General features: G+C 31.8%; 2 protein-coding genes across 4 annotated transcripts; both read right to left on the bottom strand.

The window, feature by feature from the left end:
* Positions 1-16684: 16684 nt before the first annotated feature.
* LOC139523670 (uncharacterized) lies at positions 16685-47200 on the bottom strand. Of its 3 annotated transcripts, XM_071317866.1 has the most exons (5): positions 46565-47200; positions 25299-25412; positions 19502-19699; positions 18704-18850; positions 16704-17914 (listed from the first exon to the last, which is right to left on the bottom strand). In XM_071317866.1, the coding sequence occupies exons 3-5, from the start codon at positions 19638-19640 to the stop codon at positions 17691-17693; spliced, it is 510 nt and encodes a 169-aa protein (XP_071173967.1). In that variant the 5' UTR covers positions 19641-19699; positions 25299-25412; positions 46565-47200; the 3' UTR covers positions 16704-17690. The 3 variants fall into 3 exon arrangements, with proteins under 3 accessions (XP_071173966.1, XP_071173967.1, XP_071173969.1); XM_071317868.1 differs by lacking the exon at positions 46565-47200 and having other exon boundaries at positions 25299-25582; XM_071317865.1 differs by lacking the exons at positions 25299-25412; positions 46565-47200 and having other exon boundaries at positions 16685-17914; positions 19502-20102.
* A 4065-nt stretch (positions 47201-51265) lies between these two features.
* Positions 51266-62597, bottom strand: LOC139523669 (uncharacterized). The gene is made up of 3 exons (XM_071317864.1): positions 62133-62597; positions 52511-52660; positions 51266-51512 (listed from the first exon to the last, which is right to left on the bottom strand). Exons 1-3 carry the CDS (start codon positions 62479-62481, stop codon positions 51289-51291), a joined length of 723 nt encoding a protein of 240 aa, XP_071173965.1. The 5' UTR covers positions 62482-62597; the 3' UTR covers positions 51266-51288.
* Positions 62598-72089: the final 9492 nt, after the last annotated feature.

Below are 72089 nucleotides of genomic sequence, written 5' to 3'. Positions count from 1 at the left end.
TATTCATTGCATTTGGATTTTTTTTTTAGTTTGAAACAAGAGCTGTACACAGTATATTTAAAAAATATTAACTAATTAAAACTGCAAAAAAATGATGTGATGAGTACAGCTGATTTATTCATAAATCAAGTTATATTTTCAACTCAATGAATGATCATTTCATAATGTTAACCTTTGGTCAAAGTATAACAAATACCTCCCCCCCCACAGAAGACTATAAATTGTAATTTCAGTAAGCTGGGTGACTATACCATTTGCAGGTATATATCTTGTATTTTTTAACTTGCTCTTATTTATTATTTTCCTTTATTTTTTACTCAATTTTTTTTATTTCTTTTCTTTACAATGTTTTTTTATTTTGTTTATTATTTTATTGGCAAATATACATGAAGATATAGAAATCATAGCAGAAGTATTACTATTAACATCATGTTTGAATCAGAGACCAGACCATTACTACATAACACACATTGTGTTAACTTTTCTTTACTTATTGCCAGTTGTGTGGGACTTTTCTGTCATTTATATATAAATTATAATTCAAACTATTTGTGTCATTTATACTCTAAATGAAAAATAATCTTATTCAGATTGTCTCATACAACTGCCAAGGACTTAATTCAATTGAAAAGCGAAGAGATGTTTTAGACTATCTAAGAGCAAACGATTGTAGCATGTATTGTCTTCAAGATACACACTATTCTGAAAAAGATGAACAATTTGTTAAGAATCAATGGGGTGGAGAATGTGTCTTTAGTTCCTTTTCTTCAAATCAAAGAGGAGTGGCCATTTTATTTAATAATAATTTTGAATATAAGATTTTACAAAGTAAAAAAGATCAAATGGTTATCTCTTAGGATTGAATATTAAAATTGAAGATAGCAATATTACTTTAATTACATTATATGGTCCAAACAGTGACAGCCCTGATTTTTATGATAAAGTTAGTGAAATAATTGAAGAATTTGATAATCATACCGTCATTGTGACAGGAGATTATAACTTAGTGCAAAATCAAGACCTTGATACTTTTAATAACTTAAATATAAATAATCCAAAAGCCAAGGAAAAAGTTTTAGATATAAAGGAAATTTACAACTTAACTGATAACTTAAGAGAACTATATCCATAAAGTAAAAGATATACTTGGAGGAAACCAAACCCTATAAAACAGGCCAGACTAGATTTTTTTTAGTTTCACAGAGCTTTTATCCAAATGTACATGACTTAAAGATACAAAAGAGTTATAGATCAGATCACTCACCTATTATTTTACAAATAAAACTTAATAACTTCAGAATTGGGAGGGGTTTATGGAAATTTAACAACTCTCTTCTATATGATCCAAATTATGTCCATATTGTCAAAGAGGTAATAAATAAAACTAAAGAGCAATATGCTTCTCTTGTATATAATCGAGAAAACCTAAACTTAATAGACTCTAGTGAAATTGAGTTCACAATTAGTGATCAATTATTTTTAGAAACACTGTTAATTGAAATAAGGGGGAAAACAATATCATATGCTTCATTTAAAAAGAAAGAAACAAATAAATCAGAACATTTGCTATCTGAAGATATAAACAAGTTGGAAGAAATAACCCAAACAGATGAAATTTTGGAACAGATAGAAAAAAAAAAGATCTTAGAATTCTCAGACAAAATAAAATGAGGGGTCAATACATAAGGTCAAAAACACAATGGGTAGAAGGAGAGAAACCTTCAAAATATTTCATAAATTTAGAGACAAAAAATTATGTAAATGAAACAATTCCTAAATTAATTGATAAATCAGGAAATATAATTGAAAACCAAAAACGAATTCTGAACGAAGCGAAAAATTATTACAAAAATCTATATTCCAAAAATGAGACAATAAAATCTATTAATCTGAGCAATGCTTTACCCCATAAAGATATACCAAAATTATCTGAAAATATGAAAGATTCGTTAGAAGGGGAAATATAATTTATAGAATTGACTGATGCAATTAAAAGAATGAAAAATGAGAAAAGCCCTGGATCGGATGGATACACAAATGAATTCTTAAATTTTTTTTGGATCGATATAGGTAAATTCATACATAGATCAATTAAATATGGCTATAATCAAGGGGAAATGTCTATTACCCAAAAACAAGGTATTATAACTTGCATACCAAAAGGTGACAAACCAAAACAATACATGAAGAATTGGCGGTCAATTAGTCTTTTAAATAATATTTATAAATAAGCATCAAGTTGTATTGCAGAAAGGATAAAGTCAGTTTTAACAATCTTAATTAATAATGACCAGACAGGATTTATACCTGGTAGATTTATTGGTGAAAACATCAGACTAATATACGATTTACTACACTACACTGAAGAAAATGATATCCCAGGCATTCTCCTCGTCATTGACTTTGAAAAAGCTTTTGATACAATATCCTGGATTTTCACAGAACAAGTTCTTGATTTTTTCAACTTTGGATATTCCATAAAACATTGGGTTAAAACTTTTTTTGACAAATACCAAATCAGCAATAACGCAGAATAATTTTCTATCAGATTTTTTTACAATTGAAAGAGGTTGCAGACAAGGGGATCCTTTATCCCCTTACATTTTCTTGTTATGTGCAGAAATTTTAGGAATATTACTTAGAAAAAACGAAAATATAAAAGGTATTACTATTGAGGACTCAGAATTTTTGATATCACAATATGCTGATGACACCACACTTATTTTAGATGGTTCTCCAGAGTCCTTAGATGCATCTATTTGTGTTTTAGAACTATATGCTGAATGGTCTGGTCTCAATGAATTTAGAGAAAACAAAGGTAGTCTGGATTGGGAAAAAGAAATATAGCCAAGATACAATGTGTGTAAAGTGGGGATTGGAGTGGGGTTCCAACAGATTTACGCTCTTGGGTATTAAATATTCTGTAGACTTACAAGACATGGAAACACTAAATTTTGAGATAGAAAGAACAATGAAAAGCTGGTCTAACAAATACTTATCCCCAATTGGAAAAATTACTATAATTAAAAGTCTTATAATTTCAAAGCTCAATCACCTATTTCTACCAAATCTTAATAATGGATTACTAAATCAATTCATAAAAATATTATTTGATTTTATTTGGGATGGTAAACCAGACAAAATTAAAAGAGAAACAATTGCTCAAATATATGAACTGGGTGGACTTAACATGCTAAATCTAAAACAATACATCAAAGGATCAAAACTAACTTGGATAAGAAGAATAATCAAACAAACTAATAATTATTGTAAGTTACTAACTTGTACTGAAAAAATTGAATTAAATGAATTATTCTTGGTAGGTCCAAGAACACAAGTAAGAAATCCTTTTTGGCAGGAGGTTTTTAATGCTTGGACTGAACTACAAACCAAAATAGCTATTAAGAACGAATACGATTTTATCACATCTAATCTTTGGAATAATAAAGAAATTAAAATTGGGAATCAAATCCCTCTGTATAAAAAATGGACTGAAAAGGGCGTCTGGCTAATACATGATTTAATTGATAATGATGGACAGGTAATGAATTGGCAGGAATTTTAAAAAACATATGATATTGATACCAACTTTCTTATATTTCAAGGAGTAATGTCAGCTGTTTATTCCTACATGAAAAGTCTTAATATTAAAAGTAATCAGCTTATCAAGCCTTATGGGCCAATTATACCAACTACTATTTCTATTTTTATGAAATCTACAAAAGGATCAAAAGACATGTACAATGTTTTAAATGAAAAAATAACAAATATCACATCACAGGGAAAGTGGTCCTTAATCTTAAATAGACATAATAATATTTGGAATAAAATATACATACTTCCGTTTTACATTACTAAAAACTCAAAATTACAGTGGCTCCAATACAGGATTAATCACAGAATTTTGGGAACTAATAAATTACTCTACGAAATTAAAGTCTCACAAAACAATAAATGCACTTTCTGTTCGGACTTAATAGAAACTATTGAACACATATTCTGGACATGTCCAAAAGTTTTTGATGTTTGGGAAGAACTTAATAAATGGATATATTCAAAAGTCCAAATTGAACTACCACTTAATTTAGATATTGTCTTATTTGGGATATTAGAAAAAACAGAAAAAAACTACATAAGAAATCTCATAATACTATTAACTAAATACTATATATACAAAACAAAAATGCAATGTGGACAAGTAAATAGTATAGCCTTAAAAAATTATCTTAAGAAAATCTGTTTATTGAAAAGATAATATTTTATAAAAATAAACCACTGCAAAGAGCGTACACCTGCTGGAACCCCTGGCTCCAACTAATAGAATGATTTTATAAGTTTAACTTTCACGTAATAAAATATCTACCCAATCCATGCTACCTCAGATTAAGATTTTTTTTTTTTCAAATTCTTATTAATAATATTATATGTTTATAGAAGGATTCAAAATATCAACTGTATGTACTTGTCTCGATTTTGCTGATGTATTATGAACTTATTTACTATTGTTAATATACATGTAGTTCTTTGCCAATAAACACATTACAAAAAACAAACAAAAAATAAAATAAAAAATAAAGCTTTGGAAAATGAACTCTTTCCTACGATCAAAATGTGCAAATTATTAAACAAGTATTTAATTTTATAAAGAGATCAAATCGATTCCTCATAGTATAGTATCTACATAAGGAAAACGTACATCATCATCCTTATCTCTGTCGTTTTTTTCTTCATTCCCTCGCCTTTATAAAGTGTAGTTTAGCAGTATTTATGTTGCTTTTGATATAAATAATTAATGCATGCTCACGTTCAATTTGTATTGTTATATATATATTGTATTGTGCAGAAGACTTTTTAAGTATGTTCTACTTGCGTTTGTTCCTCTTTGCATTGAGAAAATAAAATATGTTTAAACCAAACAATTTTACGTGCATGTATGTCTCTTTTTATTTATGTTGAGATCGTGCGTATGACTATCAACACTTTCTGGATGTATCTCTGTGTTCAATAAGATATCGAGTAGTATAAAATACAAGAGGTTTTAACTAGCTATCAAACCAGGTTAAATTTACAATTTTCTGCATAAGGAAATTAATGCATATACCTTACCCGGAATATTACATGACAGTTTTGCCATTAGTTTAAGCTTTTGGTTATGTCAAATAATTTGGGACCTATCATTTTTTTACCTGTAGTTCTGTATTTTTGTTATTTTGACTTGTCTACGTACGAAATGCTGACTGATTACTTTATGAAGAGCCCTTGTATTCTTCATAATTATTATGAACTTTAGTACATGTGATATATAGTTTAAGACTGTTACTGTCATCAAATATGAGAAATTAAATCAAATCGGTGATCATGAATTTGGCAGCTTATATCCATTAATCAATCTGAAAACAAATCATGCCTTACATATTATTTTACATTTGAGGATTTCAAATACATAATGGGACTTATCCTCGGGTATGAGGTGTACTTCTGAGACATGACACAAAAGAACTGTACCTCATTCAAGCTGATATATTAATTATTTTATTATTCTTATTTAAACATTTGAATTATCAAATATATACATTCTACTTACCTATGAGTGTATTAAGTTCATCAGGCCATGCATGCCAATCAGTATTCGATATAAACAGGGATATCAAACCTGAATCAATACATTTCCTTCCTCTGAAACACCACCTCCAAAGTCCAAAAGAATGCGTAGTTTTAATAAATGCATTGAAAGTTACATTAAAATGTTTCGAAGGAACAAAAAAATCCGCCTCAAAATTGTTAACTAATGACAATGAATATTCAGGTATACCAATGGTAATCCAGGATGTAGTAATGATTCCGATATTCCCCGAAAGGTATGCCACTGTTGTTGATAATAAAAGAAATTTGTTTAGAACATTTAATGATTTCCAAGTATCAGTGAACGTCATGCTGGATATTTTGGTATTTCTCTTTATTTTGGAAAGTCCTTATTATTTAATGATTTGATAAAGAACACTTGATATGTAATGTTTGCAAAGTATCCCTCATTCATGATTAGAAGTCTAATCAATGTTTAGTTGAGAACAAATCAATTTTTCATGTAATGCAAGTTATATCTTTATTCATTTCTTATACTTAATTTATGTTTTTGTCGATACCATAGAAATGTTTACGAATCTTTTGTTTCTAAATCACGTTTTCCTAGTTTGCAAGAAGTCAATGTTGTGGTTTTGTTTGCAGTTGATACAACTTAAAACAAAACAAAACATTTCACAATCCTTTTTTCAGTCTGCTTAATTCATTAGAATATAATGCTTTATTTGGAAACCGATTATAAAGCATTGAAATCTTTCAACGTTTGAAAGTAAAACAAAAACCGATGCAGCTTTCCGAAATCAAGCCGAGAAAAGTAGCAACATCTTGCATTTTACCACAAGTACATGTATAAAAACGGTGAAAACAACAACTACAATCCATGAATTTATTGTAGCAAACTTAATTAGATGGCATACCTCAAACGCACTTAAACATGGGGCTAAATTATATGTTCAAAAATATTCATGTTTAAATATCGCAGCAATATTTTTTACCAATGATATGCAATCAATCATTATGCATTCAGTATTAAAAACATGTTTTCTATACTGTGTCTTAAAGTCATATGAAACGAGTGACCGTTAACAAACAGTATTAATCTAATTCTTGAACCGATGCATGCATACATGTTTGTCATACATTTATTCTCATGTGCACGATTTTATAAAAAAAAAATCGCATACATTTTGTAGAATCGTCAAAAGCTATTTCAATTGGTCAATGTTGTTGTGAAAATATGGCAGCTTATTAATGGTCGTGTATTAAAGCCGAAGTTTAACGATCGTCACCCGTTTGTAAACAATCAACAACGAAGCATGGATATTCAGGTAAGCAGGTGTATAACAGTTACAAAAAAATATAGTTCAACTTAAAGAAGGAGCGATATTTACGTTTGGGTTTCCATTGGCACCTGCTTATTGCAATCACGCTCCATACGGAAAACGTGTTGGCGAAGTTTGCTGGAAGCGAGCAAATGAAAAAAGTAAACTTCTTCTAAATTGAGACAAATTATAGAATTTTCTTGAGAAAAAAGTAGATACTTATGTGTACATCAATTTTATAATAAAAAATAACAATTCAGTTATACAAAAACATGCATATTTTTTTAATATGAAGTTTCATATGACTTTAAACAAATAGGGGGTCAATTTGTGCACAACATCACATTTTGTACATTTTTGAATATTGCAGTATTTTTTAAAAACTGGCGAATGGCACGTTTTTATTTATTGATAAGTTTGGACAGCTAATGTAATACTTGGACCTTTTTTTTTTTTTTATAATAATTAGACCTTGGGGAAATATGTGTGTGGGTAGAATCTAAATCTTTAGGTGTAAAACCACCAAATCGTAGAACGTTGCATACGAAAAAGGGTCGAAAAAATATTACCTTGAACTAGATAGTTGTAGAGAATTGGTCCTCAATTTCATTACAGTAAAAAATATGTAAGTCATTAACAGATATATATTTGGTCAAAGCACCACTATTTTTTTAATTTGGTATTTCTAAGAAATATTTTGGAAACTTAGGGTCACATGTTTACTTAAGCATGTGAATAGAAAAGAAAGGTGTCGGGCATACATCCATGCATTTTGACAAACAACAGCAACTTTTTTCTTATTTTGTATTCAAGGCTATCAGCCATACGAATGAATCCTTATAATAATATGTTGAATGTAGATTATCATTTAAGATCAAAGTTATGCCTTAAATGTTTTTCTACACAGAGGGATTGCGCATACAAAAGTGTACTATCCTAAAAGAAGAAGGATACATTGACCACATGTCATTAGAAAAGTGTGATGTATATATAAAAAAAAAGGATTCCTCATCCATTCAAATAAAGGCATCAGTAGTATACCGCTGTTCAAAATTAATAAATCGATAGAGAAAAAACAAATCCGGGATACAAACTAAAACTGCGGAAAACGTATCAAATATAAGAGAACTACGACAAAACAGAAACACAACATTAAAATTTAACACACACAGAAACGGACTATAATATAACAATTGCCATTCATACAAAAGTTTTAATCAACTATATTATTTTTTCTCTGATTGTTTAAGATGTAAGATGTGTGCTAATGAAATTTTAATTACTCCAATAACCCCCCAAACCTCTCATTGTGAAAGAGATAAAAATCGCGATTTTTTTAACGTTTATTTATCATTCCATTCATGAACAGAGGCTTCTGAATATCCTTATAAGTTTAAGTTTTAGAATAAAGTGAATTATTCTTACCTATGCGTGCATTAAGCTCATCTGGCCATGCATGCCAAAACGTGGAAGATATAAACCAGGATATTCACTCTATTGAAATACAACCGTTTCCTCCGATACAGCACTGAAATAGTCCTTAGTACTGACCATTTTCCATAATTTTTGTCAAAAATGCTTTAAAATTTTTCGAGGGAACGACAAAATCGGCTTCAAAGCTTTCTGTAAATGACCATGAATTTTCAGGTATAATCATTGTTATCAAAAAAGGAGCAAAAAATGCGATGCTCAGTGTTAATATTGCAACTGTTGTTGATAGAAATAGACATGTGTTTAGAACTTTTGTTGATTTCCAACCATCAGTGCACACCATATTGAATAGTTTGTTACTTGTTTATTTTTGATAACCCTTGGCAATTAATTATAAGATTGAGAATAAATAAATCTTATGTCTGTAATAATATCGATGTCAACTTACATTAAATAAGAATGCTGATTGAGGACTGTATTGATAAATTTTCTGTATGGAGAAAGACAATTTTCCTTAAGTATGTATGTTACGTCATAGTTCTCATATATAGTATATCGATAACAGTTATGCCTTCTGTTGTTTTTCTATACTTTTAAAGTATACATGGTTCTAATTATAAAAGAACGAATGAAAAAACACACACTCCATGAATTAAGTACAGCTTAAATCACAAATGATTATCTCTAACACATTGAAAATAACAAGTGGCTAGACGAAAGTATCAAGCAGTATCAATTCATAGTAATACAAAAGATGAAATCGGCAAAACACACTGTATGTTTCTTTTCCACAAAAATAAAAAAAAAATGTTTGAGGCTTCAAAAAATTTTTAAAAACAAATATTTAATGCGTTCAATTGCATATTGTCATTTGTATTTACATTTAGATGGTAGAATGGAAGGTATGAAAATCATTGTTTCTTCACAAACCCGTTTAGAATGAAGGGAAAATTAATTACAAAAGAATAATTTATACAAAGCTGGTTGAAGAATTTAAGGCAATTTGTGAATATTCCATCCATAAAAATATTTTCCAGGTGTATACAAATTTTGTAGTTTGTGCAAGATTACTTTTAAGGAATGTGTGAACATCTTTATTTTACTTTGGTAAATTCTATTTGAATTACAGGTAATCTATCACAAGTAGAAAGTCTAAATGCAAGGTCTGAATCAAAGTTTAAATTGCAAATGTTCTTTCGTGTAACCTGGCAATTTGAATTAATTTTGCGTATACAATATGACTTTTCTTCACTTTGGTAAATTCTATTTGGATTATAGGTAATATATCACAGGTGGAAAGTCCAAATGTCAGGCCTGTATCAAAGTTTAAATCGCAAATGTTCTCTCGTGTAACTTGACAATTTGAAACAATTTTGCGTATAAAATATACCACAGGTGGAAATTCCACATGTCAGGTCTGTATCAAAGTTTAAATCGCAAATTTTCTCTCGTGTTACTTGACAATTTGAAACAATTGTGCGTATAAAATATAGAAATAAGATGTCGCCAATGAAACAACTCACCACAAGAGACAAAATAACACCGAAAATAACAACAATGTGTCATTGTATGGCCTTCAACAATGAGCAAAGCTCATACCACATAATCGCCGATAAAAGACCTCGAAATGACACATGGAAAACAATTAGAACGAGATAGCTAAAGGTCTTAGTTTATGTGTATTATTATCCACGAGAAGAATTTCAAAGTATTTTTTTTTAACTCGGACAAGTGTTTCTTTTATTGATATGTAAATTCAGTAGCATGTACTATGCAATAATGAGCAAAATTGAATTGAGCATGGCTGTTTGTGCATTTTACGGGAACATTCAGTATAAACATATTGTCTTTTTGTATATACAACTATTTTAAAGTTATGTCTTTTCATGTATAAAACTAGTAAGATTATTTGCTTACAATGTTTTTAAAGTGTGTACATGTCTTTACAAATTGTTCTCCCCTAAACCTTCTTTGTCTTGTGGCAAACCTACATGTAAACAGAGCATTGAAATGTTCTGGCGATAGTATAGACAGGAGAAAAATATATGAGGCTAGTATAAGTGAACTTTAAGTATAAACATTGAATTTATTCTACATAAAATGCCTGTACCACGTCAAGAATATGACAGTTGTTAAGCATTCGTTTGATGTGTTTGAGCTTTTGATTTTGCTATTGAAAAGGGAATTTCTGTTTTAAATATTTCGCGGAGTTCAGTATTTTTGTAATTTTCCTTTTTAATAAATTACTACTACAGAGCTACCCGCAAATATACTATGATTGTCCATACTATTGACTTGTCCAGGGGATAAACTCTTTAAAAAAAATATAATCGATCGCATTTATTTCAACATGAAAATACAAAATTGTAAAACCATTAAGGAATATATCTCCCTATGAAGCTCTGATAACTTACTGGGTTTTGGCTATATTTTTTAATTTAAAAGCATTTCTTTCTTTTAATAAGTTTTGGATTTTAAAATATAATGACCTCGAACATCAATGAACAATGCTGAAGGGACAATACTTGTCGAAATTCGAATTCTGCATCTGATGTAAGAAACAAATCAACATTGGTACTCTTAATGTCACAATTTGTCATACACACAATTAGAGCCAAGTAATCAAACCTTCGGTGTTGGCATGAGTATCAATAATGTGGTCATTTTTATAAATTTCCTATTTACAAAACTTTGAATTTTTCGAAAAACTAAGGATTTTCTTATCCCAGGCATAAATTACCCTAGTCGTTTTTGGCACAACTTTGTGGAATTTTGGATCCTCAATGTTCTTCAACTTTGTACTTGTTTCGCTTTATACATATTTTGGTATGAGCGTCACTGATGAGTCTTGTGTAGACAGGACGCGCGTCAGGCGTACTAAACTATAATTCTGGTACTTTTGATAACTATTAAGCAAGATGAAAAAAAATATATAAATGTGTGTATTTGCTGTTCTGTTTTACAATAATTTTCTATATATTTTTACGTCCATTTTCTAGGTTTAGCAACGCGTTAAAATTGTTTTTATGCAAGCATTGTCGTTATGTGTTTATGAGGAAAATATGCAATCTCCCATGTGTAATGGTGGTTATTGCAAATTGTAAATACATTAGCACATTACAGTTTTGATATTTCCAAAGATTTTTGGAACTCGATAAAAGTCGCTTTTGTAAAGCCCTGGCCACAACGAACCCACGACACATCTATGCAGCTCCACGACATGAGATTTGGCCAAATCGCGGGTCATCTGTGATAGTCGTAAGACAATAGCACGACAGTTGTACGATATTTTAGGCATTTTTTTGGCGTTGTCGTGTGTCGAGTATGGCATGGTATTGGTTGCAGAAATTCGATATTTTTTATTTAAATGCAATATTTTATATTTAACTGGTATATTTCTTCATTTGAATGCAATATGTTTTCATTTGAATGGTATATTTTTTCATTTAGATGCAATATTTTTTCATTTAAACGCAATATTTTTTATTCAAATGGTATAATTTTTCATTCAATTGGTATAAAAAAATCATTTGCATGCAAAGTTTTTTTTTCAATTGGTATAATAGTTTTTTTTATTTATATGCAATAATTGCATTATGGGAAATTCTTTGACGTCTTAAGGTCAAATTTTCAACAACGTTTGTGATTGGTCGATAATTGTTTGGATTTCTCCCCTTTCTTTCTAAACATGGGTGACCAATAATTAAAAAACGCTTCAGAATATCGCCCCTCTAACTTAATCTGGCGTTCGTGCGAGTCCTGCACTGGTTATTTTATTAAAATCTTGAATTCCAACTTTTTCGATGGTCACAACGTTCGGGCCACTTTTCAAAATCTTCCATTGTATATAGATATATATGCCAGTATACCTTTTTTTTTAAATAGATTAGACTTTAAATATTTTTACACTAGTAATTGTTTAGTTCCTGTATAGCTTTCTGTTCGGTTTGAGCCAAGGCTCCGTTTTGAAGACCGTACTTTAATCTTTAGTGGTTTACATTTACAAATTTTGACTTGGATGAAGAGATGTCTCACCGGCCCTCATACCACATCTTCTTAGATCTATATACAACGTAAACTAGACTCAGACTGTTTTCTTTTTTTTAAATCCTTTGCCTCGCGTTGTGTACTGTTTGATAACTCAATCTGGAAGAACAAGATTTATTTCAGTTCTAGTTGTTATAAGCTTTGAGAAAATTTCCAGTTATTTCAAATACTCTTATGTGGTGCTTTTTCTATTGTCTTAAAATTCGTTTTTTGTGTGTGTCTCGTTTCGATCTTTTGAGTTAATCTAATTGCAACTGATTGTACAGGTTGCTATTTTACTGTACTGTTACACCACTGTCCCAGATTCGGGATGGATTGAGTGCTCACAAACATGTTGTTGTACTGTTACACCGCTGTCCCAGATTAGGGGGAGGATTGGGATCCCGCTAACAAGTTTAACCCCGCCACATTCTGTATGTATGTGCTTGTCCCAAGTAAGGAGCCTGTATTTCAGTGGTTGCCGTTTGTTTCTTTGTTATAAATATTTGTGTTCGTTCATTTTTTTGAACATTAATTCGGTCGTTAGTTTTCTCGATTGAATAGTTTTACATTTGTCATTTCGGGGCCTATAATAAGTGACTATGCGATGTATGCTTAGCTTACTGTCGAAGGCCGTACGGTGACTGATAGCTGTTGATTTCTGTGTCATTTGGTCTCTTGGGGGGAGTTGTCTCATTTGCAATCATACCACATCTTCGTTTCTATATCAACCCTGCCATATTCTTTATTTACCTGTCCAAGGTCAGGAGCCTGTAGTTTAGTGGTTGTCGTTGGTTCATTTCTCGGCTCATATTTGATATTTTGTAAATTGTTATGTTATGTATATAACTAGGCTGTTAGTTTTTTAGTTTGAATTGTTTACATTTTCATTTCGGGCCTTTTATAGACGACTTTACAGTATCAGGTTTTTGTCATTGTTGAAGGCCTTACGATTGTCTATAATTGCTTACATCCACTTCATATTTGAACTTCGGTGGATAGTTGCCTTATTTGCAATCACATTCCATCTCTTCGTTTTTATATTATATACCTGACTTCTAAACTCGTGTTTTCGTGAGCAAGCATGACATATTTGTCACTGGGTGTTAAAATTAGCAACATACAATCAATCAATTTAAACTTGTGTTGAATAAGAGCTATTTTATATTTATTTATTTGTTCGGGTGGGGGACAGAAATATTTCATATATGAATATGGTTGCCTGGTAAGAGCTGAAAAAAAGGCATGATTAGCGACAGATTGAAATGAATAATAATGCCTTCCCTTCCTTCCCCATCCTTCATTTATAAATTTAAACTGACCACCACGGAATAGCCCAATAGTGTTGAAAGTAGTGTTAAACACTAATCAATCACAAACCCTTCCCTAGAATATCAAATAATTGTCCCTTAACAGTTATTGTCCGTGTAGTTCTTATATTTAGCCAGCTTATCGTCCTACTGTCATACCATAAAAAACGTTTATAAAACAGCTCACATTCTAATATATCTGCATTCATAAATTTATTAATTTCATTTAGACTAAACGACGCCATGTTAGTTGTGTACCTCTGCCGTCTTAATAACCTATCAAAAAAGAAGAGGTAAAAGAGAGGCAGAAGATCTTTCAAATGAAAAAAAAAACAGAAATAGACTTCTTCCGAAGAACAAAAAAAAAAAAACGCGACCCATTAATATTTTTTTTTAAAACGCCTTGCCCCTACCTTTTTTTCCCAAAACAAATGGCATAATAAAATATATAAACAAAACATAGATAAGGGGAGGGACCAAACCTATAGATAACATAATAAAGAAATGATGAAATATACAGAATAAATTGATTGATTTTTGGTTGCCTTATGTCCAGTGGCAAATATGTCACGCATGTTTAGGACAAATATATTAAAGATCACAGGATAAAGAATAGAGTGAAATGGTAAAAACTAAAAGATATAGAATTATAGAAACGATCTTTGATCTGAAACCTACCCCTCACACTCACATCATTACCGTTACTGCCAATGCTCGCATATATACATCTCTATACGAATATCTAAATTTATATCTCCCCCTCCCCCTCCCCCTTAAGACACCGGCGAGGGTTTTTTTTATCCGCCCCTTTTATATGTGTCTTGTTATATACATTTCGTACGGGTCTAGATAATAGCTAAACGTACAATTATTGTAATAGAAAAATGCAGTTTATTTTATTTAATTTAGTTTATTAGTTAATGTATATAAGTTCTACTCTGTAAACTATTTTATATGAAATTATTGTTTAACTGTTCTATACATTATCAAAGCGTAGGATATCTAAATAACTACTCTTGTAAACTATTAAACGTATCTGTACAATAAAATTTCACCTGTGGCCAAATGGACCTTCGATTAATATGTCTAGCAAAGTTTAATAAAACATCTTAAACGTTCGGGCAACGGTCAAGCGACGTCAGCAACTTTATATGTGTATTATACATTTTGTCGATAACTCATAAACCATAAATTCTTTTGTTTGTTACAGTCAGTTAATGGTTACTAGGACATTCAAAACTTAGAATATAAACTGATCAAGCCGCTATAATATTAAGAGCGAGTTTCTTGATATTCTAGGTAAGTCTCTTGGTTTTGAAAATAATTTAGATTTAAAACTATTTTTCATTTAATCTTATTTTGGAAAAAATAAATAAAGTTTATTAGTAACTAATATTTTAATTCAGAGGTTTATTTTAACAGTAACTATTATTGTTTTTTTGTTTCGTATTTAACTTGAATTGTTTGTAGTATTTTTTCATTGTTTCAACTTATTTTGACTTTAAAAAGTGTACCTTGAAATTATATTGCATTTATTTTGATGTTTCCTTTATTAAATAAATAACGAGTTTCTTGATATTCTAGGTGTCAGTCGATCCCGGCCTGCCTCTATATCGACAGCAATGCCATGTACCATCATAGGCATTGTCCACGGCTCGTTAACCCCATCATAAAAAGACCCAGAACCAGCTCTCACAGATGTAGAGTCTGTCGGAAATCAACACAACGGCTAATTTCAGATTATACCAACAATCAATATACCATTCACATGGATCGTAATATCATCCAATAAAATGTGTTATAATACAATCATATAATTAGTTGGATACCTAATTATATTATATACTGTATCACAAAATAAACTTGTATACCCCCCCCCCCCCCCTCCTTTCCCTATGCAGTATTGGAAAGTAAATCATTTAAAAGTCCTGAAGATAAAATATGTTTTGAAATATGCTCTGCATACTTATTTAAGCAATGACATATAGTAATTGAACTACTGAGGGGCTTGAAAAAAGTCTATTTAAAGGATTTGGAGATGAAAACAGTACAAAAAGCTCAGCAATGAATCCTAAATGTAAAATGATTTGCGGCATAATGCATGAGAACACATATTATAGATAGTATTAAATATGAAGTTCACGCCTCATACAGTGAAGTCCTATGTCATAGGACTATTGTTGTAACATGGGTTAGCAACTGGTTCCAATTTATCCTGAATAGTCTTTATTAAAGAACTAGTTCCGGAGTATAACAGCTTATGTCTCTACTTGTCACGTGGTCTCTGGTTCTGCTGTTGTAATTAGGTGATTTGATTTTCTTCATGCAGCAAAAAAAGAGGTGGCTTAGTTCAAATAATAATAACGTTCTTGAAGGCTTTTAATTCTTTTTTCATGTTTGCCCTCCTGCAACGTCTCTAGGGATCAAGAAAAGTAAAAAATAATATACATGTAGCACAAAAGAACGTCATGATAACATGTATCTGGACTTAGAGGGGGAAAAGGAGGGGGCTATCTATGTATATATATTTTTTTATTTCAATGTGTAGACTGTAGGAGAGTTTCTTCAGAACGGGTTTTTACTGGTGATGTTTTTGCAATGCACTCAGGCATCTGTTTCTATCCATGAACAAGTTGTGTGTCAAATTATTTATCATTTCTTGTCACTCGCATTTTTGGCTCTACCTGGCCATTATTGGCATTAATTGCCAGTGCACGAACTCGCACGAACGCCAGATTTAGTTAGAGGGGCGATATTCTGAAGCGTTTTTTTTTTTTTTAATTATTGGTCACCCATGTTTAGAAAGAAAGGGGAGAAATCCAAACAATTATCGACCAATCACAAACGTTGTTGCAAGTTTGACCTTAAGACGCTAAAGAATTTCCAATAATGCAATTTTTGCATATAGATAAAAACCTATTATACCAATTGAATAAAAAATATTGCATGCAAATGATTTTTTATACCAATTGAATAAAAATTATTGTATTTGAATGAAAATTATACCATTTGAATGAAAAATTATACCATTTGAATGAAAAATTATACCATTTAAATAAAAAATACTGCATCTAAATGAAAAAAATATACCATTCAAATGAAAAAATATTGCATTTAAATGAAAAATATCGAATTTTTGCAACCAATACCATGCCATAGTTGAGGGAAGAAAATTGGACATGCACCATTTTTCCTTTACGATTTTTTCTGGTATCACTGTCTTGTGGCTGTCGTGAGTGTCTTACCACAGTCGTGCGACTTATGTGCCATAAACACATTGTCGTGGGTATCCACATAAACCATTTTAATAAACCACTCGTCCCAGGACTGTCGTACGACAATCTCATGATTACCACAAGACACGATTGTCTAACGAATATATCAGATTTCGTACGATGCTCGCACCGCATTGATTGTCTGTCTTACGACAGTGGTACGTTTGTCGTGCAGCATATTTACGTTTTATTTAGAAGAATACAATTCGGAATGTTTGTCTGGAAAAACGTACCGTCTACCGTGTAAAGAGAATGGTTATTCCACCAGAACGATTATGTTCGGCCCTGTTGAATAGGCGCCTTGTCGGACTCCAACAAGAGAAAAATATAGTTATGTTAGCGTTGATTCGAGCCCGTGGTATAGGAATGCCCAAAGTTGGTGGGTTAAGCCCTGGATCGAACGGCGCCTGATGTTTGGGCAGTATAGTACACTAATGCACGACAACTATTTTATAGATCTTCTACGACAAAAAAAATCGTACGATTTGTTGTGACAGGGGCTTTACCGGAAACAAATACATCATGTTTCTTTAAATGTAGAAGCATCTCCAACGTCAAGATAAAACATCTTTTGATTTATATCTCTCACATATTTTATGTACATGTATCCAACTTACAAATGCGAATACAAATATATGATATATTCTAGATGTTACAAGTATTCAATTTTGACGGAATATCCATATTCTGAGTAAAAGTCACAAAATAAATATATCAGCAATAGGCATCACTGCAAAATTTATAACTCAATAGGTAGCACACTCATCATCTTTACGTAATTTTGCATTTTTTCTTCCGATAGTAATAGTCCCAGTACATAAAGCAAGTACTAGTGTAAGTCCATTGAAAATGTATAAAATGGCAGCAATGCAGGTCATTCCGAAGGAAAAACTTATATTGGTATTTTGATTGCTGGCTAGTTTATGGACTGCTGTATAGAAAACTGCCACAGAAACTGCTAGTAATCCACCTGAAAATACAACATTTTTTGGGGGGATATAGGCCTGTGTCTTGTATCTAAAAATTAATAACAAGAACTGTTTTGCAGGTAAATTTCATGAAATCACCATAAAGGATGTACACTGATACATATATCGTTAGGTATAGACGCGAGTCAAAAAGTGAACCTTTTTTCTGAGTGAACGCCGTGACTATTAGAATATGTTTATGAAATCTGTTCCAAATACCCGTTATAATAACATGTTTGGTGTAATATCTGTTGTAGTCCTTATGTGTTTTGTACATGTTGTAATGCTATTTTGCTTTTGTGACTAATGATAATGGTCTCATATGGAATAACGTATGCACGACATCTGATGAAGTTATTAAGCTGATTGTTTTAGATATAATTTGTTAAGTTACATTATTTGAATGTGCTGATTAACTAAACAAACAATTGTTGATTTGGAAATTAATGTAGAAAATTGATTTCAAATATTTTGGTTTTTTAAATCCCAAATATCAATTCATATACTTATTTTTAAAAGATCCTCTGTCAGGAATATGACAGTTGTTATCCATTCGTTTGATGTAGTTTAAACTTTTATTTTTTTGTTGTTGATTATAAACATTGGTAACCAGGGACCTTCCGTTTAAAATTTCCGTTGAATGTGGTATTGATGTGGTTTTACTTTCCTCTATGAAAGTATGCCAACTTTTAAACTAAAAAAATTAAAAGCACTCTTTTACCATGCATCAATTTTAGATAATGGAAAACAATTTTCATTTTGTACCCTTATAAAAAGTCATATTAAATAACCTGTAATGAAACATCCAATCACGATAAAACCATGAGAGCAACCTCCAGTCCCCGTACGTCTGCATATGCACCATAGAAACACTGCAGTTACAATAACAGCAGATACAAGTCCTAGCGTGGCAAACGCTCTTGTTGCTATCCAGAAATCTGAAAGTGATGTAAAGAAAAATAAGTTACATAATTATATGCTTATAATATCCCGGGGGGGGGGGGACTCCCAAACGATTTTTTTTTTGCTTACTTTGTAAAAGGATGTGATGATTTTGATTACATCCTGGTGTCAGCTGGTAAAATAAATTCTGGAACGTCAACTTTGCCTACTTTTGTACTTGTTTGGCTTATAAATTAATTATTAATCCTGGTACTTTTGATAACTATTTACATTATAAAAGTGGGTTTTTTGTTCTGAGGAAATAGCATAAGTTTTGATTGAAAAGCCATTTTTGCGCCCAAAGCGATGCTAGGATTCGTCTCAAACTTGCAGTGATGTGAAAAAAAATATATTTCACTCCGTGTTGAAGGCTCACTGTGAATTTGAGATGAAGAACATCAATAAAAACGCTGTTATTTTGCTTTTTTGGTGTGTTTCAGTGTACATGTAATGACTTTTTGCCATGGATGAATAACAAATATCCTTTTTTATAATGTACAAACTTAGTATATCTAGGAATAAATAGAACTTACAAGAACGTCAATCAGATAGTACCGTATAGTTTTCCTTTAAACTGACTTTTAAATGATGCATCTTGTTTTTATCTCAAATTATGAAAATACAAATAAGTTACATGCATATCTTACCTATGAGTGTATTAAGTTCATCAGGCCAGGCATGCCAATCCGTGTTGGATATAAACATGGAGATCCAACCTAAATCAATACAACCATTACCTCCTATACACCACTGCCAAAGTCCAAGGTACTGATCATTTTCAATCATTTTGATTAAAAATGCTTTAAATTTTTTCGAGGGAACGTAAAAATCAGCTTGAAAATTTCCTGTAAACGACAATGAATTTTCAGGTATATGAACTGTTATCCAAAATGGTGTAGATATTCCCATAATCAGCGAAAATATTGCCACTGATGTTGATGCTAAAAGACATTTGTTGAGAACATTCAGTGACTTCCAACTATCAATGCACACCATTTAAATGTTTTGTCGTTTTTAGTATGGAAATCGTAATGTCCCACGTCAAATAAAGTACAAATGTTCTATGTAAATATAAAACAACTTATCAGTCTTCCTTCAAGACAGTATTTCTAAATTTTCTATATGAAGATTGAAAATTTCCATTCAATTACGTATTCATTTTTTTTTTTTAATACACAACTTACATATCTTAATGATAAACTGTATATCATTATGTCGCCGATGTGTTTTTTTCTGAACTGTTAACATGCACAAATAAGGATGTAATTTTTAAACTACAAGTAATTTACCACATTTACATTGTTTATCCGTATTACACAATATGTTGGTTTGTAACTTAAACTAAGTGAACCAAAAAAATATATACGTTGAGTGAAGTGGTGTCAAAATATTCTTCAATAATTCGACTAATTTAAAAAAAAATCGAGCTAGAAAATTACATTATCGAATAATTATCAGTTAAGTTCGCTCAACTTATTTGACCCATACACCAATATTTCGATAATCATACACGGCCATATAAAGTAGGACGACATTCTCTTTTTCGAGGCCCAGTTCTTGATTCGCTGGCCTTCATTTATATGACTTGATGTTTATAGGATACGACCGTTGATCTGTGAAATACGCTCTACATGTGGATTTGCATCTCTGGAAGATTCTGAAACGTCTGAAGATCGTATTATTACACTAAGTCTTGTACAATGTACAATGTATTTTAGTATTTAAAACATGTATGAATACAGACTTGGTTTGTCTATTAGAGGTTTCCCGATTTGCTACATATCAGGTACGGTTGGTACGTAAAACAACCGTTGGTGCTGTTTTTGAGGTATCATTTAACGCATTGACATTAAGGACATATATGAATTAATTTCAAAAGATTAATGACGGCTCCCAGTTCGTACTACGGTTGGTACGGTAGCAAATCGGGAAACCTCTAATAGGCGAATTTTCATAATGGCTTCTGCATTGTTGGGGTATAAAGAGTACCAGAATATGTTGATGCCAGTCCGAAATCTAAATGTCTGTCGTGTTGTTGTGTTTGAGAACACGGACGATGTTTTGGATGACATTGATTGAATGAACATTTATTTATTACCGATATCTTGTCTAAGTATTTGTATTGTATGTATATTATAATATTAATGGTAAGGACCAGTACGAACGTCTCGACCCATTTGGACATCACAAACTGAATTTCGCAAGTAGTATAGTAAGAAATGTTGTGAAATTGAAAAGTTTGTGTGTTACTATCACCATTAAAAACATCTATTGAAGGCATTACAAAACCATCTGCCTTGAATATTTTTGATTATTATATCTACTATCGTATTTTTACAACAATGGTATTTGGTTCAGGCTTTCCTGATTAATGTTTATTCAAAAAAGCGCTTCGGACGCTCTGTATATATAAAGTTTTATTTTATTTTGCAGTTGTTATTTCAATTAAATAAATATACCAACAAAATGATCAGCAACCGTTGATCTACAAATAGATCTGCAATATGCCCAATATCATGAATGGATTAACGGTGTCTATTTATTGGGCATGTTATTCAGTGTAAAATCATAGTTCCGAATCTAATAGGTGCATTTCATTACATCTTATTGTTTTTATAATGGTAAACTCTATATTTCTTATTTTCCCGTATAGCCATTGCACCAATTTAAACTTTTCAGTGTTGTCTTTTTAATGCATAAAAGAAGATTTGTAAAGACGTAGACTTGCGGACCGAGTCCTTGATAAATCGAATGATATAATTCTTATTGTAGATGTTTAAAAGATGATATAGATGGATCATTACTGTATTCTACGTCGAAGACGTAACTAAAGACTGAGCAATTATAACACACTAAAACAGCTGGGTGAAACGAGCCACCTAATATTGGTAAGCGTTGCGAGTTCTACAAGTGACCTCAATGATAATATGTAATGGATCAGCCTGACTTATATTTTGTCATGTTTTTTTTATTGAAACTTGGTATTAGTAAACTCAATGTTTTCGTTTTGACTGCATTTAATGATTCTGAAATTAGATTATATTTGAGATTCAGATATACACTTGGAAAAAAGTATTGCAACACCAAATTGAAATTCAAATTAAAAAAAACACTCTTTATTTTTTTGTGATATAATTTGTTGAAATAGAAATAGTTTAACATTATTTAAATATCACTTCAGTTTAATGAATAAATATCGACTCGATAAGTTCTTATATGCACATGCAGCTACTATACTCGTAAACAATAAAACAAATGTTTTTATCCTCATTGTTTTTAAAACTTTAAATAACCAAGGTTATACAGTTGTGTGATTGAAATCTTGTAATAGGTCATTCACAACTCATAACAGCAGCAAGATGGCAGATAATCAGAATAAGACATGCAGGTATATCGCTGTGACAATTGCACATATTGTTGGTCATTTCCATTCCACTATAAGATATATATCGTTTTGAGAATAAAAATCAGGCACCAAGCGATGTTTAAGACCTTCCGAGATCAAGAAGACCCCCTATAACATCTGCTAGGGGAAATCAAGCATAATGAAGGTTGGTCAGAAGAAAATCCATCGAAAACAATACAATCCTAAAAAGAGAGTAATGACCATACATGAGCCTTTAAACAAGAACTGTTCGATATCGGCTCATCGCTACTGGTTATCGTGCGATAAGATCATTTCGGGGATTTACCTACAAATAGACACACAGTTACTTGTATCCAATATAGTGCAGAGCTCGCCAAAGTAGGAAATAAGCATCGTGAAGGAATATCCATTGTTCCATGGTTTATCTTCCTTGGCCCGATCGTAGCTCGAATTTCAGCCATATCGAGCATATAAATAAAGGCAACAGTAGTATACCGCTGTTCAAACTCATAAATCCATGGACAAAAAACAAAATCGGGGTAACAAACTAAAACTGAGGGAAACGCATAAATATAAGAGGAGAACAACGATACAACACTACAATGTAACTAACACACACAGAAACGGACCAAGCATCAGACAAAATATGGGACACTATTGGGCGTAAAGTGCACGAAAGAACACCTAGTTCAAACACGTCATGAAATAAACAATACCCTTCGTCAGGAATAGTTAATGCTACCTTAGCAACAAATTATTCGACTTATGACAGGAATCAGAAGACGTTAAGATGCGGTTATACGTTTAAATGGAGGCTAAGCACATAGTTATAATTCTTTGGCGTATAACGATCAACCATGATGTGAACAATCATCTAAAGATTAATTTTGAAATGTCTGACATTGTAAAGTTCGACTACAGTAAAAGTTGTAAAACGCATTTTTTGTTCAAATCAAACACTTCATTTTGTTATAAAAACTTTGGTTAGATAAAACGTATTTTTTTCATACATTTATTGTTCGTGTTAATGCCAAAATTATCCTTAACTACGTACCAATATTATTTTACAAATATTTTATCATATTCCATCCAAAATAAGAGGCTGACTTTCCAAGTTTTAAAAAATCAAGGTGTTGCAATACTTTTTTCCATGTGTATAGATCAATAAATACCATAAAAAATAAGTAAAAATAATCTTGATTGTCGATCAATTCCTAAGACACATTGAATTGCAAATATGATCAGCAAGCAAATGTCTACAAATGAAACGACATGAATAAAACGCATTACTTAAACAATAATTATTTTAGGCAAATCACTTCATATATCATTTCTTTTTTAAAAAAAAAAAATAAGAAGATGTGGTATGAGTGCCTATTAGACTACATTGAATCTAAGTCGTACTTTGTAAAAGTAAACAATCATAAGTCAACAACATGGAGCATTGGTTCACACCGAAGAACAAGCTATATAGGGCCCCAAAACTGACTAGTGCTAAACCATTCAAACTGGAAAACCAACGGTGTAATCGATATAAAAATACTATAAAAAATATTAATCACATCAACAAACGACAAACACTGAACATCAGGCCCCTGACTTGGGACAGGTGCAAACAAGCTAGTTTAAACGTTTTAGTAGGTACCAACCTTCATGCCTACTTGAAATAGTTGTGTACCATCACAACATAGAAAGAAGCAATACAAAATATCAATTGAAATTACTTAACTCAAAAAGACACATTTACACAAAAAGTGAACATGCACTGAAAGATTAAATTTGATCTATGACACAATGTTAATACAGAAACAATTAAAAAAAAAGGTGAGTTAGATGTTAAACGATTTCAGAAAGACAACCATAACATTGGACAACATGCCGCCATATTAAAAAATTGAACACAGGTAAATGGGGGAAAATGTGGCTGGGTATACACTAATGGAATACGGAAATATTTATTACAAATAAATAATTGTGTTGTTCATAGAATAACTGAAGTGAAAATTTATAGTCATACCAAACACTTATCATTGATTGATTGTTGGTTGCTAAACATCCAGTGCCATTTTATGCATGTTCAGGGCGAGATCAAGTTTACAATAAATACAATACGTTGGTTTGGTGTCCAACAAGTACAGCCCCTAACGCATTTTTACATCCCGAGATTTTAAAGGTGTGAGCAGTCCTGAAAAATGTAAATCAAGAAAAGCGCTTAAAACGTACGAAATTTTGAAACTTTACAAAAGTGTGTTATCATCTACAGGTGTTATCTTCAAAATGATCAGCAATCAAAGATCTACGATAAAGGTAACATACCAAAAGAGCTTAACTGAGTTAACGGTGGCTTTTTATTTGACATGTTATTCAATGTAAAATCAATATGTTCGAAACTGTTTTGGTGCATATCATTACATCTTATTGTGTTTATAATGGTTAACTGTATATCTCTATTTTCATACAGCCAATGCATCAAATTAAGTCATTTCAGTGTTGTCTTATTTTAACGCATAGAAGTAGATTCATACAGACGCTGATCAGTGGACCGAGACCTTGATAAATCGAACAATATCTTTCCTTTTATAGATGTTAAAAAGATGATTCAAAATTGATCATTACTACGTTTCTACTTCGAGGAAGTAACTATAGAATGAGCAATTCTAACACACAACTGGGTGAAATGAGCCAATAAAAATTGGCAAGCATTTCGATTTATACAAGTGACCTCATTGAAAAACTGAAATGAATCAGTGACTTATAGTTTGTCATTATTCGTCTTATTGTCAATTGGTATTAGAAAAGTCAATTTGGTCGTTTTGATTGCATTAAATGATTCTGAAATACGATTAAATCTTGAGATTGAGATAGATCTATAAATACAAAAAAAGTAAGTCCGACAATCTTAATTGTCGATCAATTCTTAAGGCATTTTGATCAGAAAACCATTGTTTACAAATGAGTTGACATGAATAAAACGCAAAACTTTAACAATACTAAAGTAATTATTTAATGAAAACCACATAGAAATCGTTTCCTCTGTAAATCTATATTTTATGTATGTCTTACTGATATATACTCACATGTTCATTCAAACAGGTCCATTATTGGTTACTCTTCGAGTGGAAATCTTGAATGTCATTGTTTTTATACTGATTAACGATATATATCATTCCTTATTCAGCTAGACGTAATTCCTTTCATCAGAAAAGAGAAGACATGTGCAAATCAAACAAAATAAAGATAAAAAAATATAATGCTGAGAGAGACACACTTGAATTAATACACAACTGATATAACAAAGCCATTCAGCAGGACAATCACAGTTACATGTATTTACACATTTGATTAGCAAACAAAGTTTCAGGTGTTTGTTTATTTCTAAAAAGTTTTATAATGACCTCTACGTGTCTTTTGTGGTTAGTTTCCTTGTCAAGTTATCGTCAGATTGATTAAATTAACTACATTACCTTGTTTTTGACCCAAAAAAAACGCCAAGAACGAAACACACCTTGAGTTCATGAAACATTTATAACACAAAAAAACGGTTGAGCAACTCAAAAACACTATAAAATTGGGAATTTAGTTAGGATCTCAAGGAGAAATACGTATGAACAAAATCAACACGCGACAACCTTAAAGATCAGATTTTAGACTTAGTCAGTTTTTCTCGTTTCTCGTTTTTTATATGGATCAGTCAGTTGTTTTTTCCCCGTTTGAATGGTTTTACACTATAGCTAGTATTTATTTATTTTTTTTTTGGGGGGGCCTTTATAGTTTGCTGTTCAGTGTGAGCCATGGCTCCGTGTTGAACACGTACTGTACCTTGACCTATAATGGGTTTATTTTTATAAATTGTGACATGCATGGAGAGTTGTCTCATTGGCATTCATACCTATATCTAATTACGCCAGGTGCAAATAAATGCAGCGGTAGATACAACCTTCATCCTTACCTGATACAAAAGTGTAACATCACCGTTATAGAGAGACACACCATAAATTATCAATTGTAATGTCATAACTTAAGCAAAATACATATTAACAAGTTTTATTCACCAAAGTAATATTTATCCTATAACGATTAAAAGTGTCCGTTTTGAATATATACTCATTATAGATACCAGGACTAAATTTAGTATATACGCCAGACGCGCGTTTCGTCTACAAAAGACTCATCAGTGACGCTCGAAAATGTGCTTAACATACAAAAAGGTTCTCATTTAAAACGCGCGGATCGATGTCATCATTTTTAATAATATATAAGTTAAAACCGTTTCTTATATTTTAAATATGTTTTACCACTGCTAGTGTATGTTTAACACATGGCAATGTTACTTGAATAGCACAATTGCAAGGCTATATCTTCTCATATGGAGAGTTATATAAATAATCAATAGACATGTTTCAGTACCAAAGTAAGCACGCAATGATGTGATTAACATTTTGCTTTGAACTACAATTTTTAATATATCTATATCCAATTTTCAAGATTTACCACTGACACCTAAACAGCAAACATAAAAACAGTTGAGAAATATTTCCTTGTTATTTGTGGGGTTTTTGTTACCAGCGTTAACGCACAGTTGAAACGGAATAGTAAGTTTAATAGAAAAAAACATACAACTTAATAGCAAATATTGTTTCTCATTGTTTGCAGACAGCTAGAAATGGGTACCGATATAATCTGCTTGCGTAATGAATTCATATTATTACATATTATCTTGAAAACTCATATATTACATACGGACTCCTTATTAGATGTCATATGTCCAATATCCTTTTCTTATTTCGGCGTCATACGTCAGTGTATAGCACCGCCGTACGCCGGGTGTGGTAAAAACCACAAACGCTGCCAATACGCTAGTAATTTAGAACGCAGTCAACTTGTCAGTCATATCTATCGTGTGCACAACGACCTTTCAACGTGTTTAGTATGTTAGAGAAGCTTACATAAGCGTTTATCGGCCGTTGAAGAGACGTATGTTGACATATGCCTGGAGTTCATCTTACGCAAATGAAATGCACGCTTAGAAGAAAAACCGTCCTTCGAACGCATTTGAGACCCGTCCGGTCGTAACTTGAACGATTATCCATGCTTTTGGTGTATCTGTGACGTGTAATTATGGGGTGTTTGAACTACTTCTGGGTACAATTGGTCTTGTAAATTCACGGACATATGTCACTTTAAATGTCAGAATACGTTTTTTATACGCTACGGGTGCGTTCACGGAGTGCTGAAACAACGTCATGCGTATGTTACACCAACGCCCCGCATACGTGCAAGTAAAAATCTAATTTAAAGTCGAACAATTTTGAGGCGTATACAGGTGCCCTGAACGTTTCTCAAACGTATCTGTAGCGTTTTGCAACTCGCTTGCAACGTATATAGTTCGTGTGTGTAGCGACCAGGTATACACTTGACAAACTCTATAGCTATAGCTAGATGAAATTTTGTATAAATATTTACTGGAGTTAAAATGTTCACCAAGCGTACAATGTATAGCTCTGCATTTTTACGTGCTTCAAACTTCTGCAACGCGCGTCTAACGACTGATAAGGGTTTCTCTTGTCCGACTTTAAAAAGAGGGACGAAAGATACGAGAGGGAGAGTCAAACTCGTAGATTAAAAATAAACTGACAGCGCCATGGCTAAAAATAAAAAGACAAACAGACAAATAATAGTACAGAAGACACAAAATTGAAAAAACTAAAGACTATGCAACACGAACCCCACCAAAAACTTAGGGTTATCTCAGGTGTTCCGGGAGGGTAAGCAGATCCTGTCCCATATGTGGCACCCGTCGTGTTGCTGATGTTATAACAAATCCTGTAAATAGTTTAATTCGGAAGGTTACATTATAACGTATACGGATCATGTCAATTGTCTCTGTACGTTTTCATATAATATTAATAAATAAAATTTGTAGATTTAGCTTACAAGGTCCTTATATTTGTATAAAGTAACATTTGTTTATAGTGGAAAGTTGTTTAACGTTAAATAAGCTACATTTAAAAATTGCTTGCTAGTCCCTCTCTGTGATTACCTTTAGATAACTCTGGTTCATTTCCCAATCAATCTATCATGAAGGGAAGATAAATAATACGAATTTCAATCATAGTCTTTTTCAAAAATGATGAACGGTTCTTTATATTGGTATGTAATCATTTTAAACGTTTCAAATTTATGAAATTATATTCGTACACTAATAACAAAAACTGAATTATATTGAATTGATACATTTTGTAACTATTCAAATTTATATCAGAAACCTAAACTTAATTATAAAATAATGAACCTGTTAAAGGGAGACAATACTCGTATAACTTTTTCGAATTGGCACATAATACAACGGAATGTCACTCTTGCATACAAATGACACATCAAAATAATTAATTAACTGTGCAATCGCGCTCCACCTTCAATGATGATTCTAAATTATAAATATAACCAAAAGTTGTTAATCTATAGATAGTAAAGACTAATGAAATCTACACAGTGTGGGAACGGAACTGTACGGTGTTTTAATATTTTGGTCATTCGGGTGACTGTCAACAGGTTGGGAACAAACCCTCTATATAGTGATTATACCTATATAGAGGGATAATCCTTCTATAGAGGGGTATAATTATCCCTCTATAGAGGGGTATTTTTGTTTAGACTGGATTTAAATCAAAATAGGGCAGAATGGCATTCTCTACTTATTATGGCAGTAACCTGGAACAGTTGATGCACCAATTAATGTACTTAATTTAATATACACATGCCCAGTGTGATGCTTATCTGACTAAATATAAATTCTATTGTTCACCATGATTGAAAGCTGTGATGATCAGGTAAATTCTACTCACCTATGCCTCACTGAACAGATTTTCTATTGTTAGATTTAACATGAAATTTAAAGGTCAAGTATTCCTTTTGTTGTTGATCAGGTGTTTAGATAGGTTTACAATAGATTGCAAGTTTTGTCACTTTAGCAGAAAACTGGTTATCCCAATTTTAAGTAAAGTGCATATGTTGATGCATATAATGCTAGAGATTATAGCCAATATAACTAGATAATGCCATTTTGCCCTAATTTGCTTTAAATCCAGTGGAAACAAAAATACCCCTCTACAGAAGGATAATTTTATCCCTCTAAAGAAGGTTTATCCCTCTATAGAGGTATAATCACCTTAAAGGGGGTTTGATCCCAACCTGGTCAAGCGGTGCTCCGACATTCGAAAAACAACAAGTTGATGAATGTAAGTTTTGATTAACGCAAACGTTACAATATTAAGTTTCTGCTTAACGATTTCGTAACGAAAACATTCTACACATATATATAGACTAATCAAATGCTGTAAGCGACATATACAGCCAGACGTTTTCTATTAAACGGTTGAGCTCCGAGTAAATCGCTCAATATTCTTCATCAACAGCAAATAAAATTAAAAACAAAATCAAAAGGATATTCATAACTACACCAATTATTACAATTAAGCCTTTGGTGATATGTAGTCTAACCATTCTGAAAGTTCTATAACGATTGTTTCAGTAGAAAATTAAATATAATTTTCTTGATGTTGGTTAATATTATTGACTGTACATTTCGCTTGCTCGCCTGCTGTATTCTCGCTCGGAGCCTTTCAGTACAATCACTAGGGCAAAATAATCAAATAGATTGCATGTTTATTTAATTGTTTTCTATTTCTTTACTCAATATTGATGTATTAAATATATAAATAAGAGTGAACATAAATTTTGTCCTTGTTTTCCAATTAAGTTTCAATCAAGTACACCATTCTAACGCACACGCAGTTTTTCTATACCAGAGACACATAAATCGAAAATCAGTATACAAGACAAAAACGTAAAGCACACATCATAATAAATCTCGATTAAAAATAATAAGCTCGTCACACAAAATTCAGTCAATAAAGTAATTATTTCAAATATTCCACTATTTTCTATATACAAAATTGATAAATTTACTTTCAAGTTTTGGGAATTGATTTTAACTTTGGTCACAATATAAAAAATGCGAAGATTTTCTCTGTTTTCTGTGACAGCTTATAAATATTACGGCCTGATTAAGCACGAACTATAATTGTCACTGGACAATAATTAAGCACCACTAAATCAAATAATATTTATTTAAATACAAATAACATACTACTTTAAATGGAATACAATTTAGCGTTCAATCTTTATTTTTTCACTAGGATACACATCATGGACGGAAACGAAATTTTCAAATGTATATATTGCCAACTAACGACACGAGATTTCGGAGAGATTATAGACCATAACATAATTAACCATGGTGATGTTTTGTTAAAAATAAGAATCGTTAACACTTTTCAAACAGCCACACAGGAAAGAACGAAAAATTACAATATTATTTGAGGAATGGAAAAATTATAATTCCAAATAAAGGGACAATGACTTTGAAACTTTCTAGACCTCCCGAGGAAAATGATCCATTCTTGCACTTTCAAGAAAATAAAAAGTCTAAAATGGAACTACCTTTAGAAACAGATATTTCTGAAAGAGCAACAGAATTTCTTTTCAACCAAATACAAGATTTACCAATACCACAATCTGATTTGCAGGATGAACAGGAAGAAAACGTTATGGAAACGCATGGAGAACATTTGTTAGATACTGATAATTCAACGGAGTTGTATGAACTTTTACCTTCAGTTATCCACACCCTTACGAATGAAGGGGAAATGGACTCTTACGTGAAGTTCAATAGGCTTCTGGCCGGGAATAAACTGCCTCTAAAAAATATTGCTTTCTTGTTATTTAAGGATGTGGTTTCGTGGTATTCGTTGGACGACTCTCATAAAATGCGTTATTCCCCGGAGGTGAAACAGTTTTGGCGAGTAGGCCTCAAACTTTTTAAGGGAAGGTTTCTGAGATTTATGAGTGGAATGAAAAATCAAGGTCAAGATATTCAGAGACATTTGAATCCCGAAGATTCAGCAATTAACTTTGCAGTACCAGATCGTAAATCATTGGATGGATCAGATATATCTGAAACTCTTAAAAACTTGACACCAAAAATTTTCCATGAAATGATTGATATGCTACACGAACACGACCAAGACCAACTTCAGACATACACAATTTGTTTTGATGGAAAGAAAGTAAATGCTGGTGTCGATGGTCAAAAAAGTGGAGACATAAATCTTTGGGGATATGAAGGCCCTCCATCGCTTCAAAAGATTGAAAATAGGTATGAGAATGATTTAAAATGCATTTCATCGTTAGAAAGGGCCATTTCTACTCTTGATATTCGCCACATAACAGATTTGGCATATGTGCCTGAATCTTGCAAAGATGGTATTACTGAAACCGGTAAAAATGTTTTAACAGTCATAAGTGAACGATTGTCAGCCATGCGTAAAGTGAAACAGAAGAAGGAAATCTCACTTGAGAAGATTAAAAAAATATGCACAACTCCGGAAATGAATGCAAAATATTCTTATGCCATTAGCGCTATCAGAACTTTCATCTACAGAATTGGTGCATGCATTGATAGACTACTAAACTTAGTTGATACGTTAGGGTATGCATTATCCGTTATCAATGATGTGTCTTTTTCATACTGCAGAGGTAAAATATGTTATTTGTCCGAGCAACAAAACTATGTATGTCTGACAGGAATTCAGAATGATACAATCAATAGAGACGATGTCTCTACATAAGATACAACATTTATTAAACAGAAATCTACAGCATGGAAAACTATACGCTCATTCGCCAAAGTTACAGGGAGCACATGTTTTGATGCATTTGGTTTAGGTGGACTCAAGAAACAAAAAGAACATTTTGAATATGTATTTTCTGGAAAGGAAAAGACAGAACCTAGTCCAGAGGTTAAAAAATACATGCAACATGGTACTGTTAATGAAATAAATTGTGTAGCGACTCTGGTGTCAAAAGTTCTTCCCGTTTTTTATCCTACACAATCATATTTCGAAGAAGGATGTAAAGTAGACTATCTTGATAATACTTTCATGCTACTTGTGAGTCCCGATGGTAGTTTGAGATCATCATGTGAATTTGGAGGTAAGAAGCCTTGCTTTGCTGTGGATATAAAATGCCCATACCCTGGTAACGTGTACAAACCGAAGGTTTACTATGAATTGCCGCATTATTATGTCCCGCAGATTCTTAGTGAGATGTAAGTTTTAGAAACTAACTGCTTGGGAAGTACAATAGTTTTAGAGGCAGACTTTGACAGTATGTTATGGGATCAGATAATGTCGAGCCTTATTCAATGTTATGGAAAAGCAGAAAGTAAGTGTCCAACGAAGCTTCCCAGTGATTTAAAGGAATTTCAAGAAAAAATTAAACAGTATTGTAAAGACAATGTTCGGTTAATTGCAGAAGTACCATCAGTAGTTGCCAAAACGTGTGGTCATGATGAAGTATCATCTGATAAAAATGACGCAAAATATAATCAACATAAATCATTGCAGCAAATATCCGCTGAAAGTTGCACAGTTTAATATTTAAATAAGACTGTTTATGAAATTATGTAAACTGTCAAAGAAGCATATAGGTTAACACGGCACATAGCAACCGAATCTCAACCGATCACACATACCAGAAAGGCAACATTCCGTCCCAATCGGATATGCCATGAAAGGGTACAGTATGACATCAGATGTAATGCGAAACACGGTAAATGACATACTGGAAAAATGTTATCACGGAGGATTGTATGTTCCTGTCATTTCTTTTGATGGCCAATGGTATACAATTGCCGTTCGTTCAGCAAACAACGAACCACTTACAATACTTCAGCTGATGAAAGATGTGTATAAACAAGCTCGAAGCATAAAGAAATCTGATATGTTGAAACACATGAAACAGATTAATTTAGAACCCAAACTTAGTAACCGGGAAGAAGTATTTGAATTGATAGACAATCAAGTGGAAGACAAAATAACAATACTTAATGGTAAAGAAGTGAAGACAACAATTTATACATTATGGAAGAAAAATACCCTTTACCTTTTACACACGTCAAGTACTGTTGCAGCATTATTGTTTACTAACAACACAGTTGAAAATAAAGAAATAACTGAGGAACATGAAAATTCAAGAACAGAATTCCTTGATAATCTTCCGGAAAATATTGCACCCCTTATAGAAAATGACATACTTGAGCAGGTAACAAATGACCTAGATATATCTTCTCATCAAGTCAATAACATGTTTCATAGAGATATTTCTGCTGAATTAAGGACTATTTTTCAAGACGATGACTCACATTTACTTATAAAGGAAGCTTCTGCGATACAGAGACATATAGAGAATAACTCACTAAATGACGAAGTGTGGAGAATAGCATCCAAAGTCCTAAAATTCAAGAAAAAAGAACAATCGAAGATGAAGAATTTATCAAGATGTTGTCATCGCTTCAAACTGACAGAAACGTAAAAAAAAAATGGAAATCAATTAGTTTGTCAGAGTTTAAAACTATATTCAAAAGTATTGAAGAAATAAGAAAAAATTTCTACAGAGTTGAAATTCATGTTTGTATGATATCAATAACTGCTTTTTTAAAGGCTCAACACATTAGGTTTGCTGTTTCGTGGACAAAATATAAACTATCAGACTTGATGTTCAACCTTGTAATCAACCTGAAGTCCTTATGACAAGATCAAGATCTATGAAAAAACTGTATTGCTTAAAAACTCTTTGCTTGATGTCTATTTCTAAATTTCCAAAGGACGTTTTGAATATTGTCTATGCAGAACACATTTATCCCACTGAAGAACTGAAATGGAGAAATAACATGCCGTTTTGTAGAATTAATCTTACGACAAAAATGTTTAGTTGAATTGTTAAGGAATATTTAAGACTTACATGTAAGATGCATGTAACACTTAAGATTTTTAGTGAAAAGAGTTTGTACAGATTCAAAGATTTAAAGTCAAGCCCTGAAGATCTAAAGTACACATCTTAACATTTCAGCGCAAGCGCTCGGGATGTAACAAATCCAGTGGTCGACTGTATATCTATACAGCGCACGACTTTGTATCTCAATTGCTTGATTTAAAATCTTTAGCAGTGGGTGGATTTGAAATCTGCAGCGCTGGACTTAAAATTAATGACTCTGGATTTTTTTTTTTTTTATCTCAAGCGCTTGATTTCAAAAACCACTCTCAGTAGAAAGCAATCCCAAAATTATTGGGATCGAAATTAAATACCATGTTTAAAGTTGATAAGGGAGGGTTTTTTTGGTTTGTCTTCATAACGATGGGTTGTCTGTTTACTTTTTATTGATAAATTTTGGAACAAGTCTATGTATCTTATTATATGAAAAATGGAACTCTAAATTGATTGATGCTTTTACATGCTTTGTATCATCATACAATCGTTTTAAAAAAAAGATTTAACAATGCCATAGCAAGTCGAACAAACCGCGCTATACATTGCAGGATTGAAACACGAAGTTTTAACAATTAAGTTCATTTTATGTTTTCTCCATTAATAAACAAACAAATTCCAAAATGTATCTTTTGTTTGTATTTGTCAGCTAGTTTGTTAATAATAATATAGATCTTACGTGTGTGTCAGTGCGCAATTCTGTGCCGGAATGTAAATGATAAGGACGTCTCGATTACTACTTACTTTGGAGTCAATTCAATAATTTATGGGAACTCTACAGCTGATGATATTGATATAAATCTATAAAGAAGTTTATCAGGTCAATTAATATATTTATAAATATCCCATTGGCTATAAAATATAATCTGAGTTTTTATTTGAAGATATTTGATTTGTAAATTTCCTTTTTCTATATACATTTGTACAAAAATCGAGGTTTCTCATGAATACTGTAGCCAAAATCATTACTCTGCTCCCAAGCGACATTACAGAACTGCTCCAAGTGATAATACAGTCGAAAGTTGTTTACCGACAAGCGACCGTACAGTAAAAAATATTTAGTGACTTCTGTTTTCAAAGATTTAGAACTATTTTCTAGTGTAAACATGGTGAAGTTGTATATGATGAAAAAATATATAATAATTCTTATCACACAACTTAAAATTTTGTTAAAAAAACTTTTAAAGTCAGATTTTCAGCTGAATGAAGACAATCATTTGCATAGTTTGGGTCGGAGCTCTTACTTTTATTCCTTTTTTTTCCCCTGTTTTCTTGCCTCTAGAATATTTTCTGACCCCTGGAATGTTTGAATATTATTGACAGATGCAATACTTTTCTCATATGCATTAAAAGTGAGCCCAGAGATAGTAATTATATAAAACACTTACCTTCTCCGTAGCTGAAAATGCTCTCGAATTGACAGTCTCATGAATGACCAAAACATTAAAACACCGTACAGTTCCGTTCCCACACTGTGATCTAACCCACTGTTAAAATATTTCTTTGCATTTTTTAAAACTTCCTCAGTAAAATGCTTGAGCCACTTGACTTTCATTGCTCATAATTAACGTTTTTACACATTATGTATATAAAGTAGCTAACGATTATTCGCTTCTCAAAGATTATTCGCTTCTCAAAGACGCAATAAAAATCGTATGCTTGCACCATCTTACCCAAAAACAGATTTAATTAAGTTCTGAAAATTTCGACATGTCTTCGTTAAAACCGGTTTTAAACAATTTGAAATCACAAGTACGTGTTAAGATCCGACTAAATACCCATATCAAGATATTGTCAGGTAAATTTGTTACGTATTGTGCACGTCGGTCTATACGATATGTGAAACGCCGGCATAAATTTACGTTGTTTAATCTATGTTTAAAAATTATGTCACTTGCGACCTGAGAATAGACACATGGGATTCATAATTAAGATCATATAATTATGTATTATCAGTTTAATCATGTTTCACAAAATAACCTCAAAATTAAGTCAATAATAGTTATCAAATGTACCAGCCTTATAATTTCATACGCCAGACGCGCGTTTCGACTAATTAACTCATCAGTGACGCTCAGATCAAGGTAGTTATAAAGTCAAACAAGTACAAAGTTGAAGAGCATTGAGAACCCAAAATTCCCAAATGTTGTGCCAATACGGATAAGATAATTTATGCCTGGGATAATCCTTAGTGTTTCAAAAAATCTCATACAATCTTCAAACAGGAAATTTTTAAACATTTCAATATAAATAATATTCATGTTAACACCGAAGTGCCGACTACTGGGTTAGTGATACCCTCGGGGACGAAACGTTCACCAGCACTTAGGTGCAATTTTTATTTTGATTTTTATACTGTTTTGTTCGGCAGTAGCAGTCGGAAATTTTCGTTTTAAATTTTAATTGCTGAAAAATTCTGTGTTTTATTACAATCTTATATTTAAAAGATAACAGTGCTATAAATTGACATTGCAACAGAGATTTACTAATGGGAACTATTTACTAATATTCGGGTTTGAGTTGTACAGAATTATAAGGCAACATTTGGTCCCCTTAGTTTCACCAGTTTGAATTATTATTGGATAATGTTTGCTAAGTTATAGCTCTTTTTAATTAGTTTCTCCTTTTGTAACATGGTTTTAAAGATATAACTATATATAAAGGAAAAATGAAAAAAAACATCTTCAAGGGCAATTTCTGGCTCAATCAAAATTTGTTTGGTAACTTTAAGTTTCACAGTACATGTATATACATTTGCCGTGTTATAAGTAAAAATCATTATGTATCAATTATCAAATTGGTAACTAATCTAAGATTTTAATGAATTGTAATCAATATATTTAAAAAAAAAAAAAAAAAAAAAAAAAAAAAAAAAAAAAGTGCCACTCGCTTGAACAACGTTCTATGTCCCTAATTAAAGAAAAATGTTTATACATTTAAACAATGACTTACCCTGCTATTAATAACTATTCTTTTTCAATAATTTTTTAATAATTAAGACAAATTAATACTATCATTTAAATAGTAATTTAATTGCCTTGATCAGAGTACAATGCAATCAATTTACTGTGGTCATCCATCATGTAAGCAATTACTTCATACCAAAAAGAGTAAGTACTATGCAAGCGTGTGTAGAAGCAACTTGATTACTTTATATATATATATTTATTTATACGAGTATAAATTGAAAACTACGTTCAAACCTATGATTGCGTTGGATAAAAGCCGCAATTTTTATACTCGTGCATGTAAACCAAATTTCGTTGTAGAAGGGTCTAAAAACAGCACAAACAATATTTTCGAAAAGACCAAAATAGTGAAAAAGTATATTTTAACAAAACGCATTTGACTAACAGGTCGAACAACTGATGTTCTTTAACCCTGCTGACTGCCATTATATATATACATGACGCATTTGTGCGGCTATTCTAAGTCGGGATTCTCTGGCATATGTTAGTTTAGTATGGGTTTTTTTACTACTTATTTTGGTTCCTTTATATATATGTTTCGGAGATTTTTTTTTTTATTAAATTTCATATTTGCTGAACTTGGATACAAACATACTGTCTAGATGCAAGCAAAACCTCACTTGTGGGATTTCCTCACTGTGTTGAAGACGAATTGGTGGCCCAGTGCTGTTTTCTGCTCTTTGGACGGGTTATTGTCTCTTTGACACATTCCAAATTTTCATTCTCAATTTTAAGTTGTAAAGTTTCCAATGAGAATAATGTCATGCTTTAAACTATTCTAATATTGATAGACATTATATTTGTCAATATCTAAATGGTCAGAGTCAGAATTATTTCACAACAATTAAATTCATGCGTGATGTTTAAACTCCATACAGTTGCATAAAGGACCTACATGTTGTACTTATGATTTATCTGTTCTTGTCTTGATCGTGTTCGAAATATTTGTGACTGGACGTAAAGAAAATAACAATCAATTACAGCGAATCAGTTAAAAGTAATATGTAGTAATATAATAATGTTTTAGAAAAAAAATGTATAAAGCTAGTATACTAAAATGAAACTCGCATTTTATAACGTCCAACACATGCATTTCTTCTTTAGTATAGCGGATAATTATTTCGACAGGAAATCTCAATTGTTGACAGTCTAGTTGGAGCGTTTGTCTGAGATTTATTATCGGAACTCCCAGCCTGTTTATTCTAATTACCAACAAGCCTAACTTTAACATTCCTATCTTGTTTGATAATCACATTTGATTGTTTCAACAACGCGCCTTTTTCTATCTGCGGTAAATATTGGTGAACTTTGACATATATTTTCAAGGTTGTATAAAATATATTGTTTTAAAATGCTACACAACAAATTTGCAATGAAACCTAACATAACGTATACTTGAGAGGCGGATCCAGCCATTTAAAAAAGGGGGGTCTATGACCATATGTCCCAATTCAAATGCAATAATAGTTTTAAAAAAAAAACCCTAGAACCTCACCAACCTCCACTCCGGAATCCCCAAACTGTAGTAAAATTTTAATTTACAAATCTACAAAAGTTACTTGCATGAAAATTTGTTTATAAAACTTGAGGAAGTCATAAAATTGAGAAAGGAAATGGGGAATTTGTCAAAGAGACAACTACCCGACCATAGAAAAGACAACAGCAGAAGGTCACCAACATTTCTTCAACGTAGCGAGAAACTCCATCACCTGGTCCTGGTCCCTATTAAACAAATATATACTAGTTCAGTGATAATGAACGCCATATTAAACTCCAAATTGTACACAAGAAACTAAAATTAAAAATACTAACAAAGGCCAGAGGCTGCTGACTTAGGACAGGCGAAAAAATGTGGCATATAGAGCTTCTTGTAAAATAATTTTTAAGTAAGTTTTCAATATATATTAAAATGTATTTCCTTATTCCCTCTGTGTTTTTATTTTTTATAAGGTGAAATAGAATAAAAATGAACAACACTATAAAATATAACGAATAATCTCAAATAGATAAAAAGCGTGCAAGATATTATCAATGTTTTGTTGTTTTTCGATATTTACTCTCTCTAATTTTATGTCAATGAATTTTGAGACAATTATTATCCGAATAAATGAATTGATAAAGTTAAAATGTTTTAATTCATGAGTTCATCGTCATGAAATGTCTGGAGATGAAGAAATCGAGTAGACGTATTCGCATAGCTAATTTTCATAAAACAAATATGTATTCATATTTTTTCCGTATGAAGAATAACTATCTAGTTATTGTTTACCCAAATCGGATCACCTGAATATGTCATGATACAGAAATTCCTTCGAAGTTGAAGAAATATTCTGTAATTTTATTTCCACTGGAACAAATATTGCAGTATTAGTTCGTAACGGAATAAAGGGTAAAGCTTATTTTTTTTCAAACTGAAACAAATACTAGGCATTTTTTTAACAAGGTTACATGGGTATTTCTGTTAGGCGGAACTAATATATGTTGACAAATACTCTGTATCCTCTTTTTGTCGGTTTTTGCAAGGTTTTTGTCGCACTTTAATTTTTTTTTCATTTGCGTATTGCTGTCCTTGTTATTGTATTCGTGCTACCAATAGGTAAAAAAAAATGTCCCTTGATTACCCTGTTTACCGGGTTTTTTTGCTTTCTTTTTCAAAACAAAGCATTGTAAGCGTACATTGAATATCTTTGTTTCTGATCATTCAATATGTAACTCTCAGAAACGTGTTCATCCCGAAAAACGTGTTCATATGACGTCAATGAACTGCAAAACATGACTAATTTCAAAAGGGCATGAAAACGTGTTCTGTTTATAAGCACCCAATTATGTCCATTTTGTTTTTTAAAAAAGGCTTAACGTGTCCTTTTTATATGAAATCGTAAGGTGTTCCTTTTAGACGCACATAAACCACTTCTGTATGGAGCTTGTCGTGCAATACCCTCACACATTTAGAAGAGGGACGAAAGATACCAGAGGGACATTCATATTCATAAATCGAAAAATAAACTGATAACGCCTAAACAATAGAACATATGACACAACATAGAAAACATAGAAAACTAAAGAATAACAACACGAATCCAATTAAATGACATTTAGGCATCATCGGAGAATATATTAATTACAATATAATCCACTTAGTAAATGCTGATTTAAACTGTACAAAACTTATAAATGGCTTTTTTTATGAGGTTTTTTTTTCTAAATACGAATGACATATTTGCACATTATTATTAACAAGCAATCAACAGTTAATAGTTAATTATGTGTTGTAAATTTAGCATAATATAAATAATCGGCGTTGAACAAATTAGTGCTAATGAATGATCACTTTATTAATAGTGAAGCACCGGAAAACTGAAAATGAATTAATCATTGTGAAGTACCTCTACAATGTATCTAAACTTTAAATAATGATAACTATATTAATAAAAAATTGATATATCTTTTTATTGTGCGATTCTTTTTCAACTCGGTGTCGGACACGCTTGGACGATTTTTGATTTGAAGGACATGTTTAGACGTAATAGTCACGTTTGGGAGAATCGGACCCGGTTTTTTTGTGGGGGGGGAGGATAGACACGTTTGGGAGTGTTTCATATGTATATTTATTGAATTAAATCAATCTTTACTTTTGAGATCAATACTAAGGTGAAATGTTTGAAACTGTGAATTAATACATAGGAAAGAAACAAATATTATTCGTATTTTGATGTTATGTATAGTAAACCTGTGATACTAGCTCTCCTTTTTCTTATTCAACAAACATATAATTATTTCTATCACATATGTTCATTTTAATTTCGAGATTACAACTCTTTTTATTTACAAAGAAAATCCGATCACTGCGTGAATAGAGCGAATCGGACACGATTGACTTCTTTAACCTGCGGTAACGAGTTTATTTTTCATACAAATATCGTCGTTGATTAGCGAAGGTTTGCAGTACTGTAGATTCATATATAGGCAATAATATAAGATTTTTTTTTACAAAAATCTTGCAAATCAACGACGTCAACCGAACATTGTAATGACTGCTGTAGTTTATGATGCAAGTACTTCACTTTGTACACAGAGTGAGGTTGAGTTTGTTTCGTCAATACAAGTTCTACAGTACACAATTCAACTTATGAGCAGGATAGAAAGCAGACAAAGTTACAAAATCAAAAGGCTCAGTTTAGTTCAAAGTGACATGATTTGGGAAACCAAGATTACAGATTAGTAATTTGGGATCACGGATTATTAAACTTAGATTACGGGTTAGGAACCCGAGATCATTGATCACTGATTAGGAATACTAGATCCGAGATTACTGGTCAATTCGATAAAGTCAATTTTATAAAATTGTGATGATAAGAACTATTTGACATCCCAACTTCTACCAGTGGTGATCTGAGTCTTATATGATAGGACTAGTACAGAGCATTGCCTAAAGAGTCAAAGGTTGAGTAAAAATGCAGTACAATGACAATGTGATGACCACAGAATAAACTGACCAATTGAGAGATCATCATTTCATCGTTTCTTCAAACAAAATATCACAAGTAGAAGGTATGCATAGGCAATCAAATTGTACATGGCGTCTATTATTTCGTCTCCTTCCTTTTACAACAAATTTGATGATATCACATTAAGCTGCATTATTGTAGTGGTGGACTGTTTAAAAAAATTGTTTTGAAGTGAAAGTAAACTCAGTAAATACAATATATGATTATTTTCTAGGCGTTTACAGTGGTTTAGTTTAAGCGTAAACGGTAAACATATTTAGACGTATCATATGCTTAAAGCAAATAACATATAATTTTTTTGCATTGAATTTACATGAATTCCATATGTTACCGAAATGGTGTTTAATGGGCTGATATGAATAGATTATTACATGGCATATTTTGATATCAGACCCTTTATCGCCCCTAGGTCATGATATACGCACAAGAGCAGCAGCCTCGAGGGGCAATATCATGAACGAGGTCAGATAAACACTCTGATATGAAAAATGACATGTAATGATCATTTTACCAAGCAGAAGAAATATAGACAAGAACTTTTATTTTTTTTTTTTTTTTTTAACTTTAAGATAATAACTTACAGAAAACCATATACAAATTGCTTCACGTAAGAACCACGAAAAAGGATCAATATATTAATGTTTCTCCATTATTGAAACTTATGAGACTTCGGCTGTTGGGGTGATTTTGTACCTTGGGCTGATAATACATTTGATATGAAAAATGAAATAATCTGATAATATCATGAGGACTACAGGTTTTAAAGAGGATTATTACAATATCACTAAACTCATCACGTGGAGGTTAATAAAATATTTTTCGTTTATCTTGCTATACTTACTCTGTGAACAAAAATATCAAAACAATCTACATTTTGCTTGTAAATTCCATAGTTATTACTTTAATTGCATATTAGAAATATTGGTTTCAATAAAGTACATATACTTCGTTTACCATGCATACTGATTTTTCACAATATTTATAGAAGACCCATTGGTGGCCTTCGGCTTCTATCTGCTCTTTGGTTGGGTTGTTGTCTTTTTGACACATTCCCCATGTCCATTCTCAATTGTATTAATGTAATATATTTAAGAAGTATAAGTGCCATTAGAAACACAAAATCTGTATCAGTTATGTGTATTTAAGTTATTTAAATTATGAATGCAGTTTTAAGTTATCAAATTCTTCTTACCTGATTTATATCACTAGTACTTTTAATTGTTGAGAAGCGGACTCACTGTTTTAATTTGAGGCAATTTGAAAGGGTAATTTTTTTCTATCAGATTAAAATTTTCGTGCATGCAGAAAAAAAACATCTTCGTTTAATTGTCAGGTGCAGATTTTTTTTTTTTTTTATAGTACTGAATTTTTAAAGAAGACCAAAAATAGCCTGAATAACAGAACGTTTATGAATAAGAAACATGTATCAGCCGAAATGTAAAAATGAAAGGTTATCAATGATAACTTTTTCAATCATATTTCATTATTGCATCTTTTGTGTTGTACGACGAGGTACTTTCAATTACCACATTCACATTTTCTGATGTTCGTAAAATTTAGAATGTGTGGTCATAATCTGAAACTTTTATTGTGTCTATCTAGATAAAAAGAACTTCGTTATCCTAAACTAAAGTAACTTTTGCTCTAGTAATGTAAGAATTGATGAAGTTTATTTTTCTTCAATTACGAAAAGCATAAAAATGAAACAAATCTTTTTTTCTGCGAACTGGTCTGTCAAAATACCAACTTTATTTCAATAACAAACAAACCTGATATTAAGACTAAAAGATGGAAAGTTTTTTTTTCTTTTTCGATGTATAAAAGATAAGAACGAGAAATTTTCTAGTTCTCATTTTATTCACAAAGTTTCAAATATTTGGCAATAGCAGCACATTTGTCAGAAAGTAACAAAGTATAAAAGATGAGGGTTTTTTCTCAGTTTTAGAAATTTTTTGTTTTAAACGAACGTTATGGGAAGGTGCCAGCCTGTCCTCAAACAACGTTCTTTTGATTCATTCAACACTTGTCAGGTCAAAGTATAAGCAATATATAATACCATTTAATCGAGATAAAAAAAAATCGTCTTCTGCATCACAAAATTTAGTTATGCACTTTTAAAAGGTGGAACGTTAGTATTTCCTGGCCAATAAGGATAATGATAGCCTTTTCAGAGATTTACCACTAACCAACTCTGCCCAGTATTCTACATACACAGTTAACTGAAGTACTTTCATTATAATATTCAAAAATAAATTTGAATAAAAAATTATGTGGAATGACCGTTTACTTTTTTTTTGTTTCCTTTAAAAACCTAACGCCAATAGTGCTTTTAGGTCTTTTATCATGCACATCATATTAAAAAAAATTTAAATCTCAAAAATTCATTTTCACCTGTATGTAAAATTATTTCATATTTTTCTACTCCAGATTCATCCCTCAGTTTTGGAAAGTATTTTCAGTTCATACGTATTCTATTTATTTATTTATTTTATTTTATTTTATTTTATTTTTATTTATTTTTTTTTTGGGGGGGGGGGGGGTATATAATCACACTGTTTAGATACATTGACTTATGAAGGGTAGACAAAAAGCAACGTAAATTCCGGAAATCAAATACTACCGTGCCACCTTAACCAAGACATTACAAACTTGAAATCAGCCATGACACCTTTGAAGCAAACACTTCTTACTGAGCAACATATTACAATTGAGAATACTAGTCTGCACTTAGTTTTTACCCAAAAAAATATAGAATATTATACAACTACCCCTTCTGCCCTATATTCACTTTTAAGGAGAAAACAAAACTAAATTATTTCTATCTTGTGTCTTCTGTTTGTCTTTTTATTTTTAGCCATGGTGTTGTCAGTTTATTTTCAATCTATGAGTTTGACTATCCCTCTGGTATCTTTCGTCCCTCTTTTATTTGAAGTTTGAAATAAACACAGACGTAAAACAAGGTAATGCAGGAGAAGTAATTGGATTGCCAACTCTATTTATAGATAATCTGACTAAAAGAAACAATATAAGTACCAAATACTGAAAAATGAAAGTTAAGTCAATTCCACATTTTACAGCATGCTTCACATTCCATTCCTTGAAGCATTTCCAGATAATGAAGGCAACATAACAAGCATTAGCCTTTTAAAAAGGGCTAGTCGACTCTTAGCTGATGAACATGGAAAGTGCTCTCGCTTTGTAGATTTATTCATTTACTAGAATAGCCACGTGCAGCAATCAACAAATTTTACCACACACGTGAGGTCACACGTTATGAAGTACTATATATCGTTTAACGTTGGTGTTTACGAAACTCCAGAAGATTCGACTATTTATAGATAAAAGTTACCTGTGTACCAATATCATGAATATGCATGATTTATGACCAGGCAAAATCTAATTGCTAAAATAGAGAGGACAAATCCGATACTCTACGGGATTGAAGGACATTTACTAGGTTTGGATTGTCCTAACCAATCAATAAACTTTGATTATTCACGTCTCGTAATATCTTCCAATCAGGTAGCAAGAAAAATTCACGCACTGACTGTCCATCGTTCAATTCTTAATAACGACTCCTATGAGTCGATAACAAGATTCTTTAGAGAGCAGTTAGTTATTAATCTAATCTTTTTGACAATATATGTACTTGAATAAATATGTTTCTCTAAGTTGACCGTTTGTCTATTTATTATGTATGCGTTAAGTTAAATTATGTCCCCTTACATAATCAATTTACCTTGAAGTTCATTGGTTTTTTTTCAGGGTCAAAAAATGTAAATGATTCATGGCATTTGACGGCAAATGAATAAACTATGTAATCTTGCTGATAGACAATTATGATCACATTCTTTGTCGAAAATAACTGTCTTTTCAATGTATAGAAACCCCTAATACTACCTCTATTGCAACTAAACCTGAGAGCAAAATGAATAAGTAAGGAACCCTTAACCACTTACAGGTTCTAAAAAAAACTCATAGTGGTGTCATGTGACCACAGAACTACAAATGAAACCTTAAGAAAACTAGTATATCTGTACTTAGTGGAAAATAATAAGTAATTAATTTCAAATTCCAGTTGTTGCACATGTGTCAAATACTGCGAAATATTAAACCGAGCATTTATAATTAAAAATGTAATACAAATTCCATAAAAATGAAGTTCAACTTTAATTTCCAGGTAAAATTTTTACATATCAGGCAAAATTTGCTGTATCAGCTATATTCATTCCCAGGGTGGAATATAAGGGCTGTTTTTTTTTTATTCTAGTAGACCTTTATCAACTATTTATTGATAAACTCCCAAAATTAATAGGTTATAAAAACACTTTTATTGATTTAGTGTTAACATATATATCCCAATTTATAAGGTGTATACTGTAGTATTTCCTGGACCATAGGGATAATTATAGTTGTTTTTAAGAATTTTCACCACTATTCAACGCGGCCCAAAATTCCATTGACACCGTTTACTTAAGTACTTTCATTTTAACATTCAGGATTGAATTTGAATATGTATCAAGAACGTTTACGTTTTTTGCTATCATTAACAACCTAAGACCACTAGTGCTTTTAGGTTTTTTACCATGCAGTGAATACAAACCATAAATAAAATCTCAAAAATGCATTTTCACCTGTATGAAAATTATTTCATATTTTTCTACACCATCCCTCAGTTTGGGAAAGTTTTTCAGTTGATCCTGTATTTTTTGTCCAATCGCAATGTTCAGATACGTTGGCTTCAGGGGTACACATAAGAGCAACTCGAATATCGGAATGCAAATACTACATAGCCACCTATAATGCACGAGTTTAAACTTAAGAACATAAATACAACTTGTATAGTAGTGTATCTGGATTTTGCATTTGTATTGTTCAGACAAAAGAATTTTACAAAATTTGTCAATTTCAGACATCGGAAAACTTATTTGATTTAACCATGACATTTTTATCATTTGCAAAAAGTGTGATCATACTTACAGTACCATACTGTGCACGGTTAGTTATCACTAGACTGTCGGGTTACACTGCTCGTTGATTAGTAATACGTGACATAATTTGACAAATCTTGTAAGGAATGTATATATCAACCAACTAATTTTATCATAACAAGAAACTGTAAAACTATACTATGTCTTTACCTGTGATCGAACGTGTAGTATAATTGCATCCATAATATACTAGTCAACAAAAGAAACGATACAAGACTTTTTTCAAATTAAAGATAAAGTTTTCCGTTTATAGGACCAATATTGAAGGTAGTAATACTTAATCATTATGGAAATATAAATCCGTTTAAAAAAAATATTTTTTTGCTTTCGTGACGTTTTTTGACGATTTTTTTTTTTTTACAAAATTTACATAAAACGACAATTTGAAAAACAGAAGTTCCAACTAATGATGCCAACCTCTCATTTAAAGGCAAAGACAATGTTTGCCATCAATTTGTTTTTAAAAATCATACAGTTTCTTCGTTTATTTGTTAAGCAAAGTTCGACCCCAAGAGAAATCGTTAAAATGTATACATTATCAACTGATTTACCATAGACAGTATGTGTAAAGTGATATTCAAAAAGCGGTAACAATCTTAAAACTAATCCGAAAGGTTCCAAATTTACTGTGTGTTTTCATATCTAAAGCATTGATTTGAGACAAAAATAAAAAAAGCTCTTTTTTTCCTAAAAAATTGAAAAAACAATATTTCAAACCATTAGTTACAACATGAAACACAACTTGATTAGCATATTGAATACTTTTAAACAAATTTGAAATTCTATTCAGTACGTAGAAAATTACGTGTCGATTTTTTATTCAACTTTCCGCAAAACTAATTTGCACCCTATAATCGTTTCCACGGAATTTAGATACTTTCCGACAAGTTTTGATTTTCATTATCACATATGCATACATTGCAAATGAAAGCTTTTTAAAATAGTGTATCTCATTTTGTTTTATATTTAATGCTTTTTGATAAATTTTATTTCAAAGTCGTGTATCTTTTCTTTTGTTGACTAGTATATTTCAATGCCTTACCTGATTACCGCTTTCTTATTAATTTCAATAAACAAGGAAGAAGAAGAAAATAAGTTTTATCCACTTTTAAATTTACAATAAAGGGGTTGGTCGCATCATTTTTACAGCGGACGATTTTTAACAATTCCGATGTTGCCACAAACATTTCTACCCAAGTGACTTGCGTTTTTGACTGATTACACAACGAATTCCATATAATAAAGCGGATGTTATCGAGTGCAAAATATAATTCCTTATCGCTTGTTGTATATTACTTTCATCAATAAATATTCATGAAAACATTGTTTAAAGAGCATAGATTATTGATATGACAATGTTCTTTCGTGAAAAAGATATATACAAATATTAATATAGTATACAAAATCAAACCAAAGTACACTGATAACAAAACATTTACTTAATTTTATCATAGGTACAAGGACATCATTTTCATATATAAATTAACATGCAGACATCTTTTACGTTCAGGCATTTCACATCCAATACTTTATGGTAACAATCTTTACACAGCACAACAATGTCGGCATTCAAATCAAAAGGTAACCAAACCTTTAAACAGACTAATTCAGAAGGGGAATAGTTACGATACTGTTGTCAGGTAATTCAGGATTGCATATTTTGGTTTTAATATTGATTCACGTATAGGGTCTTTGTATCTGAAATAAACACATTCATTCTAAAACCAGTTGTTTGCATGATACGGGTTATGTTTTTCTCATATATTTTATGATGATATGATACTTTACCGGAGGATTTGTACTTGATTTTCATATGAGGAAGACAAATTGTAATTGAGGTCTAGAGCTGGCATGTCAGTAACTGCTAGACTGCTAAAAGTAGTCCTTTAGTTAATATATTTTTCATTGTCATTGTCATTTTGCCTAGATTCTTTTGTTACCTATTCTGCATCGAAGTCAGACTTCTCTTAAACTGAGTTTTACTGTGCGTATTGCTATTTGTTGTTTTTTTTTATTCTACATTGGCTAGATTTGTAGGGGAGGGTTGGAATCTCACAAAACATGTTTAACTCCGTCTCTTGTTTGCACCTATCGAAAGTTAAGAGACTCTGGTCTTTGTTGGTCTTGTACGGGTTTTTTTTATTATTTTATTTTATTTATTTGATTTGCAGTTTTGTATGACGTCCACTTTCACTGAACTAGTACACATTTTTATTTAGGGACCAGCTGAGGAATACCTTCGGGTGTGGGATTTTCTCGCTGAGTTAAGACTCATTCGTGGCCTTCGCCTGTTATCTGCTCTTAAGTCGGTTTGTTGACTCTTTGACACATTCTCCTTTTCCATTCTCAATTTTATATATATATAAATCAATAAAAAATCATGCATACCAAATAGTTGTGTTAACACATGCGGATATCTTGAGAACACTTTGTAACAAAATATGAATGAGTACTCAAATCCAAACAATTAGAAAAACGAATTATTACAGATGAGTATCCATCGTGCACTTGCACTACACTATCACTAAACTAGACTTTGAAGATAAACAAATTTGGTGAAATTATACGTGTTCTCTCTTTTCATTCATTATTTATTACTATTATATTGTTCATGTTTATAAATAGCACAATACATAACTGATCACCTTACTAACTATGTTAGTAATTTTAAATCTACGGCATCACTTGATTTGCGTTTAATTCATATAAGGAAAATCCTGATTGCATGTTTGGTTATGCAATATACAATCGATTTTGAAGGTTTTTTTTTTTACATCGGATGACTGGAAGGGCATACTGGTGTATTGCTGTCGCCTAGATTTCCATTACGTAACATTTGTATTGGGAATGTTACCTAACCAATCTATAAACATAATAAATACGCGGACATTATCAAGTGCAAAATAACATTCCTTATCGCTTGTAATAAAATCATTTTCAATGGATACTTCAAAAAAAATTTTTTTTGGAACATAGATTTATAATATGAAAATGTTTTGTCGTTATAAATATCTATGCACACGTACAGAAAATGTGTGTTAACACATGCTGAAGAATATCTCTCGAACGTTTGAAATCTCATATGCAGATTTATCAGCCCCCGCTCTCTCTCAATGACCGATAAATCTGCAAGGGAGATTGAAAGTTTGGTCTCCAATCCAATCTATTGGAAAAATCGAATGATTATAGAAGAGTGTCCACCATGCACTTGCACTGCACTATTATTAGAATAGTAGAATAGAATCATATACAAAACAAGGTATTAAATAAAACTGGAAATCAACATCAAGTTTAGAAAACCTCCGTCTCTTTCTACCGCTTAATTTCATGATGTTAGTTCAATTAATTTTTACTTTGATGTAACTATCTTTTTTTTTTTTTTAGTAGATTTTTTCATATTTTTTTATGATTGAAAGATTTATTGTGCATTATAACTTACCTTACGAAATAAATTGCAAACATTTGATAGTATGACTAAACCTTTTCATGTTATGTGACTTATGTGCATGGACTAACACAACAGACTTAGTCCATGCATGCATGAACGAAGGCAACTAACGTTAACTTAGTCCATGCTTGCAGGGACTAACACAACGGAATTAGTCCATGCATGCATGGACGAAGGCAACTAACGTTAACTTCGTCCATACTTGCACAAAACAACATTCAAATATTCAAGCAGACTTAGTCCATGCACGCATGGCCTATGTTAACGTTAGTTGCCTTCGTTAATGCATGCATGGAGTAAGTTTTGTTCCTACGTTTTCATGTTAACATAACATGAAAAGGTTTAGTCATACTATGAATTGTTTGCAATTTATTTCTTAAGATAAGTTATATTGCACCATATGTCTTAAAATTATAATAAATAGGTTGAATATGAAAAAATCAACTAAGAAGAAAAAAATGATAGTAACATCAAATTAAAAAATAATTGAACTAAAATCATGAAATTAAGCAGTAAGTAGTAATGTATGTTTTCTAAACGTGATGTTGATTTCCAGTTTTATTTAGTACCTTGTTACAAAAGGATGATTATAATATTATAATACACATGTCACTGTTATATACAAATATTAATATAGAACAACAAACCAGAGTATACTGATTTGCTTCACTACACTATAATAGTTATTACGACGAGGTTAAACTCTTGTTATTTATTAATCATCCACGTACGAACTTGTCTCACCAAAAAATATATCTGTACATTAACCGCACTTTCAGGTATAGAGATGTATTTTTTTGTTCTGAGACTTTTTAAAATGAAAATTTAAAATGATTCGATACATATCGCAGAATAAAAATAGGTTGCCTCGTTGTTGAAGTTAATGCCAACGTATCGCTACTATGTTGTCCTACTCGCCTGTTGTCAAATTAATTAACGAAATAGCATACAAAACAAAATAAAAAACTTTGTTTATTTTTGAAGAGAAAATATTTTCATACGATCGGAATTTCATGTATTTGGTTGTTATTCTGGTTAGTTTGGTTAAGAATGACAGCCACCATAGTTGAAAATCCAATTTCCCTTTTAAGAGAATAACATGGCCGCCATTTACACTTCTTATGAAAGTAATAATTTGGTTTTAAATGAAAAATCGAGTTGCCCTGATTTTATAACCTCTGTCCTAAATGTCATGAAAGATTGGGAAAAGTCACAAAAGAATAATAAACAATATGACATTAAAACATTACATCACAACTTCCATTTCAATATGAAATAAACTCCTCTTCTTTATTTGATTTGGTAAATTTTCTTCCGATGTTGCCAATCCCAGAACAAGTGGCAAACACTATAGTAAATCCATTGAAAATGTATAAAATTGCTGCAATGCAGGTCATTCCAAAAGAAAAACTGATCTTGATATTTTCATGACTGGCTAGATCATTGACTGCTGCATAAAAGACTGCAAGACAAACAGTTAGTACGCCCCCTGAAAATAAAAGATCAATATAAAGCAGGGGTGAAACAAAAAAAAATATAGCGCCTTAAATTGAAAAAAATGTACCAATCCTTTGCAAATTCTGACAAATTTATTGATAAATAACAAGAATTGTATAATCTGTACTATTCAAAATTGCAATATATTGTCTAATATTCAAAAAATTGACATGTTATTTTTGACCTTACATGGCAAATTTACAATTCAATTCAATTCAAATCTATATTTTATTGCCACATAAACTTTACTAAACATGCTAAAGGTTTTTGTACACTGATATTTTTTTGGGGAAGGGTAAACACATATAACATTCAAATTGATATATTTTGACATCTCGTTTTTATTTCAGTATTTTTGGCCATGTTTTTTATTCTTTTGATATGTGTTACGATTGGTCGTCCTACAGGGTGAAATTCTTTAAAGTGTTGCTCTAATGATTTATAATATTAAAAAAAAGAAGATATGGTATGATTGCAAAAGAAACAGCTCTCAACCAGAGACCAAATGCCCTAGAGGTTAACAAATATAGGTCACAGTACGGCTTCCAACAAGGACAAACCGATACAGCAGAGTCATTTATAAAGGCTTCTCTATCAATATTGATAAATTTTACTTTAAATAAAAAAAGGCGTTTGTTAATCTTATACACAAGATCATTTTTTTTGTTTTTTTTCAAACAACTGTGAAAGAATGACAACTGTCAAAATGCAAATACAGTTTTTCACATTTAAAAACTTAAAAAGGAGCTAAGAATTTTCTTATCCCAGGAATAGATTACCTAAGCCGTATTTGGCACAACTTTCTGGAATTTTGGGTCCTCAATGCTCTTCAAATTTGTACTTGTTTGGCTTTATATCTAGTTTGATCTGAGCGTCACTGATGAGTCTTATGTAACGAAACGCTCGTCTGGCGTATTGAATTATAATCCTTGTACCTTTGATAACTAATTAAAACGCTTTTAACTTTTATATAAAATCATATAAAATCACCTGTAACAAAACATCCAATCACTATAAAACCATGAGAGCAACGTCCAGTTCCCGTTGTTCTTCTGCAAATAAACCACATAAGCACTGACGTTACAATGACACCAGTAACGAATCCAAGCATGGCAAACACTCTTGTTGCTATCCAAAAATCTAAATTAATATAATAATATAATTATGATTGTAGTTTCTCGGGAAAAAGACGCATTGTGAATTTATTTATTGAAGCTTGTGATGAGATGTGATTATATGGATTACTCACTGATGAAAAAAAAAGTGTATTTCTATATTTAAAACAATATTTGTTTTACTATTTAAATCTTCTTTGTATTTATCCAAACTATTGTGTAGTCATTTCAAATCAAATGAATAAACTGAGACAGCAATCACACGACATAAAACACAAAATACTTCTGAATTCCAATGGGGACTAACTGTGCACCACTTATTGCGGACCTGTTTTTGTATTGTTATGAGTTACAATTTATGACAAAAATAAGCAAAGACCCAACGAAACAACATCTGATAAACAAATTTAATAATACTTTTAGATATTTGGATGATATTTTGGCTCTCAATAATGACGACTTCGGTATGTATATTAATGAAATTTATCCTGTTGAACTTACTTTAAATAAAGCTAATTCTAACAATGACCACTGCCCTTTTCTCGATCTTGATATCTATATCACTAATGGAAAGCTGAATACTAAAATTTATGATAAAAGGGATGATTTTTCATTTCCTATCGTTAATCATCCGTTTTTAGATGGTGACGTTCCCTTGTCACCATCTTACGGTGTTTATATATCTCAACTTGTACGATTCGCTCGTGTATGTAACAATGTTTTAGATTTTAACGAGAGAAATTTATGTATTACTGAAAAATTATTACACCAGGGTTTTCGATATCACAAACTAGTCAAAACATTTACTAAATTTTATCATCGGTATAAAGACATCATTCGTAAATATAGCCCAACATGCAGACTTCTAATACGTTCAGGTATTTCACATCCAATTTTTTATTGAAATATTCTTTATAAAGCACAAAGGTGTCAGTATTCACCTCATAAACTTACAAAACCTTTGAATAGACTTATTAAGAAGGGATATAATTACGATACTGTTGTCAAGTCATTAAAGATTGCATATTTTGGCGTTAATATTGAGTCACTGATAAGGTCTTTGCATCGGAACTAAACACATTTATTCTAAAAACAGTTGTTGGCATGACACGGGTTATGTTCTTCTCATATATGTTATGATGGTATGATACTAAACCCCTAACGGGAAGGATTGTGCCTGATGTTCATATCATGAAATCATAATCTTTCAGTCAGTTTAATTGAAGTCTGGAGCTGGCATGTCAGTTAACTGCTAGTAGTCTGTTGTTATTTGTGTATTATTGTCATTTTGTTTATTTTCTTTAGTTACATCTTCTGACATCAGACTCGGACTTCTCTTGAACTGAATTTTAATGTGCGTATTGTTATGCGTTTACTTTTCTACATTGGTTAGAGGTATAGGGGAGGGTTGAGATCTCACAAACATGTTTAACCCCACCGCATTTTTGCGCCTGTCCCAAGTCAGGAGCCTCTGGCCTTTGTTAGTCTTGTATTATTTTAATTTTAGTTTCTTGTGTACAATTTGGAAATTAGTATGGCTTTCATTATCACTGGACTAGTATATATTTGTTTATGGGCCAGCTGAAGGACGCCTCCAGGTGCGGGAATTTCTCGCTGCATTGAAGACCTGTTGGTGACCCTCTGCTGTTGTTTTTTATTTGGTCGGGTTGTTGTCTCTTTGACACATTCCCCATTTCCATTCTCAACATATTCTAAATGTCAACATACGTTCTGTAAAAATAGATATTAGTTTCTTAACAAAATTGATATTAAGTTCCTAAACAAAATAGACATCCTATGATAAAGACTGAATGGCTCAAATTATTTGGATTTAAGTGTTCCTGATGAGAGTATTTTCAGAACGTCACTTCGGACGAATGCCATTTTTTAATCGGGCGTGGTACAAAACCCCGTGAAAACAAATTTGAAAGAAGTTTAAACAAGAGAAAATCAACAACGGCTGCTGGTGGACGTTTCGTCCCCGAGGATAGCACCCGCCCAGTAGTCAAAACTTCTGTGTTGACATGAATATCAATGATGTGGTCAATTTTTTTTTAATTTCCTGTTCACAATTCTTTTTCGAAAAACAAAGGATTTTCTTATCCCAGGCATAGCCGTATTTGGCACAACTTTTTGAAATTTTGTATCCTTAATGCTCTTTATGAATATTTTTATATGAACGTTACTGATGAGTCTTATGTAGACGAAACGCGCGTCTGACGTACTAAACTATAATTCTGGTACCTTTGTTAACTATTATATATCTAAATCAAATCATTCTATACACATGGAAGAAGTATTGCAACACCTTGATTTTTTAAAACTTGAAAAATCAGCCTCTTATTTTGGATGGAATATGATAAAATATTTGTAAAATAATATTGTGAAACGTAGGTAATGATAACATTGGTATTAAAACTAACAAAAAATGTATGAAAAAAAAAGTGTTATCTAACCAAAATTTTTATAACAAAATAAAGTGTTTTTTGTACAAAAAAAAATGCATTTTACAACTTTTACTGTAGTCAAATTTTACAATGTCAGACATTTCAAAATTAATCTTTAGATGATTGTTCACATCATGGTTGCTCTTTATACGCCAAAGAATGAGTATTTTGTGCGCAGCCTCCATTCAAACGGATAACCGCATCTTAACGTCTTCTGAATCCTGCAATAAATCGACTAATTTGTTGTTAAGGTAGCAGCAACCATTCCTGACGAAGGGTATTGTTTTTATAATGACGTGTTTGAACTGGGGTGTTCTTTCGTGAACTTTACGCCCAATAATGTACCATATATGCTCGATATGGTTCAAATTCGGGCTATGATCGGGCCAAGGAAGATAAACCGAATTCCATTGAAACAATGGATTTTCCTCCACGATGCTTATTTCCAACTATGGCGAGCTCTACACTATATTGGATACGGGCAACTGTGTGTCTGTTCGTAGGCGAAGGTCCCCGACATGGTCTTATCGCACGATAACCAGTAGCAATGAGTAGTTCTTGTTTAAAGGCTCCAGTATGGTCATCACTTTCTTTTTATGATTGTATTGTTTGCAATGGGTTTCCTTCTGACCTTCATTATGCTTGATTTTCCCTAGCAGATGTAAGAGGGGTCTTAATGATCTCCCGAAGGTCTTTAACATCGTTTGTTGCCTGATTTTTATTCTCAAAATGACTTATAGTGGAATAATGATGACCAACAATACGTGTAATTGACACAGCGACATACCTGCTTCTCTCATGCTGATTATCTGCCATCTTGCTGCAGTTATGAGTTATGGATGACCAATTACAAGGTGTCAATCACATAACTTTATAAACTTGGTTATTTAAAGTGTTGAAAACAATGAGGATAAAAACATATGTTTTGTTGTTTACGAGTACAGTAGCTGCATGTGCAGATATAGACAAAAACTGTTTAGTGTCTTTAAATATCAGCTGTATTATTACGAGGCTAGGAAACAAGGTGTATATTCGAGCTTTTAGCGAGCTACTACACCTGTTTCGAGCCGATTACAAATATTGCTTATATTTAAAGACACTAAACAGTTATTGTCTTTATCTTGCAATTAATTTTGTATATTGTTTGTGTTTTGAAAGACACAAAAACTAACATATTTAGCATTTATTTTCGATGTGTAATCCATTGAGGCCCGCGTAGTAATATCAAAATCACACATTACGCTGAAGACGGGTTCGCAAAAAAAAGAATCTCGAATGGTCAACAATAATACATCGCTCAAGGTGAATAATTATCTATTTTAACATAACAACTAATTTCAACAATAAAAACAAATAACAAAACATTGTCAAATTTGAAACAGAAGTATACGAATTGTCCTACGCTTCAGACTTGACATTCACTAAACATGCAAGCTGAAATTGACATGGTTGATTTTGTAACACAATCATACACATTCAAGTTATTTTGAAATCGACAATTGTCATCGTCATTGGAATGCAACAGGAATACACATTCTGAGATCACACAGGTTCAAACAATACTCAGTCCGGCAGTGGGTGGAGCTTTAAAGCGATATATGTATAGTATACAGATACAGCATAGCGATATATGTAGGGCTGTATCTGTATAGTAGGACACCCAATTGCAGGATAATTATAGATTTTCGTTGATCATCTCAACGAGATTGATTTTCTCGCTTGAGCTGGTACAGCGAAAGTGAGAAAAGTAATCGAGTTGAGATGACCAATGATAATCTGTTTATTGCTATTTTACCTATGACGACGTTACGTTGTCAATTTCATGTCAATTTCGTTAGGAACGCCACGTGGCCTCCTTAGTTTCTAGCGATAATTTTTCCATCTCAAGCGAAAAGCATGATATGAAAATTATCACAAAAAAAGATCAAAGGAAAAATGCACAAAATAGCTATAAAAGAACTTATCGAGTCGATATTTATTGATTAAACTCAGGTGATATTTAAAAAATGTATAACTAGTTATATTTTAACAAATTATATCACAAAATATACATTTAAATATACATATACGGAGTACATTTTGTCTAAAAATGTGCGCACGGTCAACGCTTTTATAACCCTATGAAGTTACAGAAGAAGCATTCAATACTTATAATTACATTTTTTAGCTATGATCATGAAAACACGAATTTTATAATTGTTTTATTTAATTCACCTGTGCACTTTATTGTGGGACCACGTGTTATCATGAATAAAAAGTTTTATTGAGTAATGCAATTGCTTAAGGAATAACACGTCATGTGCAGTTAGCCAATCAGAATGTAGTATCAAAATAAAAATTTATAGCATTCGGCGTGCAAAACAAATGTCAAAATAAAAATTTAAAGGAAACACAAATATGTTGTTTATAATAAACAAATCATTTAAAAATTGTATGTTTTCGAATATCATAAATACAGTTGTGAAAATGAATAATCGGTCCCTTGCTTTAATGAAAATGAAAAATCTTGCTTCAATAGTGCAGAAAATGAATAATTTGTCCTCTTAGATTACAAAAATATGGTCGACCCCTAAGTCTATATATAGGATTTTTTTTCTGCAACAAGTGCCTCAAACCATGTTTTAAGATTTTGGATAAAAGACCATAATAGGTAAAAGTCCAATTTAAAATTAAATGTTTTAAGTTCTTAGACTACATTCATTCTGTGTCAGAAACCTATTCTGTTTTGACTATTTGATCACAATCCAAATTCAGAGCTGTATCAGGCTTTAATGTCCATACTTGCCCCAACTGTTCAGGATTCGACCTCTGCTGTATTATCAAGCTGCGCCCTGTGGAGCATCTGGTTTTTTTGAACGGTAGATGTTCCCGACCTGTTTATTAGTGGAATTGTGAATCAGGCCATTACTCTTCTCAATTGTATTAATGCATACTTTTCATGTTGGGACAGCTACCCTTATTTTTGAAGGCTGTATGGTTGCCTATAATTGCTTTGTCATTTGAACATTTGTGGGTAGTTGTCTTATTGGCAATTTTATTTTAATTTTTAACCGTATCCATCCTTTAGAAAAGTTGTTCCAAATGTACTGAATCCCCTCCAGGCTTGCCTTCATCTTCCTTTATCTTCATTGGAACATTTATTTTATTTATTTTTTTTTTGGGGGGGGGGGGGTAGTTTCCAAACCTGTTGTTTATAAGTTGCAAATCAGGCCATTACTTTTCTAAATTTAATTGTTGCTTACTTAACTGTTAACATGTCTAGACTGGTTTTTTCTCACTTTTTAAGGCTGTAAGGTTGCCTATAATTACTTTTGTTATTTTAACCTCTGGAAAGCTGTCTCATTGGAAATTATACCACATATATACAGATTTGTATATGGATTGTAGACCTGAAAAAGATGTTCAAAGTTGAATATGCTGCAAACTTCAAACAACCTACTACTTATTTACCATGCCTGTTTATCATGAAACTTTTGATCAGAACTATATAGTGATTTCATCATTTCTTCATATGTGTACCACTATCAATCAACAGAACAAATGCGAATAATTTTTTTAATATTTGCATATGGCTTCCTTTAATTTCTTACATCTATTTTATTTGAATTTAGGGAAATAAGTATTATTTATATAAACAAATCTCATGTCGATATATAACAATTTTTTGTACAACAATCAAACATCAACCCACACCAAACTGGCTGTAGTTGAAAAACATCAAAAGGGAAAATACAGTGAAATTTGGAGAATTTACATTATCACATGTACATGCATTTGAAATATTTAAAATATTTTTTTCAATTTTTTTAGTTTTAGGTTCCACCTACATGTAGCTACCATATTAGAAAACTGGGATTTAAACACTAGTCTATTAGAGGGATATTTCCAGTGGCGAATCCAGAAATTTTCATAAGTGGGGCCCACTGACTGCCTAAGAGAGGGCCCACTCCGGTCATGCTCCAGTGGTTCTCTAAATAATCAACCATTTTTTCCCAGACAAGGAGGGGGGGCCTCTTAATTTGCCTTTGATTTCATTGGTTGTAGTTTTCGAATTTTATTTTATCATGAATCAGATTTGAACACGACTTGGGGAATGAAGGTAAAGACCGAATGTCAGTTTTAGTCTTATGTATGTACTTTAATTTTAGTCTTACATGTATATATGTGTACATATATCACTGATTCAGTGGCGATGGTGAATAGCTATATATAGACACTGACAAGTCTTAACATTTTATAGTTTTGAATGTTTCTTCATCAGTTGACTAAAATTAGGTGGAGGTATGTTTTTATTTCCAACAGAGGGGCACTCATGCTCAACCTATATCAAGTTGTGCATGAAGCGATTGATAGTTGCCAGACACTGAATGAATATACCACAAATTTGTGAAAGTTTTAACCTATGCATATATACTTTAAATACGATAAAAAAAAATCATGTCTTTTTCAGGACTTCTGATCCAACCATGTAGTATGGCATGTTATTGAGATATGGTTCTGGTTGATGGATGTTCATGAAGGACCTGTACATGTAGTACAAAGTATATCACTGGATTGAGCTCTCTGTCTAAGTGTATTATTAAAGTGCTTTGCTTTGAGCTCGGTTCATTGTTATGCAATTCATTCTTTGTGAAATAAAGATTTTACAGACAACTCTCATGTACAAGGATGTCTCAAAGTATTATCATTTCTATGTACAATGTAAGTAACAGGGAGATAAAATCATTTTAATTTTTGTTTGAACCAAACATTATTTGTCCATTGACCAAATTTGTTTTGCTTTCACCAGCTTTAAAGGAGATATTATCAAAGAATTGATAGAAAACAGCACAGAAGCTTACCCTCTAGCTCATCAGGCCCAAGCATCATGTTAGGCATTGTCATTACTAAAAACCAATAAATGTCTTCTAATCTGAGGATCAATTCAACATTTTAAAGTGTTTTACTAAAGATACTGACAAGCCACCACAAAGATATATAAATAGAACCATACAAATAGTTAGCAAATACATATTAAAAAAGATCTGATTTGATTGCCAATGAGACACTTCTCCACAACAGACCAACATAACAATTAATTTTATATATTTACATAACGATTATATAACTTTTATCTTTAATCTAGTGCAGACATAAGAAGCATGGTCGATTTTTTAGTATTATGTCTGGCTTTTCTTATTTGGGTGAGTAATAATTTTCTTATGCTTGTCTGGTATGCATGGATATTAGATTTCCTAATCCGTTTCAGGAGTCTTTCTAATAATCTTTTTCAGCTAGATACTATTTTCAACATCAAGATGAAAGATTTCAAATTTTTGTGACATTTTTACTGCATATAAGACAGAACAATTGTAATAAAGGTCTCATCCGTTTCTAAGAAAAAAAAATTCATATATAATTCTAAATTTAATTAAAAAAAGTATTTTTATTTTTTTATTTTTTTTTTTAACTTTTTAACTTTTTAACTTTTTAACTTTTCAACTTTTAAACATTTTCCCACTTTTTATATCACATCTTTATCACCTGAATAGGAGTTTGCAACCGTTTCAAAATAATGTTTTGTAACTTGTATGTGTAGGAAAATATTCTTTTTTATAAGGTAGGCAATGTTACTTGAAATAACCAAAAGACTTTCTAAGGTTAGGATGGTTTTATTACCAGAGAATTAAAACTCACTTGTGGAGTGAGTTCTCCAGTAAATAAGGAACTTGGCACAAAGTAAATAATCTACATCAGAGTCCTGAAAACCAAAATACAATAATAAGAAAGGACTCTACGTAATTATATAAAATACTAATCACATGACAATTGTATTCAATTCGTCTATATAAAAATAGCCTTACGCTGACATGTAACTTGTTATTCTTTTCACAATATACTATAACTTATCATACATGCCGCAATTTTTCTACATGCAGTATTCGTAAAATACTGTTATTACGATATCTCTAAACATTACATAATTACGCTATGATCAGCGGCAATATTACATTACTTTATAAAAATATGACCTAACTTTTTTACCAAAATACGCTCATTCAAATCTTTCATTACGATATATAATATGAAATAATTAAACTAAAGACTCAATAAGAATTTGATAAGTAGATTTTTAATATAAATCAATAATTTTAAAAGTGCAAATTACATAATTTATGAAGCATGAAAAATCACTCTGCTACAATAGTATGAATGTAGAATCATAATTTTAGAATTTGAAATAAATTTGTGACCTCAATATTCTGTTTAGAAATCTTTTGAAAAATTATTTTCTGTTAATTCTACTGATGTTACATAACGTTGATGTGCGAAAAAGGAGCGTTAATATAACTTTTTTTTATTACCGACTTTTGACTCCGGATTGTAAACTTTTTGACTGGTTATCTAATCTGTGGTTAAAACTCTTGGTATTCAGTCAAGTGAGAGCAACCATAAGAAGTAAAATCAAACGTAAATATGCGCACTCTGTGGGAAAATTTCAATGGTTTTTGATTATTTTTTCCTATAGTAAAACAAAAAACAATTATTTTTTTTCAAAACATATACCGATTAAAAGCCTGGTTGTTCTTCTTAACTTTGTTCTTGGTTGACCAAATACGATGATGTCCTAAATTTGCCAGAGACAAGGTAACCTGTCGAATAAATATAAGAGTCCAAATTATATATTATGAAAATAGTCTATTATATCCATATCATCGCCTTTTCGTTCTTCAAACAGATGCAGTTTCTGTCGTCCCATTATTTCCCTTTACTAGATTTTTTAATGATGTACTGTTGTGTTTGTATCTTCAAGTTCAAGAGAGAGGCGAATGATACCAAAGGGACATTTAAACTCATAAGTCGAAAATAGACTGACAATGCCATGGCTCAAAACACGAAACACAACATAGAAAATCAAAGAATGAGAAAAACTATCCCAAAAAAACCTTGGGGTTATTTCAGATGTTCCGGGAGGGTAAGCAGATGCTGCTCCTCATGTTGTTCCTGCCATGTTGCTAATGATAGTGAAAAACCGGCGACATTTTTGAAAATATAAAACAGTAGTCTTACCTATGAGTGTATTAAGTTCATCTGGCCAGGCATGCCAATCCGTGTTTGATATCATCATAGATATCCAACCTAAATCAATACAACCATTACCTCCTATGCACCACTGCCAAAGTCCAAAGTACTGATCATTTTCAATCATTTTTATCAAAAATGCTTTAAAATTTTCCGAAGGAACGTAAAAGTCAGCTTCAAAATTCTCTGTAAACGACACTGAATTTTCCGGTATATGAACTGTTATCCAAAAAGGAGTAGATATTCCCATGATCAGTGAAAATATTGCCACTGATGTTGATATTAAAAGACATTTGTTAAGAACATTTAGTGACTTCCAACTTTCAGTGCACGCCATATTGGATATATGTTTTGTTCTGATATAATGAATGGTCGCGATCGTTGTCAGCTGATGTTGTAATCGGGAATTCTTGAAGTCATACGTCCGTATAACTATTCAATATAAATGTAAATATTAAAAGCTTTCAATTGATTCAAGACAGTATTAACCGACTTCCTGATGAAAGAAAGAACATTTCTATTCCCTATGCATAATCTGTATTCTAATTACTTTCAAAATCATAAAAATACATTTGTCATAAAACATTTTATAAGGCTAATGATATGGTATCACACAACACAAGTACAATTACAAGTGTAATTGCACACAATTCACCCTAAACTAGTATTAATATCATCATATAACACTCTTTATATTAAGGGTACGGGAGGGCTGGTTAATATGTTTCACTTAAATCTAACGAAATCGTTGATCGACGTTTCAACTCGAAAATAGATACATTGTATATATAAAAAAACTAAGTTTTTACCGTGTGAAAAACAATCTTGAAGTGAAAATTGCAAGTATGTAAGTTAAAAAGTGAGTAGATTTCAACTGATGTTTAAATCATAAAATGTATAACAGAACTTTGGTAAACAATTTTGAAACAGTGAAGTAAAATAAATCTTGCAAGAAATTAAATTCTTTCTCAGTAATTAATCATTTTTATTAAAATAAAAATTTCCATATTCACTTGTATAGTTTAAATTAATTTAGTATTCAATTCAATGTTTTATTAAAGTCTCATCTCTCAACAAGTACAATCAATCTTTATACAATAGTAACATTGTAAAATAATACTAAATAAAATGAGAGCCATTCTATACAGAATTATAAGAGACTATTAAAATGCATAGATAATAATAATACATAATATGAAATAAAATACTATGTACAATATATAAAATTTCTACGTCTTTTTAAAATTAAATGACAGGTTTTGGCACACACACGAATCATATTTACATCTGAGAATAAAAACACTAACTTTTGATTATCATCTAAAGTATTAAAATTATCATTAAAAGTTTCAGCAACATGATATAAATGGTTTCTAAAATCGTCATAAAGAGGACATCTTAATAAAACATGCGCTTCATCTTCAATAAAAACGTCACATATATGGCACACTCTATTTTCTAAAACAATATTTTCATATCTCCCTGTTTCAATTCTAAGGGGAGCAACACCACATCTAAATTTGGCGAAAGCACTTCTGTGACAGAAGGGTAAAGCTATTTTGCAGTATTCCTCTGGTTCAAAATTTTCCTTAAACAGTCTTTAAGTTCGTAGCTTATTGCCACCTCTACCCGATATAGATTTATCAGAATGCAAAACAGCATGCCAATTATCGACATGTTTTCTATGTAATTTTGACATAACATTTTTTATAACATAGTTAGTGTCCATATTTTCAGGACACGATAAATGACTTAAATTTAGTTCACAGAAGGTTTTCTTTACTAAAAAAATCCAGTTTTTAACACACTTATGCTTAATACTCATACTATCAGCCCACTTGTGAACTTTTGCATTTAACCGGTTTGAGCTCATGTTATTTAATCTACACCACAAACGAATAATACTTTTCCACTGCTTATCAAAAATAGGTGTTATACCTAAGTCTCCAGTAACTGCAGCATTTGGTGCATATTTTCCTACACCGAGAAAAAATCTACAAGCCCTATTATGAATGGAGTTAATACAAGAATATGATTTTACACCCCATATACCTGCTCCATATTCTATTATAGGACAAACCAAACTTTCATATAATTTTACAAATACATCGAAACAAACACCACCTAAAAGTTTACACTTGGCTATTACCAACCCTAAAGCCCTATTTGCTGAATATGCAACGGCTTTTGCAGTAACATTATAGTCTAAATGCTCGTTTAAAACGAGACCAAGATAAGTATAATTACTAGAAAACTTAATAGTATGACCATTACAATTAAAAATTACATCAGATCTAGGTATAGATGGCGGTCTAAAATGTACAACGTTACTCTTGTTTGCATTAATTTTCATACAATTGTCTTTACACCATGTAGATAAAGCATTTAACAGAAGTTGAAGCTCTTTTTCATCGTTTGCTATAATTACAACGTTATCAGCATATAATAAAATACACAGTTTTTCATCACCTATTTCTATTCCGCAGTCAAAGGACTTAAGAAATGTAACTAAATCATTAATATACAAGTTGAACAAAATGGGCGACAAGGGACATCCTTGTTTCAAGCCACAGTTAACATCAAACCAGTCTGTGAAATGACCGTTTATTCTTACAGAACATAAAACATTTGTATAAATTGACTTAATAGCAGAACAAAAAGTATGTCGATGATACTGAAACGAAACTGGGGTACTGTCTATGCGACCTTAACCTATACTTTCTATAAACTAGACAGCAACCCAACTTTTCATTTAATCTATCTCGAGGATAGGTTCGGCCTATGCTTTCGCTCTAGGACTTCTATTATAGTGATGCCCGACTAGAATATTTTAAAGAGTTTTATTAGGTATAATTTTTACCGGTCTATGCCACCAGTTTATAATTCATTTAAAATATGTGTTCTGGAACAAGATGTCTCTGATGTTCAGTACTCTCCAAGTCTCAGTTAAGTGTGACTTCTGGATTCTATTACCAAAGGTAAACAAGGAAGATCTAGGCTACTCAGAGGGCCAACCAGATCCTAACCTTTGACCTTGACCGCAGTCGTGCTATCCTAGTGTAGAACTTGATGAACAACTGAAATGACAATCTGGACTGTTACCAAATATAGGATCTGGCAATATCAGTTTACCAGAGAAATCAGTCCTAACACTACAGGTAGGGTAGTAGCCGAGTAATATACTGCACCTCTAAAAATATGTCTAGGTATTTTTATTGCTCAAGCATGAAGTACCGTCCTACACTAATTCTATATTATAGATCTGTATGGGTTGGAGTAAAACTAAAACATTTCCCATAAACCTAAAGGTAAACAATAAATAAAGGGGCAGACAGACAGACGGACCAAATGTAAATAGCCCGACCCAAAAAGTGTGGGCGTTTCAAGTACAACACCACAAAATTAACAGACTTTTAAAACAAATCTATTTCAGAATTTCCAAACCCGTAGTTGGATTTATATACCAAATACACAAGCAAATACCAGAAAATAAATATCCAAAGGGGAGCTAAGACAACATAAGACTCATTCTGTCCTGAATATGCTTTCACTTAAATAATCTGTAATCAGCAAACCATGAAACGCAGACTCATGGGAGGTTCAAAATCTAGGTTGTTACCAATACCAAGGGAAGTAATCAGGACGAGTTTTAATCGAAGGATCAATTCAGGCAAGGGACAAGGCGTTTCTCTGCAATAAAATAATTCAGTAAGATACAACTTTTATTAGACAACACGCATATGAATCAGCTGCACATTTAATAAGTTACAGTTTTGCGAGTCAATGGTCTATTTCTGCAGTCTATAACAAGATTTCTTAGACCAAGAAAATAAATTCTTTCAGTATCTAACTTTCTTTAACGACTCACTCTGCCGTTCTGATCAGGGCTTGCATATGGATTTCGCTTGTTAACACTTTAATACTTAAATTTACCGTCCTTAAGTTCAAGTCATAAATTTGAGTCACTCACGTGAATGCCAACAAATAATGACTCCGAACTTTTACTTGCTTTAACCCGCAAGTTATAAATAACTTTAACCTTAACAACTGAACAGCTGAACAGTTAACCGAATCTCGTTATTCGCCAACTGACAACTTTTATTCAGTTCAAAGAACTTTTCAAAAACTCAACTCATAATTTAACCAGCGAACAGCTTTCTAAATAATTCACGCCTCAACACGTAAATATTCAAAGTTTTCCGCTAAATCTCCAATGCAAACCGTGATCAAAAACCAGCCAGTTTTAGTCACTCAAAATATGTACATGAAAATCATAGGAGGGGGAATTTCTTACCTAAAAATACTGTAAAACACATTTTCTTCAATACACTAGTTATAGTATATAAAATAGCGCGTGATTCCTACCGAGACCACTTCCAAAAATATCGCGCACATGGTTGAAAATTCCCCTTTTTACCTTACATCTACACACCTGGAAGTCTGGGCTGAGAATCCTTTCTAGCAGACAATATCTGCACGAGCTAAATTTTCCCCGGGAATTCAATCGAGCTCTCTGATTGGTTGAGAAGGGAAAACATTTGTAATGCTAATGCGAGGTTCGTTACGTCACTAAAATTTAATGAATGAAATAAAAATCGGAAAGTAATAAAATAATAAAAAGCAATCTTTCTGGAAAAATAATTAAAAATAGTAATAATGAAATAAATAAATGAACCAAATAAAGTGACCCACAAACGTTACAATACGGTTTTTTTTTCTTTTTTTTTTCCTCCTGTTAAAATGCATGACAATAGCTCATTCTAAACTATTTTATTTGATAATAATTGAAAATTGAAAATGGAGGTTCGTATGAGCTATTGTTATAACTTGATGTGTCGGTTGTGTTCAGTTTTAGTTTTTAATTGTATTCTCTGAAATAAATATGTCTATCTTACGAAAGCCGAGAATATAAAAAAGAAGATGTGGTATGATTGCCAATGAGACAACTATCCACAAAAGACCAAAATGACACAGACATTAACAACTATAGGTCACCGTACGGCCTTCAACAATGAGCAAAGTCCATACCGCATAGTGAGCTATAAAAGGCCCCGATAAGACAATGTAAAACAATTCAAACGAGAAAACTAACGGCCTTATTTATGTAAAAAAAATGAACGAAAAACAAATATGTAACACATAAACAAACGACAACCACTGAATTACAGGCTCCTGACTTGGGACAGGCATATACATAAATAATGTTGCGGGGTTAAACCTGTTAGCGGGATCCCCACCCTTCCCCTAACCTGGGACAGTGGTATAACAGTACAACATAAGAACGAACTATAAAATCAGTTGAAAAAGGCTCAACTCATCAGATGGACAAAAATACAAGTGGACGTGGCCCGGTACTTATAAATCTCGACACAAAAAGGCACAATGAGAAGGTCATTCAAAATTCAAAGTTTAAAACTCAAAACTCAAAAATCCTTCATTAATCTATCATGATTCGCCGCGCTTACGAAAGTCAAAAAAAATTACACTTTACTCTTTACGCCAGTATTCCACATTCCAAACTAAGAGACGAATTAAAAGAGTTGGTATTGCTTTGTTTTATAAAAAAGAATGGCCAACGTAGATACAAGTATCTTGTCTTAGGCAGGGATTAATCCTACTTTGTAAAGGATCACTCTGATTCAAACAAAAAATTCTCTGAAACTGATATTATCAAGATGCTTGATTTCTTGATTGACAACATATTTGTTACGTTCGGAGGACGTGTTTTTCAACAAACTGTCGGCCTTCCAATGGGTACAAACTGTGCCCCTCTACTTGCCGACTTGTTTCTTTATTATTATGAGGCTGACGTCATGCAGGAACTTCTTAGGAAGAAAGATAAGAAGTTAGCAATGTCCTTTAACTCGACTTTCCGCTATATAGATGATGTTCTTTCACTAAATAGTTCAAAATTTGGTGACTATGTGGAAAGCATCTATCCCATCGATCAAGAGATAAAGGATACTACAGATACAGTTAGGTCGGCCTCATATCTTGACTTACATCTAGAAATTGACAATGAGGGTCGGTTGAAAACAAAACTTTACGACAAAAGAGATGATTTCAGCTTTCCGATTGTGAACTTTCCATTTCTAAGTAGCAACATTCCAGCAGCACCTGCGTACGGGGTAAATATCTCCTAATTGATACGATATTCCCGTGCTTGCATTTCCTATCATGATTTTCTTGATAGAGGGTTTCTGCTCACAAGGAAGCTATTAAACCAAGAGTTCAAAATAGTGAAGTTGAAATTATCCCTTCGTAAATTTTACGGACGCCATCACGAGTTGGTTGACCGTTATGGAATAACCGTTTCAAAAATGATAGCGAATATGTTCCTTACGTCGTAACTACAATCCCCTTCCCTTTCATGAATGTGACCTACCGAATTAGACTATTTACCGGATTTGTAATCACATAAGCAACACGACGGGTGCCACATGTGGAGCAGGAACTGCTTACCCTTCCGGAGCACCTGAGATCACCCCTAGTTTTTTGGTGGGGTTCGTGTTGTTTATTCTTTAGTTTTCTATGTTGTGTCATATGTGCTGTTGTTTGTTTGTCTTTTTTCATTTTTAGCCATGGCGTTGTCAGTTTGTTTTAGATTTATGAGTTTGACTGTCCCTTTGGTATCTTTCGTCCCTCTTTTACACTTTAATATACTACTGAAAGCTAATTTAGAAAGTTTATTTATTTACTATTTGAAACCCTTGGTAACACAGCGTTCTTGCAAGTAGCAACCTTCTATCAAGAAAAGAGGAAAAGAAACCCGAGCCCTATACTACTACAGCTGGAAAGTCGCTTCACTGAAATGGAACGTTCACAATGGAAAAATTGAAATAATCGCTTTTTCGTTAAGTTTAAATATGCATGAAATATTTACCACTGGAGGTTAAGCAAACAACAACAAATCTCTTATAATAACCTAGTTTTCCAACGGAAGAATCTAGTTATTAAAATATGTATATACAAAAGACAGATTTTGTGTATCGTTTATCAAATTCTGATAATTTTATGTTGTTAATATATCAACAAAATTCGTGTTAAGTTTTTGACGATTTTTTTTTATGTTTTTTGGGAGTTACGGTCTATGATTGACGAAAGATGATACTTTTGGCATTAATTTTACTTATGCAATTCCCTTTATTACGAAAGCGTATTAGGGTCATCCTTTTTTATTTATTTTTTTCAAATTGTCGACTTTAATCTTGGAATTATCAACTTTAATCTTGCAATTTTCAACTTTAATCTTGCAATTTCCAACTTTAATCTTGGAATTATCAATTTTAATTTGGGTGGAGAGGTTAACTTCGATTTTTTTTTAGTAGGGGTGTGCTATGTTTGTCTAAAACAATGTTCCCATTTTTATATAATATTAACTAATATATAGTACCTATATTTACATGTATATATTAAAATTGTGACCCGCCATGACATTTCGGTGTCATCCTGGTTTGCCCACTTTTAATTACATGTATATGTAAACATGGGCACAATCTAATTGAAAACCGATCTCTCATCGCTCCTGTTTCTGATATGTCGCGTGGGAGATCTAACGAAACCGGCTTTGAGGTCACATGTGAGTGAACTAAAAGTTATGAATTTATAAAGATATGCAAATAAGTTGACGACCTATTAATAAGCCAATCAAAAAAGTTTATGAATTATTTTGACTGACGATTTCGTCGTAAATAAAATGAGTTACATCCCTTTGCCTTACGTTAAACTTCCAAGATCGTGGAAGACTCAATTTCATTGGTCGAAAAAGACACACCTACGAGGTCACTCACATGTGACCTCAAAGTGGGTTTCGTTAGATCTCCCACGCGACATATCAGAAACAGGAGCGATGAGAGATCGGTTTTTAATAAGATTGACATTAGATGATTATTTCATTGGCGCAAATGATACCTATAGTTTTGAAAATTATGTGGCGCAAAAGAAGTATTGGCGCAGTTAAGTTGTGGCGCAAATGAGTTACTTTTTGGCGCAAAAAGATATCGCCCGTAAACATATAGGAAATTGATGTTTTAACAATTATAGTTTATTTCTGAATTATAGTCATATTTTTTACCTTATATTTTACCTGTAAAATTTAAAAAGAATATTATATTCTGCTATTAAATCAAGGAAAATGTGTAAAAAAAATCTATATTTCATATATATTTGGCAGGATAATGTATTTTATTCAAAATAATAGGGAAAATGTGTACTAAAATGAATAAATATTTCAATTTATCAACAAATATTTTTAATTATTGGTACATTCTGAAAAAAGGTGAAAAGTAAAATAATGAAACTAAAGATTAAATAGAATACATCTCATTTAAATATCTTTAAATTTACTCAACTTTTTTTTTTTTAAATTTCAATACAATTCAATGTTTCAAAATTTAGTAAAATATAAAATTATCTAATAAAATTTAACAGCTAGAATATAAATGCAACTGTTCAGTAGCCATTGATCAACAACACCAGTTTCAGCTTCAACCAGAAACACTATCTATTGACTACGAGACAGCAACCAACAACGCAACACAGACAGTATGTCCAGGGGTAACCGTGAAAGGCAGATTCTTCCACTTCACCCAGTGTATATGGCGAAAGGCACAGAAATATGGACTACAGTCCTATTATAAAGAAAATGAAGACATTACTTAACTGATACGACGAGCCGCAGTACTACTGGTACCTCTTGTTCCACCCCACCTTGTTGACTATGTTTGGCGAAACACTTTAGAAGACATTAGAGAAACTGTAAACATACCTGCTACAAGTTCATTTACAGATTACGTGACAGAGTTTTGGGTTGAAAACTACCGCTTTCTATGGAACCACTATTACACAGAAGGACCCCGCACCATGCACAAATCACCTGGAAGGATGGCACAACAAACATAAGAAGCGACTCAAACACGCCCACCCAAACATCTACGAGATCATTGGGCTACTGAAGAAGACAAAAGCACTAACAGAATGCAACATTATCCAGTATGCAGCAGGAGGAACCCGCTCACCTTAAAGACGACCATACAGAGTAATAGACACCAGACTCGTATACAAATACCAACAAGGACCCATCAACGTAGTAGATTACTCTGACGCAACATTCCATCTTCTCCATTTGAACTGAACAATGAAGTGAATTGTTGTTAATTGTGACTTTGTAAATATATTATATGTTTTGTTACTTTTGATGTATATATAAAAGATTGTATTTCTCATCATTTTACATGTAATGTATTTACTTTTCTGTGCTTAATTGATTTCCTTATGCAATGCATTTATAAAATTAATTAATTTATTAAATAAAGTTTGCAATAAAAGAGTACTCAGTGTATAAATGAAAATCATTCAGAAACTAATGAACACAAAGACACTTTTATAAGTCAATATCATTTTTTAGTTATTTGCTGTATATGTATGTTGAATTAATTGATTGAATTGATATTAAATTACTGAGAAAAAATATTTGATTTTTTTATAATTTTGCTATACAATAAAACAACCTGAATATTTGGAAAACACTTACAAACTATTTACCTAAGTTGGAACAGACTATACAATCGTATGCTCATTAAACCTTTTGTCTTTTTTGTTTTCATAACCAATAGATAATTGGTAGAATTAAAAGTGGGCAAACCAGGAGTAAACCGACATTTCCAGGCTTATGAAGGTAGAACGTCATTGTTAGAAAAATTATAAACATAATAAATTTCGAGATTCAATGAAATACGTATGGCTTCTTCTTTGCGGACACCAAACTATACATTATATATAAGTTTTGAAGAAGTTTTACTTTATCGTTTGAAGTCAAAAATATTTGAATCTACATTTTAAATTAATACACAAAAAAATCAAATTCTCTGCTCTATAGATTTTATTTCATAAATGGAGTCTGAAATAAAATGTATATCCATAACAAATGCACCGTATCAAATTCAT

This window comes from Mytilus edulis, chromosome 5 (assembly GCF_963676685.1).
Source record: "Mytilus edulis chromosome 5, xbMytEdul2.2, whole genome shotgun sequence".
Classification (NCBI taxonomy): Eukaryota; Metazoa; Mollusca; class Bivalvia; order Mytilida; family Mytilidae; genus Mytilus; species Mytilus edulis.
This window is presented reverse-complemented; position numbering and strand designations above follow the sequence as displayed.

Coding starts and splice junctions, on each gene's coding strand:
- LOC139523670 (XM_071317865.1), bottom strand. CDS start 19,850: ATGGTGTGCATTGATAGTTGGAAGTCACTGAATGTTCTCAACAAATGT. Junction 18,851..19,501: donor TGAACTTAATACACTCATAG/GTAAGATATGCA, acceptor CATCACTTTCAG/ATTTCTGGATAGCAACAAGA. Junction 17,915..18,703: donor GATTGGATGTTTCATTACAG/GTTATTTAATAT, acceptor TTGTATTTTCAG/GTGGATTACTAGCAGTTTCT.
- LOC139523669 (XM_071317864.1), bottom strand. CDS start 62,481: ATGGCGTGCACTGAAAGTTGGAAGTCACTAAATGTTCTTAACAAATGT. Junction 52,661..62,132: donor TGAACTTAATACACTCATAG/GTAAGACTACTG, acceptor ATATTAATTTAG/ATTTTTGGATAGCAACAAGA. Junction 51,513..52,510: donor GATTGGATGTTTTGTTACAG/GTGATTTTATAT, acceptor TTTTATTTTCAG/GGGGCGTACTAACTGTTTGT.